The 72,089-nt window shown below is 42.9% G+C and overlaps 1 long non-coding RNA gene across 1 annotated transcript; it reads left to right on the forward strand.

The window, feature by feature from the left end:
* The first annotated feature begins 2,878 nt into the window (after window positions 1–2,878).
* On the forward strand, window positions 2,879–40,720 carry LOC138283239 (uncharacterized). Its single transcript, XR_011201145.1, has 3 exons — window positions 2,879–2,914; window positions 40,050–40,563; window positions 40,641–40,720. It is a non-coding gene; the product is annotated as an uncharacterized lncRNA (long non-coding RNA).
* The last annotated feature ends 31,369 nt before the right edge of the window (window positions 40,721–72,089 follow it).

Consider the following 72,089-nt stretch of genomic DNA (forward strand, 5'->3'; position numbering starts at 1 on the left):
TGCCACTTATATTACAGAAGAGAAAATCATCATCTTTTGGAGAAAAAAAACTTCTTACTGCAGACGCAAGTCCAAATTATATGCATTTGTACGCACCACAAGATGTTACAAAAATACTGATGTCTTATAATCCCTCAACTAAAAAGGCAGTTGATGGTAGGCTGAATGTACCTCTATTAAAGGAAAATTTTGCACCTCACAGATTTGTGGATTTTGGGTAATGAAATAATAATTAACATTTAAACACTTTTATTAACAGTGCACAAACCAGCAGACAAATGCAAATCAGCTGACCTTCCATGCACTATAACAACTGTGAAGACCACTCAGATAAGACACTCTGTTGAATGACCTCTTCTTCCTATAGTTTATCCAATAGATTTTTTGAATCATCAATTACACTCAGTGGCGCAGGGCGAACTTTGTGTATTACTAGAGTGTTCAAATAAAATGTTATATCTGATTGTGATTGTTGAGTCGGAATCTGCCATAATATTAATTGCTGCATTTGTGCACCCATGACCTTAGCCTCATGGATCTCTGATACAATCTCTAGATCGGTTAGTACTATTTTCATTATCCCGTTGGCAATAGTCGCATCATCAATATCTCATGACTATCTTTAAGAGTGCTACCAGAGTTCCTACAAATGGCTTGAAAGTTATCACATTGTTTTCAACCATTACAACATTTTCCTCAGCTGGACAAATAATAATAATTCCTAGGTGTTCTCTAGAACCGCACCTATAACGTTGTATAAAATTGAATTATGGGTTGAGGGGTTAAAATCTTTACGCAAGCAACAATCACTATCTTTGTCAGGGTGTAGTCACAAGCAAACACCAAATTAACCTATGCTTATCCTTTTGGTAGTTTGGCACAGAGCAGTCAGGGTTAATGTAGAGGTAATACGTAAAGTTTTTATGCTGCTTTTCAAACAGTAACCAACTGGAAACACAACACAAGAAAAATGCCACATCAATTTAGACAAATTAAGCAAAATGCAATAAATCATTTGATACCAAAATGACACAAATCCAATCAGTAGAACTGGAGTTATGAGTTTTTAGAGATATATGTGAAAATAGAACAATGAGAAGATGTTTTCAGAGAACTTAAAAGAACAGAAACGTTTTGGAGCTGTCCATATAGTATATGCACACATCAATAAAGAACTGGCTCCTTTTTTAACAGTGTGGCCTGTTGGCATCGATTTATAGATGATATATTTTTCATATGGAAGGGCTCTAATCAGCAATTGGAGGATATTTTGGAATGGCTCAACTTGAGGGATTTGAACCTCAAATTCACAGCTCATGTGGGCAATAAGAAGGTTGATTTCTTGGATATTTCCATTATGGAGGCTTCAGGACATTTAGAGGTGGAACATTCCACCAAAATTACTGATAAAAATACCTTACACCATTCTAGTGTTCACCCAGAATCCCCAAAGGACAATATCCTATTTAGACAGCTCCTCCAACTGCAGAGAAATTGTTCTTTATTAAATGATTTCTACAAACACTCTGAAATCTTTTTTAAAAAAAATTGAAATATAAGAGTTATCCTAAAACGTTGCTTAACAACTCTTTTAAAAAAGCCTGTTTTTACAGTAGAGACAGCAAGTTCAACAAGCCCACTAGAAAAAAACATGCAGACAGGATTGTGATTGTGAGTCAGTTCTCCTGAATCAGTAACCGCATCAAAAACATTATCAATAGGAATTGGAAGATTCTCAATGACAATCAAGAAGTGAAATTGGAGAAGCCTCTATTTGCCTATTTGCCTTTAAGCTAAATTAGAACATACACAGACATATAGAGAAGAAAAATCAAACCAACAAACTGCTGTATATATGACCAAAGCAATATGGAGTCACAAATGTGGAAATTGTAGCATCTGCAGACACTGTTTAGTATTTAAATCAATAAAATGACAAGGGATTCAAGTCACAACTATTAACCCTTAACAACTGTTGCAGCAGCAATGTGATATATTTGTTAATGTGCCCATGTCATTTAAGCTATGTAGGGGAAACAAGTAGGAAATTGAGGGTGCAAATTCAGGAGCACAAATCTGCAATTAAAACTTCAAAGATCAATGCCCCACTTGTGGAACATTTTATGAACGAACACCATAGTCATACTGATTTTTGTTGATTTATGCTGGAAAAGATAACCTATTACAGAAAAGGAGGCAATTTGGATGACAAGAGAAAATTGAGAGAACAGCGGTTAATATTCAAATTGAATACAGTAAGGAAAGGCCTAAACACCAAGGAAGATTGGGATAGCTTTATTGAATATAAAGATATTGACATTTGTTAACAAAAATAAAAGAAGGAAGAAAATGGAATATCACTTAACTTGGACATTAATCTTAGGGGTAGTTGAATAGGCTATGATTTTGTTGTCTGTGACTATAGAAAGGATTATTAAAACAAAGCAAGATAAAAATTCTTTCAACACTAGCAGAGAGGTGAAGGAATTGGGCCATTCCAATGTTGTATCATTTTGGGGGGTTACAGTGAATTAACACATTATAGGAATAGGCATTTGGGAGAGGTATTAAAAGAAGGGTGTAGCATTTATGAAGTATGGTTAGGATTGCACCTTTCCCCAAAATGGCAACCACAAGACTAGGAGGATTGAGTTTTAGGTGCATAGCTACAACAGTAGGTTTGTTGTTAGGGAACTGTCGTAGGTTGGCCGATCAAGTACACCAGACTGCTTGTCTCATTAGGTAAGTATGATTTATTGTTCTTTTACAGAGTAATTTTCTTTTCTGTGGGGTGAGTCTAAGGTAGGGGTTGGTAGACGTCTTCTCTCGTCTGGGCGCTGATCTCGTCTTCTTCTTTCTTTCCTTTCCATAGGCCTCTCGGGAAGCGTGTGGGGACAGAAGAAGAATAGGTACGGTAAGTGATTGTTTACAACTCTCTTTCTCTCTCTATCTCCTCTCTCCACTCCAATGTCTCAACAATTAGTTTCTCTGTCTCTCTTCGTCTCTTCTGCTCTTATCTCGTCCTTTCGTACTGGTTCTTCCTTCACCCTGTTTTCCTGGTCTTACTCTTCTTCCCTGTTTCCTGTGGGGAGGGTTCCTCTTTTCTCTCTCTTCTCTCTGTCTATTTTCTTATTCCTGCTATCCGGTTTTTCTCTCCTCTTGTCCCTTTCTTTCTTCTCCTTTTTTCTCTTTAATGTCTGGAGTTTGTCTGTTTCTTAATATTTGCCGTCTTTTCTTCCCGCCTGGTCTGCTTCTATTTCCTTTTCTCTCCTTCTCCTATTTTAGGCTCATACAATCTCCCTGCGTTTGTCATTTCGTCTCTCCCCTCTTTCTGCCCTGTTTTCCCACCTGTTCGTGCTTGTTGTGTTTGTGCCCGTGTTTCCCTTCCTCCTCCGCCTCCCGCCCCTTTTCCCATGTCGAACCCCGTACCTGGCTTGGCCACGCTTCTCCTGAAGCGTGGCGGGTTCACGCGTGTGCTCCCCGGGGCCAGCGGTCTTCGTCCCTGGTTCGGGACTGCGGGGATGTCGGCTCCGGTCCGCTCTTCTCCCAGGGATTCCAGACGTCTCCTGCTTCTGCTCTTCCGTGGTCGCTCCGTATCTGTTCAGTCCTCTCGCCGGTCGGCTCCTCCAGGATTCTCCTCTGGATCGTCCTCTTTCGGCATGTCGAAGCCTCCCCTTTTACGGCCCATCCTTCCTGTGAACACTGCGGGGAGCCAATGGGAAGGCTGGCTCTTCGGGCTGCTTCCGTGATGCCAGGGGCAGAGGCAGCACAAGTCGCAGTTGTGTGCGGGTCGACATGGCCCAACCCGTCACAGGAACATACAAGATAATTATCAAATCATTCTATACTTTAAGAGTAGCTCCTTTGATATGAACAGAGTGTAATGTAACTAACCATTGAAGTAGGGTTGGTTTAATAGCTCCTAAGACAATTTAAGATGGCACTCATTGAAACAAGTGGGCAGATTGAGTAAACACAAGACGTGGGTATAGGTGGGTGTACCACATTAGTGTAAACCCAGCAAGTATTTCAATGAGGCTCGAGGCCGCAAATGAGTTGATCATACAACATGTGGTTGATAGGTAATTGAACTACAAAAAAGGGGAGCTGAGGTTGTATGGTCTGTGTTGGGTGTTGTTTGGTGCTTAAACAACCGGCGGGGGAAAATTCGACACATTTATGTGGAGCATGCAGTTGAATTTATGTTCCAAACTGTCTTAGATTTGCTAAGGATTTGTGTACTAGAGCATTTAGGGGACAGAACCCTTGGTGATTTGTTGACAATAGCAATTAAGATCTAGTGGAACTCTCAGGTAAAGATAATGTTCAAGGAAATAAAGAATTTGATAATTCAGCGGGTACTGTGTAACACAATTCATTAAACACCAATCCTAACAGACGTAAAATATGAAAATGTTTTTTAGATCGATTGATAATGACAGATCATAAACGAGATAGAGTGCCCTCACAGTAATGGACCAAAGGACGTCTGTAATTGGGTTAAACCAATAAGATGAGTATGTGTCGGATCAAAATACACAAGATAAGAAACATAGAGAAATATAGAATTAAAACAATCAATTCTCTATAATCAAATAGACAATGCCAACAAGCTGGTAGAATAGTGGTAATTTACTGACAGAAACAAAAATGGAGATCTGTCTGTCTTTTGTCATCTACCCGTCAGGCAGAAGGGACCCTGTTAGCTTGTTAATTAATAGAACAGGTTCTTTCCAAGGCATACCCTATATTTTGTATTTAAGAAATATATTGCTTAAAACCGAGACCCCGTATTTGAGGCAAAATCATAACTGATTATAAACCACTGACTACATTAATAAGGTATGACTTAGTAAATAATAAAAATAAGGAAAATAGAAGTACAATAAGATATATATTAATTCATGGGTTGTAAGATTTTTACTCTCTTTCTTTATTGTAGACAGTTTATTTCTGGCTTTGAAATTGAAACGCTTATATTCTTGGGCTATCATGCACAGTGGCATTCCAGCTCGTTGGAACCCAAATAGTATCACTGAAGAATTAAAGGCGGGTGTAAGTGACATAATGTCAGGTGGTTGGTATGATGGAAATATGAACCGAATAGATAAATGAGCCCTCAATTGGTCAAGTAGTGAAGAAATGGGAAGGGGAACATGAGGGTAACCCACTTTGAATAGTTTGTGAGTAAAGTGTGAAAGCTAACGAAAGTGGAGATGCCAGTAAATTTGCTAAGAGTTTCATCTTTGGCTTGTGGTACCACTCTTGTGTGAAGGTTGTGTAGACTTTTAATGTAATTAGAAGTGTGTTGTATGTATAAATTACTAATAAACATCTTAAAAGGGTAGTCATTTTGGTAATATTCTTTGTACAGGTTTTCATGTTTTTAAGTTTATGTTTGGGAGATAATATTTGGATTTGTGTCTTGAAGAAGGTGGATACATTGTAATATTCCACTGAGACACATCAACAGATACCTTTGGTCTAAATCTGATGAACTGTGGAATAGAATAGATGATAATTATCTATGTACATCATGTATCCTGAATTGTGATTCAAACGGATTAGTAAAGCCAAAGACAAATGAAGGTTGTCGTGTGGGGTTCTCCCTTTTTGTATGTTTTTAATTAATTATTTATGTAGAAGGATTTTGTATGATTTGAGCCATTACTGAGATTTTTTAATTCTGAGGTTAACAAAAAGAAAAAAAGCTGACAGGAATCTGATGTATTATTCGTCTTATATTTGGGTGTTTTTAATATATGTGATATTAAAGTTTTTCACATTTTGACATTTTTGTGGTACTCAGTTCTGTTTGCTCCAAGGAGTGAACAGTGTGTGGAATTTTGGTGAGAGAGAGGAGTGGCTTGTCTTAATTGCTCTTGAGTGCTGAGTATTGAATTCCCAAGGATAGGTTTTGATTTGATAACACCATTTGTTGGGACCAGATCTGAGTTGGACAAAAGCAGGTTTTGTCATTCCTCCAAAATCAGCGTATTCCAAAGTCAATATTTAATTGAAGGTACAATGATTTTATTAGGGGTGAGTTGTTGTGTCTTGTGGTAGAAGACAATGAGGTAGTGGTCTGAACATGTGACTGGAGTAGTCCTTTTGAATGTGACTGGGTCAGTGTAGATGATATCAAATGTGTGTTCTGCGATGTGTGTGGGATTGGGGACGAGCTGATGAAGGTTGTCTGTGTCTAGACCCGTAAGGATTGTTCTGTGGTGTAGCGTATTAGGTTTGTTAAACCATATTTTGAGGTCTATGAGGATGTATAGATTTGAGGTTAGAGACTGTGTCTACCAATGTGCATGGGTATTTTCCATTGCTAGGTGGTGGTCTGTAGAGGAGGAGAAAGCAAAATGATAAGGTAGAGGTAGGGTTGCATCTGACAAGGAGGGCCTCAACATCGTAAAGAAACATCCTTAATTTTGGTGAGATTTATTTTTCCTTTATATGATGGCTAAGCCACTTCCTCTTTTGCCAATGTAATTTTGTGTTACAGATTGATAACCTGGTGGAACAGCTTTGTGCAATTCCAGTGCCAAGTCTTTTCCCACCAATGATTCAGCTATAAAAATTAAGTCAGGGTTTGTACCTATCAATAGCATGATGGTACTTGGTTTTATTAAATGGAACTAGCACTAATCAGTAGACAGTCTAAAGAATGTATTTTGCAAGTGGTGTGAGTTTCTGCTGCAGGTGAGTGAGTTGAGTATTGACATTTGAAGTTGTGGGTGGTGTGCTATTCTTGGTAGTGCTAACGTATGGAGAAAGAGAAAGTGTTCTTTTTGTTTTATCATTATCTTACTCCAAAGGCTTAGAAGATAGTTTTTGGGTCTGGTTATGTGAGTGTTAGTGAGTCTGCTTGAACTTGATGGGGTGGGCAGTGGAAGGTAGGTTGTTTTGCAGTAGAGAAGGGAATGCAAGGTTATAGAGGGTGTTTTTGAGTTTTTCTATTGCGAATATTGAAGGTGGAAGGTGTATGGGTGAGGTGTGATGGTGGGGCATGAAATTCATGTTTTATGGCTCTGAATTGAGCAGTGGGTGATAGAAGTGTGAGTGAGTGTTGTCTGTTTGTGGACGGAATGATTGGTGTATTTGTCGCATGGAGAGTGTGAGGTAGAGATGGGTTTAAATGTGTGCTTTTTATGCTGGTTTCTAGCGTAGAGTGGATATGTGTAGGTTTGTTGGGATAGTTGGGAGTTATTGAATGTGTGAGATTTTGTTCAGATATTTTGGTTTGTTTTTTGTATGGTAATAATATCTGTTGTTTTAGTAGTGACTTGACGTGTAGGATTTTAGTGAGACAGACTGGTGAATTGTGTATGTTGAAGAAGTAGTGTGAGATTGTGTGTGAGAGTACAGTCTCTGTGTAGTGTGAGAATGGGAAAGTTTTTGTTGTATTTCTGCATAAGAAGATAAGTATGCAACATGAAGGAGACTGTTCATGATGCTTGTGTGCGAAGTGGTCATACATATGGAACAAAAGTAGGCCTGGCTGAAATGTAAATTATACTGTCATATTTCACATTATTTGGGGAATTTTGGGTTATGCTTGTTACATGAAACTCCTAAAGCATTTCCCATTGAGTAATTAAGACTTTGTTTGCAGCAAAACGGTAGCATGAGCTTGCAGGAAAGATATGAACAGCCAGAACGTGAGTAGCTGTTATTTGTGGGACATATATATTCCCCTCTATTTGGAGCACAAAATGATAATGATAATGATAGATGTATAAAGCACAGTGAATGCCCGAAGGCATCTCGGCACTTGAGTCTGCAAGACTGCAGGAGCAAAAAACCACGAGGACCATGAGACGAGCCAAGATTTTCAAATGTTTCCTGAAAATACTCAGGTTTGGCTGAGCTCTCAGGTAGTTGGGCAACAGATTCAACATTAGGCAGCAGGAGTAGACAACCCCCAAAGCTTTTTTTATTCTTAGGGACAATACTCTTAAGGTGATCCAGCGTGCAAGCATCTGACAGGAATGTACCAGAGAAATTTCTCTTTCAGATACTTTGGGCCAGAGGTATAGAGTGATTTGTGAACTATGCAAAGTGCTTTAAAAGCCACTCTCTTACTGGGAGTTGTATACCCTGCAATTTATTTAGGAAAAATAAATCGCTCACATTGGATGCTCACATAGAGAGCAGTGCAGCAGTCATGCCTTGACAAGACTAATGAAATGATATGACTGCCTTCTGCAACTCAAGTGGTATAAAAGGGAACATTTTCTGAAGAATTCTTAAGAGAAAAAAGCAAAATGTCAAGATTGTTGACCTGGTCAGTAAAAAAAAGTTGTATGTTGAAAATTACCTCCAAATTCCTTGCTTTAGACACAGGAATAGAAAGCAACGCCTGTGAAGAAGGCCACCATTTAGTATTCCGAAAAGAGAAGTCCTTCCCAAAAATGAGAACCTCTGTTTTCTCGGAATTCAGCTTCAAACAATGACTGCTCATCCACATAACTACTGACCTCGTAAGAAAAGGGTACCAAAGCACACACTGCAAAGTGTTTCCATGAGTCCCTCTGCATTTTGGCTACCACTTCAGTTGAGCTTATCATGGTCCTACGGATGGTCATACTTGCATTTCGATTTAATACTTCCAGTCTTTCTGTACTTTAAAGTAACACAAATGGAGAGGCTGAGGGTGCCTCAGTGGCTTTTCTGAGTCTTCTTGTGGCTTTCTACATGCACTGTCCTTGAATACCTCAGTTTGTGTTCTCAGAGTATTTTTAAACATTATCAGATGGTGCCCTTCTTACTGTAGTCGTTTTCTGACATTTAACATCCATCGCTTTTGAAAAAATCCTGTGCACAAAACATGTGCCGGCTGTATTTGGGAGGAAGCTTGTCATGGCATGTACAGAAGATTTGGATGAATAAAATAAAGTTGATAAACTTGATCCTGTGACTGACGAGTACTTACTTATCAAGGGACTCAGAGAAACACTTTATAGTGTGTGCTTTGTTACCATTTTTTTTAAAGCTGTTCAGACTGATTTTCAGAATGGAATTCTGCACCTGAGGCGGCTGGGTGCTGGTACCACATGAGCACCTCTTTGGGGACTCGTTTTGCTGCTTTTGGACTTATTTACTTATTGTTTGGAATACTGGTACCCCCATTTTCTTTCTATCATAGGATGTGCAAACATTCGACCCTTTTGTTCTACAGTAACTATTGAGCTCATACAATTGTTGGAATGTTGTGCGACCTCTTCTACATTACTTGAGATGGATACCACAATCGTCTACTGTAGTCGGCAAGAGAAATGGTTAAAAAGCCATATGACCTGGTCAGCTTGGCTACGGGAGCCACATTTATATTAAAAAGCTTGGGGCTCAGCAACGATCCTTGTGGGACACCACAGGGCAGAGAGAAAGAACATGAGATAAATTCCCCAAGCCTGACTGGAATTTACCAAAAAGTGACGCATTGATGCATTCTTCGCTAAAATGTGGCTTTAAATGATGGATTTGCATTTTGCTTAGTTACATGTAATGAGTCCCCAAAATGCGAAGAGTAGCATAAATTAGGCCACCTCACCATGTGACCACCAATTCCATCACAAAGCTGACTCATTATTCCACACTTGGCCCTTCACTAGCCTCCCACTCGTTGTTGAGGAGGAAGATGAAAGAAAAGTACAGAATGTAAACATGGCTCAAAATTCAGTTTACTTTATCATCCTGCCCCCACCAACATGATGCACAAGACAAGCAGTATCATGGGTAGAGCCCGGGGTATCAAATTGCTAGCCTCAGGTAGTAGCAGCTATCTCTCAACAACCCTAATTGATGTCTATGTGTGCTGTGTGTGCATAGATGGAGTGTCACTGGAATGTGGTGACATCGGCAGTTCTACATGCCTCTATGACGCCTGGGAACTTAGAGTTGACAGTTGAGTGAGGTGGACCTGTTTCCTGTACTGCTGTTTTACTAAATAAAAAGAGGTCATTGGAATTCTGTTATGTACGTTACCTAGTGAAGGAGGTTACTTCAATTTAGCGACGAGTGTGGTTCGGATGGCATGAAGGTGTGGAGAGCTCTGGAATCGAGATCGCAGAAATCACATTGTGGAATTGAAGACGACGCGTTGCAAGTCCTGAGAGCATCGTGGGCACAGTGACATTGTCAGGGCCGGTGAGGAGGACATTTTTTTTTTGTGTTTCCTTTCCTTCTGCTTCTTGCCATTTTACAAAGATATGCATAGGTATTATCAGATATAAGTTCTTCCAACAGAAACAAGAAAAAGGGGAGTCCGTGGATGATTATATTGCAGTTTAAAAAAACTAGCTACTGATTGCAAATTTGGTGCAATCCACGTTGATCTGATAAGGGACCAACTAGTTACGCACTGTAATAATCAGAGCATTCAAGAAAGACTGTGGATTAATGGTGATTCTCCACTTGAAGAAGTTTTGGCGGAAATATCTGAAAGGTGCACTTCAGAATTAAAGCTGTCAGAGAGAAGTACTGAGTGTGTCTACAAAGTACTGAACCGGAAACAAGTCAAAGAACAAAGAACTTCTCCGAAGGAAAATTATGGAAATGGTGAACAAAGGTGTTACAGATGCGATAGTAAGGAACATTTGGCATACGCAAAAATGTGTCCTGCATTAAAACAAAAGTGTGGCAAATGTGGCATCGTGGGCCATTTCGCAAGGGTGTGTAGAAGTAAAAATAAAACAGTGAAATGCATATATGAAGGCAGCGACCAAACTGAGGGTAACGAGGAGGAAAAGAACATTGAATCGAGAGATGCTGTAGTGGCATGAAATTTTGTACTGAGTATAACTGACGAGAGTACTAAAAGCAAACCAATGTGTGAAATGGAAATTGGAGCTGTTCCTATTGTGATATATGCGGATTCTGGTTCACCGTTCACTATAATTAATGAGAAAGTATGGAAGACGACATTTGTAGACAAAATCGGCACACACTTATTGCAACCGGATATACACCTTGAAAGTTATACTGGTGAGAATATTGATTTTTTAGGTTTCAGATGGCTGGTATTTTCATTACAAAACAGAAGTGTAAGGGGGAAGCTGTATGTGGCCAAAAGAGGGACATCAGTTCTTGGATGGAAAGATCAAGGACATTTACAAATGATTCTGGATCCAAATAGCAAGGATAAGGTGTTGGTGATGAATGAAGGACATTCATTGGCCATAGAAATGGAGAAGAAGTTTCCTAAGGTATTTAATAAACAATTGGGAAAGTTAATAGAATTTGAACATTACATTGTATTAAAAGGAAATGCGTCAGTGTAAGTTCCCAAAGTAAGGTCAGTACCAATAATGATAAGGGACGATGTGTCAAAATAATTGGACAAGCTAATGCAAATGGATGTCATTGAACCTATAGAGAGTTCTGAATGGATTTCACCTGTGGTAATAGCACGACGCAGCAATGAGAAGATTCGTTTGTGCATTGACTTACGATATTTGAATGATAATATTGTTTTCCATTGCCAAGGATTACAGAAATGGTTTCAAGTATAGGGGCTAAATGGTTTTCGACTTTCTACAAGGTCTAAGAAGTTTACAGCCTTCATTACCCTTTGGGTGTTTTCAGTTTAAGAGAATGGCGTTTGGACTGGCATCAGCCGCTGCCGTCTTTCAACTTTTGATGCATAACTTGTATGGGTAGGCCAAAGGTGTGATGTGCTTCCAGGATGACATATTGGTGTTTAGGGAGAACAGGAATGTGTCACGGTTGACTCATCGCTTACCAGACTTGTCTGCAGGATGGTCTTGTCGCTTGCAGGTCCTGCTTTGGCCAAGATATGGCGACCCTTTTTGGTAGCCACAGTGCTACTGACAAGGAAACGTCTAAGCAGTCCGTGCCCTCCAAAAGGAGTCCCTGAGGTAAAAACCCCGAAGGGGGAAAAAAACCTCAAGGCTGGAACTCCCTGAAACAACAAAGCACAGGCAAGGTAAGTAGTAAAAAAAACAAAAATATAACTGGAAGCCAGAAAGAAACAGAAAAAAGGGACTGGAAAAAACCGGAGCGTGATCACCACCAAAAGGAAGTGTTGCAGCACAAGGAGATCAAGTGTCTGAGGCCTTATATACTTAAAAACAGTAAGTGACATGCAGGAAGGTAAAAGACGCCATGTTAGTTTGGGACAGCTTTCATAGAAAATGTAGATGAGGACACCATGTTAGATAGGGATCCTGATGCATGCAGGGAAGAAAAAGCAGACAGTGGAAATCACGATGGGGCTGTGCCTGGGGGTCACTGCACTGCCCATGCCAAGTGCATGGGCAGTGCAGGGTCCCCCTGAGTCCCCTTACCGCCAGCCTTTCCATGGCGGTGTTTACCGCCACGAACAGGCTGGTGGTAAGGGGAGTCGAAATCCCCAGGGCAGTGCTGGCGAACGGCCGAATTTACAGATTCGCACCATTTGCGAGTGAAAAACTTTTTCATACATCTGGCCCTTAGTTCTTAAAAGGGAAGAGTGTTTTTTGCATTTGTGTTTGTTGTTATTTTGTGTTGTTATTTTGTATTTGTTGTTTATTTTGTGTGGTTCTTTTGTGTTTGTTGTTTATTTTGTGTGGTTCTTTGTTGTTTATCGTTTCCGTCTTAGTTCTTGGTTCATGTGCTTGTGTTGGGTTATTGAACTTGTTTAAATAAAAATATGGAGGATGTGTTGGGTGTGCTTAGATGAAGTGTCACTGGAATATGGTGACATAGGCAGCTTCTACGTTCCTCAATGACGCGTGGGAACTGAGAGCTGACAGTTGAGCCTCGGTGTTTGAGAAGTGCGGAGGACCTGTTTCCTGTACTGCTGTTTTACTAAATAAAAGGAGGTCATTGGAATTCTGTGTGGAGCGTTATTGTATGTTACCTAGTGAAGGAGGTCACTTCATCGTGATTGATCATGTGCAGTATAAAGAATAAAGCAATTATAGAACAATCCAAAAAGAACACCAGCATAATTTATGTTTATGGCGTAGACGATTCCAAAAAAACTAATATTTTATCATGGCCTAGATAGAATGGCATAAACAATTCGCTGAATATTAAAAGGTTGCCCTCCTTAATATTTGACAGTCTTTAGTGTTACTCGAAATGTTTTCAGGTAACAAGAATGGTCTGCTGAAATCATGGCTGCCATAAAGCTGAGGAGGACTACATTCCATCACACAATATTTCAGAATATTTCAAAGGCATTTTTCGGTGGCCCAATAATTTATGGGTAGGGTATGGGACAAATATGTTGAAGGACATTGTTAAGCAGCAGAGTATTCTTCTAAGGAATATTATTTCACTGCACAAGACTGTTATGGAACATTATAATGGGGCATTATTTCTAACGGTTGCACAGTACTTCTGATGGTAGTTATTGCCATAACAGTGCACCTTACACTATTTTATTATACCAGGATGTATAATTTAATGCTATCAAATTATATTTTACCCAAAAAATCCCTGTGCTGTACTCCATTTTCATGTAAGTGCAGAGTTGCATTACCAGCACCCTTCTACTGGAGTTCTGTGGCCAATTATCTTCCGATAACATAAAGAAAGTTCAAATGACTGTGTGAGATGTCAGTGCTCAGTGGCACCCTCAATTTGAATATTCCTCCAGCACTAGGGTGCACAAGTGCATTAGTGTGTGCGCATGAATGTCTGCGTGCAGAGTCAGAAGCTTTTTACCCTTTACAACTGCCCTCAAAATGCTGGATGTGGCACACAGGTGGTAATTCCTGGCAACCTGTTGGCTCTGGCAACATCGTGGTAGTTTCTGGAAATGTGCTGGATCAACGGTGGTCATTCCTGGTATAATGCTGGACCTGACACAACAGTGGTTATCCCTGACAACATACTGACCCCTGTACAATACTGCTAATGCCTCGGGACAAGCTACCCTTGCACATCGGTGCTAATCCCTGGTAACATGCTGGTCCTGCACAGTGGCGGTAATCCCTGGCAACTTGCTGACCCTTGCACATACACATATGTAAATGATTTTATTATATTAAAGTTGGCAGGTTCAGAGAAGTACCAGTGAAAGCGAACATATGCATCAGGTGTGTTAGTGTATACGCTTTGCTAGCATCTCCAAAATTCAAGACAAATGTCTGTGCAATTGCACAGATTGTGGGGAGGGAAAGGGATAATGCAAAACTAGTTTCAGTCGTAGATGGTCGTTTTAAATGTGTTTAAGTATTTTGCTTGCTATTACCTTAACAATAAAATATGATTCTATTCTGACGTGTCTCAAAGCATTGGTATAAGGTTATACATAATGAGATAACTAGAATAGTTACACCTTACCCTAGAATAATCAACATGCACTTGATGCTGAAAGAGCTCTATGGCTGCCCCTAAAAGCATGCAATTACACAGAGGGCAAAGCATGCACTGTTTCCTTCTAATAAGAAGGAGAGAGTGCAACTATACAATCTGGTCTGGCTTGACAGTGGGGCAATTATGTGTGAACCACAAGGAAGTAGGCTTTGGCTCTGCCCACATGCTGGGAACCAGGAGTAAATGTTTTGATTGGGCATAAATTATGTGTTTCCTCAAAAAAGTGATTTTTCTTGACACAGCTGTGATCATTTTGTTTATTTATATAGCTGCCTGAGCTTGAACCTTCAGGGGCATAAACATGCTAATATAATGCTATTATTAAACTGCCTTAGATAACTAGACTATGTATGATGTTTTTATCTGGCAGCAGTAGAGATGGGAGGAGGGCAGACCTTTTGGTCTGGCTTGATAGTGCAACTGTCATCTGGGCTTTTAACATACAACATTATTATTCTATAGCTCTTTGCTTTCATACAACACATATCCTTCCCATGCTATTTGTAATGCTTCACATTACCATACAACATTCCTTTAAAGCCAGATCCATTGGCATTGCCAATGCTTATTAATGCTGACATTTCTGGATGAGTGCTTTCAAGCTGTTCTCAGGGGGAAACAACTCAGAGCAGGCCTGCTTGAAGCTCCAATCAAAACTAGGATTGTCACTTCTTTCCTTCCACAGACCAGTCAACAGTTTGTTCTAGTCATCTTTTCTCACTTCCTTCATCTGCCTTTCACTATGGTTGATAGCTGGATGCCTCCTGCATGGTATACTGCTCTTCATAGATGATGACAGACATATTTGACTTTATTGGATAAATAACAGACATTGGGTGAGCAGCTGGCTGGGTTTGCAAGCAGTAACATAGGGTTGCATTAACTCTTCCAGCAACACCGATGCTCGAAGTTCTCCTGCCCCAAGGCCAGTGCTCAATTTGAGCTGGTGGTTTCCGGTGATCAATACCAGCACTTTATTGTCAACACTGACGCTTATGGCAGGCTTCCACATGGTGGCGCTTTTTGTCTCGTATAGAGATGAGCACAACAACGGTTGTTTATTAATTTAATATACCTTAAAATGGCTAAAACACGTCTTCCATGCCATTTCTATAGCATGGGGACTTGGGATAATCTGAAGTGTCACACTTGTAGGGTTTGTTGTTTGTTGTGTAGGCTCTGTCATTGGAGGTGCTGGCAGGAGCAATGGGCTGGGGTAAGCTGCAGTGGTCTCCTGACAAATTAGGCACTGTCCAAGACAAAGGTGAACTGGGCATTCAGCTGCTGATCACCTCCTCCGGTATCATCACAAGTCTTCCCTTGTCTGGAGCAGGGACACAAGAAGCTGAAGTTGAGCCAGGAGACACGTATTTGAGTAGATATTAACTTAAGTGCTTGGTTTCACTTCAAACCTTTAACATGCTTTAACTACCACTCATAATGGATGTTTTTACTACATTAAAGTTCGTATTTACATGCCATGATCACCTGTGCCCTATTCTAGCTTCTGTTGCATAGGTTTGGGGCACTGATCTAAAGTAAATAGAGTCTAAGCTGACAGTGAGACATGTTACCTGTTAACTCCTGAGCAGAAGGCCAAAGGACAGCAAAATTCTCAGATGTGCTGTGAGCGGAAGCGGGATCCTCCTTAGAAACATTTCTACAAGCCTCCATATGTCCTCCCTGGACTGGCTGTCTTGTCCCTGGGGTTTGGAATCTGCACTCGGCTATGAAAGCATTTTCAAGTCTGTCGCTAAGGCTTACTATTCTATACTGTGACGTCACACAGCTGGCCACATCATAATGTGGTTTGCTTAGAATCCTGGTTTGTAGGAAAAGGTAACAAGACACTTTACATCCTGCATCTCAGCATCACGCTTGAATCTATTCCACTCAGTTCAGTGAATTGTTACAAGAGTGACAATCACAACAGCAACAGGGACAGTATTCAGTGACAGAACGTGTTACAGTGAAAGGTTATTAAAGACCAATGGAAGCCCCATTCTTAGATTTAGTCCTTATCTTATAGTACTGTAGAAAATGCCAAATACTTCATTGTTTTGCTGCACTCCAAATGTGTTTTGAATTAGTCCATTTTCCACAATAGAAGATATTGTAAGGTTGAGTTCCAAAGATTTAGAGCACAGTTTCATACTATTAATTTTCAAAAATGTGGCGTTTTAGCTTCAGTCGATAATCTGACAGGTAATTATCAATATTAACAAGTTGAACCCCGATTTAAAATGATTTCAAAATGTTGTAGAATTAAAATTTAAAATACATTTCTCTTTGCTTCGAATCACCAAATTGCATAAACCCAGCACTTATGTAGACTTTTATATTATTCAGGAGATGTACAATATGTCCATCCCTACAGCTTTCCAAATAGAAATAGAATGTTGTCCAGGCATGCCACCAATTGCAGAGATAGGCCCTGTCCATAGTATGGTGATTTCATAGGCGGCCAGGAACCTTAGAGGTGACTATCTACAGTGGTTCTGTGCTATGATAGAAAATGAATGGCATACGTAATCTGTACGATATGCCATGTAGACCTGGAAATAATGCTGTTTAAACTAAGTGGAAACATGGAACGCAGATTTTTATGAAGATATGTATGTAGCTTAAAACACTGACCAGTGCATTTCTCTTTCTTTATTTCTTTCCTGTCTTTGTTTTTCTCTGACCTGTGTCATAGTCATTAATGTATATCTTTTCATGATGCAAATACATTCTTCAAATACAGTATGAATAGGGATTGTGTGGGGTTTTATCGTGCCTTCCTATATGACCTGAATAAAAGTTTATGATGTACTGAAATGTTAGTTTGAATTTATAAAGCTGTTTCTTTATGAATAAAGCTTATTAGCAGAAGCATATGGAAATGGGAGAGATATCATGAAGTTAAGTTTTGTAATTACCTTGACTTGTTTTGTCTTATAGAAGGAAGTGCTGAAAGCATGAAACCATTTTGATAACCTTGTTGTAAATAGCAATTAAAGGTATCTTGTATTGAGGGCATTCTTTGTTAAACTTGCTAAATCGACGGAAGCTGTCCTGTTCCCATGAAGACGTCATTATCCCTTTAGAGACCAGAAGCTATTTTACGAGACTTGCAGAATGTTGCTTTTTGAACATGTATAAATGCTTGTCCCCAGACTAGAGATTGGGGAGCCTTTTCCTAGACCTTTGAAAGCCCTTTGACAGACTTTCTTGAGAGCACTTTCACTCAGATACATTCTAACTAAGACGCTTTGTTGACATTTCTCAGATTCATTCTGGGAAGACAGTGGTTGTTATACTTTTCATTGATGTTGTTCTGACACTACTAAGTTTCTTAATTTTTTCTTTTTGGGAAGTTCTATTATAGGTCTTATGATTTCACCTCTGGAACCTCAAACTCTTTATGGGTTCTGCTGATATTCTATTTCACTATATGTAGCTTAGAATAGGGACAATTTTCTGAAATGCGCTTCATGCTTTGTTCTGTATTGCACTGAAAATGTTATGAGATGCTAATAAAGAACTTATTTAAATCTTGGCTGTAATGGCCAAAATCCATCCACTGCCATGGTGGTCCACCAGCCTGATTTACATGTCGACAATAACCCACATTTGCCCCACCTTCTCTGCCAGAAAATTCCACCCGAGTAGATGGCGCCATTGGAAATAGTGGCTGCCAGTGGGACTCCAGCCAACTTTACCACTGTGCAGATTTGGATGTGCCTCCCACCAAGCAAAATGTGCTGGTCCGACCTCCACAATACTGGTGGATTGAGGGGGAAATGTGGGCAAAATGTACCTTTCCCCCTCCTGATTCCACTTCTGTTTTCGATTGGACATGACTGAATAAGACCTGCCACCACTGCTGCCACTGATCCACATAGAAAACATGGGGCCAGATGTAGGAAGCCTTTTGTGCCTCGCAAACGGTGAAAAACGCAGAACGCGATGCAGAGTCACATTTTGCAAGTCGGTACCGACTCGCAAAATGTGATTCCAACTCGCAAATAGGAAGGGGTGTTCCCTTCCTATTTGCGACCGCATCGCGATGTTGAGTTGCTTTGTGACCGCGAAAGCGGTCGCAAACCAACTCGCAGTTACCATCCACTTGAAGTGGATGGTAACTCATTTGCCCCTTCCCCTTTGTGAATGCCACAAAAAATATTTTTCAGAGCAGGCAGTGGTCCTATGGACCACTGCCTGCTCTGAAAAAACCGAAACTAAATGGTTTTGGTATTTTTTCTTTTTGCAGCTCGTTTTCCTTTAAGGAAAACGGGCTGCAAAAAGAAAAGAAAAAAACTGCTTTATTTAAAAGCAGTCACAGACATGGTGGTCTGCTGTCTCCAGCAGGCCACCATCCCTGTGAGTGCCTAGACTCGCTATGGGGTCGCAAACTGCGACCCACCTCATAAATATTCATGAGGTGGGTCTTTGCGACCCCATAGCGAGTCGCAGAAGGTGTCTGAGACACCTTTCTGCATCTCGTATTGCGAGTTGCAATTTGCGAGTTGCTATGACTCGCAAATTGCAAGTCGCAATTTTTTACTTACCTACATCTGGCCCATGATTCCCCCCCAATGGTCGGACTCAAAGGTATGGATGCCGCATTGCCAGGGTACATTGGGTGGGCACTGCACGTGAGGTCGGGATCACTACAGGCATATATAACTGTCACAGTAATTTTTAAAAATTACTCTTGTGGGTACATGTGCTCAAAACCCATATCGCAGACATACACAACTGCCATTGTGGTGTCATTCATTGCCAAATGAAAGCTGGCACCACAATGACGGTACAATCATAATTGTCAACTTTTACCATGTGTGTGCGTTGCAACGGGACCTGTACCAATAAGGCTGTGTCTTCCTGTTGTGCATGTGAGTCAATGTGTGTATGTGTATTGTGATATGGCTGACTCAGGTGGAGGGAGCTGGAGTGGGTGATGTGGTTGTGTCTGTATGTCTGCCAATTGTATGTAAGTTTGATTTTTCTTGTACATTGTGTTGCCATGTGACACATTTGAGTGTTGTGTGGTGGATGTTGATGTGATGGTTGTAGTTGTGCCTTGTTTGATTGTGTTTGTGTAGATGCCTGTGTAGTTGTGTTGGTTGTGTTGTGTGTGGGTGCAGTGTCAGTGTGTGTGTGTTGTGTCATGGATGTATGGCAATGTGTGTTTTCAGCATGTACAGATTGTGTAGTGTTGGAATGGCAATGGATAATGGTTTGTATATGGTGTGTTGGGTAGTGCATATTGCAGGGGGACATGTATGGCTATGGTATAGTGTGTGTGTGTGTGTACGTGACTTACCTGTATTCCGTAGCCACTGCCATTGTGCAATGTCCATTGGGTCCAGCGACGATGTCCCTCAGTCAGCAATCCAGTGCAGTGACACCACCTGCACAGGTGTAACAGCTAAATATGGTCAGGGGGAACCCGCCTATCTGGTGGCTAGGAAGAACGCTCTGTCATGGTGGTCTTCGGCTCAGCAGCAATACATCTAAATATGGCTGGCAGAACACCGTTGACTTGATGGTGTTTTCAGGTCCAATGCCGATGAGGCATGAGGGTAACACTGTCAAGATCTAAAACAGGCCCTTACTTACAAAATAAATTTGAATAAAGAATTTAACCTATGCTAACAATCTCATTACTGACTCCTACTAAGCTGAATGATAATTAAAATGTTGATAATCTGTTGAGTACATTGCAGCTCTATCCTACTTCTCCTCTCCTCCAAAGTCCGGCCTCCTGGGAGCTTCATGTTTTCTGATACATCAATTTTCTTTCTGGTGTGGTCCCTTATAGTCCCCGCTCCACCAAAAGTTGGCAGCCTAGGATGGATGCAGGTGAGAGAAAGGAAGAGCTGCAAAAATTAAAAAGTGCCCCAAGAAAGATAAATGCCCATGTTCAATGCACAAGAAGCCTGAGCCTGAATATTGACTGAGTGTGACTTTCTGGGCGGTTGCAGATTCGGAGGTGTGAGTGAGTATCAATAGGGTGATCTGTCAAAGTTTATTATTAATTATTGATCATTGTAATTTTGGTTAGAGGATATGTATTATGAGATATTGCATTGAAAATGTTATAAAAGCTTACAAAGTTGCGCTTATGAATTGCTGATGCTCATGCACTTTCACAGAAGAGATAAAGAAGTTATCAGACTAAGAAATAGTCCAAGATCCAGGGATAGATGAAAAAGATTTGATTAATGGTATCCTTGTCTGGCAATACATTTTGGTGTATGTCATGAGATGCCATTGACTACACCGTTAAGATAGGGGCAGTTGTTGTGAATATGCTAAAATTGGACGGTGTAGTAAAACCTTATGAGAAAAGGTGATAATGCATTGATCCGGTGATTTTCTGCAGGTCTAGATTTCATTGGTGTGTGACAAAACTCTTTTGATTGAAAGGTCAGAAGGTGTTAAAAACCTAAAAATTCTAGTTATTCATTTGTTTTTTTAGAAGAGGCAGACAGACAAACAAAGATTTTTCTTTTAATTCTGCTTAGTTTTGTATAATCAATGCTTATGTGAATATGAGAAAAATTGAAAAAGAAGGTTGAGCTGCTGCAGGGAGTGACTTGTTGCATCATATTGTGCTGCACTGACATTGGTTGGTTGCTGTAAAACTCAACACTGAGATTGGTTGAGCTGTGTAGGGAATAACACAGGGATTGGCTGTTAGTACATTGAGCCACACTGGGATTGGAAGATGGGCATACTGAAATTTGACATTACGGAACATTCAAAATTTTGTGTTTTATTTGTTTGCTTTGTTGAATTGGATTTGAAAGCTATTAGAAGTTTAATTAGGGATCATGTGACTATTCCTGTTCGAGAGGACAAAGAGGGAACTCCTGAGGGTACACCAGTACATCATATGATAAGGAAGGGTACACGCTTGTGTATGGCTTCATCAGTGGTATAACACCACTGAGAAAGAGGCTCCACTGGGTTTCTCTAGATTGGGTACATTTAATTTGAGAATTATTGACAGATTACGAGAAACACTTTCTGAAATTAAACCTCCTTCTAGACCCCCCACAATTTGAACCATTAAATTCATGGGAAAAAAATGGCTTGTCAGAGAGATGAAGAAAGGTATCAGAAATAAACCAAAAGGGCAATGAGAAATTCTACAGATGCGATTTGGGATGATCAGCAGGAGGGATGGAGGTAAAATGTGGTAGAGGGAGCTAGACTATATCCTGTAATTACAAAAGGGAAAAATCAGCAGTCTGAAAAACATGAAAAGCCTTTAAAGAAAAAGGACATTCAGGGACAAAGGATTAAACTAAATCCGATACTGATGCTGATTCAGTTGATGATATTTTAAAGGAATTGTTCTCTGCACGTCCACCACCATATGATGGTCCCAAGACAGATGTATCTGGGACGAGCATTGATGGGACAACAGCTGGTCAAGCAACAGTGGCTACTGCTCCTGTGAATCTAAATGCATATCAAATTGAGAGACCATTACCAATGGCACAGGCTGTTAGAGCTCACTCCACCATAGCGCAACCTGTTATGACACAGTCTGCTGCACAACCTGTTATCTCAAACAATATACCTGTTCTAGTTGACCCTGTTCAAGCAGTAATGCCTGCTAATGTGACTAAATCCATTGTGACTGTACTAAAACCTGTTGCTAGGGTTGTATCAGTACAGCCGATAGAGATATGCGCTTCTATTGCCAGAAACAGAGTAGCTCTCGGAGTTGCTGAAAGAGCAACTGTGACGTGTTCATTTCAACTTCACAGAATTCTCAACTTGTTGTATAGACACTACCGTAGGCACTTGGAGAAGGACAGAGAATTGTCTTTATGACACAACCAAGACAAGGGGTGACAATTTTGCTTCAAGGTGAAACGCTGTTACCAGAACTTAATGAGACTGTCAGAGAAAATGCTAAAATAGAAAGAACAAGAACTCCAGGTACCAAATGAGGTGCAGAAAGGGAAAAACCATTAAATATTACAAAACAAAAAAGTAGAATTGGAGAAAATAATTATATGATGTTTGGATCTGGAACATGTGAGTATCAAGAACAATAATTAATGTATTTGTGCAAAGAAATGAGCTGCAACTATACATGAACGATTAACTGATTGGCAAAAAAAAAAGTGATGTGGATATTTCAAGAAGCGTCCCATTCCAGAAAAGTTTCAGGCCACAGATAGATGAAATGATGCGTTCTTCCGGAATGTGACTACACATTATTGAGTTGGTGAGATGTGTTTGCAGATGGAGTGAATTTGAAAAATTAGAAAATAAGTGGGGAATAACCACAAAAAGAAAAATAAATCAGAAGAGGTGACTGAATTAGAGAATATGCCACTCTCTGATGTTACTGATGATGAACAAGCTTCATCTTTTCCATTTAAAAAAATAGCAAGTGGAGGGTATGTCCATGTACCTTGGGGTACTGGAGACCTTCCATTATTTACAAAACAGCTTCCCAAAGTTGAGGGAAAATCCCATGCAGTGAAATACACAAGTCAAGAAGTTTGTTAAGATATCAAAGGTGCTGTGGATTGATTTGAAGACATCAACAGAGAGTAACTCCTTTTATAAGGCACAGGGGTAGGGGTTGCAAAAATAGGTTAATTTAAGGAAAATCACCCATTTGTTGTTTGCGATTGTAGCCCTGTACACCTTTTGGGATGTGATCTGTTGTGCAAGTTAAACTGCACAATTTATTGTACTCCCAACAGGTCAAATTTCAGACCTTTGATGAGGATGCTGAGTTCAAAATGACTCAATCAGACATGGTAGGGCTCTACCAATGATAACAGCAGAAGGGCTACCTCCACATTTAAAAGAGACTGTAAACCCAGAAGTGTGGATTTCACAGGAAAGGACATCGGACTAATCAAACGCATAGAGCTAGTCTGAATCACAATTAAGTCCAATACAATTTTCCTGAAAAGACCACCCTGTCACATGACTCCAGAAGTAATAGCAGGGATAGCACCAATACTTGAGGACATGTTACAAAAAGGAATTCTGGGGGAGAAAATCGAGAGTCCATGCAACTCACCGAATATGAGATTACAGAAGCACAGTGGTAAATTTAGAATAGATCAGGATTTGAGAAAGGTTAATTAAATTGTAATCCCATGTTGTACTGTGGTACCAAATCCAGCCACTACTCTTTATCAAATCCCGTGCACAGTGGAGTGGTTCACTGTCGTGGATTGTTGTCAGGATTTCTTCTCCTTTCCATTAAACGAGGATAGGCAATTTCTATTCTCATTTGTGTTTCGAGAGAAAGTTCTAGCATTGTGTTGAATCCCTCAAGGGTATACTAAGAGTCCTTCAATCTTTCATCAAATTCTAAACAAAAACTCGGAAACATTGATAATGCCCTGTAATTCAGTCCTTGTTCAGGACATTGATGACCTATTGGTGGCATCAAGCACAAAAGAATTCTGTAAACAAGACACCATTGCTTTCTTGAACAATCCCAGAATGGACATAAACTGTCCCTAAGCCAATTGCAATACTGTCAAAAAGAGGTCTAGTATTTGGGGCTGAGAGAGCGTAGTTTAAATATTACATATACTAAAAGTGAAATGCTTATATCAATGTTTAATGATGCTTCATAGAAAACAACAATAATTAGTGTTCTGCTTAAACATGCATCTGAATTACAACTATAATGTGTGTGGTCACAAATATATACGTGAACTAACAATGATGAGTAAAACTGTTCATGCTATGATTTATATTAACATTTACGATATCGCATTTGTATTAAAATCTCATAGGCCTTAAGTTAGCGTGAGTTGTAGATTTAGCTGCCTAGCTCTCATATTAAAGCATTTTCTCTGTTTTTCAGTGTGCTAACTCGCAAAGGGCCATGACCCTGCATTTGTTCCTTTTCTTCATTTCATGTATCAACCCATATTCTGTTCTCACCCGCATGCTTGCTGCTTTAGTATGAGTTATGTACAAAATTGAAACAAAAGTAGATTAATGTAATGTACAAGGACATTTAAACCATGGACAAAGGAAACTCATGACCCGAGAAGACGTGAAGTAAAATCCGGATGTGCCACCTCCGAAGGCGTCAATTACGAAGACCAATCAAAATGTTATGGATTATCATGGGGTGACAATTGGAATTACCTAATGCTTAATTTGATAGGTTAAAGATAGTGGGGTATAGTAAATGTCCAATAGAATTTTGGGGGAAGGTATTACGAAAAAGGGATAAAAACCCATGTTACAGAAGGGTCGTTAGAACTAGGTAGGGAATGCTATTGATTTTATCCAGAAACTCTGTCACTCTGTTTGGTGACTTTGTGACTTAATAAACCATCCTCACCCATAGACTGACCTTTACGCTTCTCCTCCTTATTAGGGAAGTGTCCCCTGTCCTTTAGACGAGGTTAGACTGATGGCGATTCGACTGATGTCCTGAAGACGAAGACTGATCCTGTGTGCTGATCTGATCATTGGAGGGTAATTATGACAAGGCGATTTGTAATTTGTCTGTTTGCTTTTCCTTTCTAGGTACCAACTGCTCATTTTTTAATAGAGGCCATAGTTAGATATTTTCTAAATTGGTGTTCTAAATTATTTTGCATGAAGCCCAACATGCCGATGCTAATTAGTGGTTAGGATAGGTGATCTCTCTGACTGATGCAAATAGACAAAGACTGACGTTACGCTATGCTGAACTGAGACTTACGTGATATTCTTGGTATTCTGATCTATGTTCACGCCGTGCTATGTTCTTATGTTTGTGTTTCTTGCATTAATGAAATCTTATCACAGTTGCCATATTGTGACTATGCTCTTATGCTTCCTGGTTTTGAGATTGACACTTCTGCTAGTAGATTGTAATCAATAGGGAATAACATTCTATCAAAAGGTGTGGTTATTCATGGCTGAAAGGTCATGGTTGCGTCGACAATTTGACTAATGTCTATAACCAAAGTAAAGTGTATTGTGGTGGTGAATATTGATGACATTATTGATATATTGCTCGACATATTGATCAGTTGTTTCGTCCTACGGTGTCTCACCACTGGGTCACAAGATTCATTGGCCTAAAACGAGTCCTAATGTTTATAAAATTGACATAAAGGGACGCGTTAACAGTTCTGGTAGCAGAGCGACGGTTTTGGCCCTTGGGGGCCCTAGGACGGAGAACCATTATTTAATTTGTTTTTCTGTGATAATGCAAATTGGAGATATGATGGGTTTCTAAGTTCACCATGACTTTCCCGGGATCTCGGAGCCTGCCTAAGTGAGTTGGGGAAGTTCTCAGCGCCATAATGTGTGTGGTTTCGGGTTTTTGCGCTTGCTAGCTTATGCCTTTTTGCAGGTGATTGCGAGATTTGTGTGTATTTAGGACAAATATATGTTTAGTAGGAGTAGGCGTACTCCGCAGTATGAGAGTAGGGAAGTCAGCATACTTCATATGAGTGTGGCGCTGGGTGCTCTAAATTATCCATGTGCTTGGTTGTTTATGTACGGACCCGTCGTGGTCTAAGACTCCGGAGTATGTTGACAAGTGTAGAAGACACTTGGATTTGTGTTGTAATCTGGGTGGTTTAATAGGTCAATCGGGCGTGGTTGACAAGTCAAGTTTGAGTAGATGCATGTGTGAAACCTTCGATGGAGATTTGGCAAATTCTAAAGTGCACTAGGACGAGCCATTGACAAGTCGAGAGTAGAGTTTGCGGGTCGAATTCTGCTTGCGTATGCGGGAACTGACAAGGAGAAAGTAGCGGCTGAGGCTTCAAGTGAAATCTCTGTAAAGTTCTAAAGCGAATGTGTTACCCTTCCTGTAGTAAACCAACAGATTTGTGTTGTCATTTAAAGTACTCGCAATAATTTACATTAGTTTGTGTGGGTTTAGTGAGGAGCGGACAAGCCGCAAGACTTTGTCAGCTGCAGTGTGTGTGAGTGTGACGTCAGTGGTGCCGCGCTGAGATAGGTCAGTTGTCGAGAGGGGTCGCGCACGGGTTGGCTGCCATCCGTGAGAGGCAATAGGTTGAGAAAGGTGGGTGAAGAGTGTCCTGGGAACTAAGTCACTTCTGATTAAAATACAAACAAGAGAAGAATCGCAAAATTAATTTTGTTAAAGCATTTAAGAGTGCTCTGAAGGAAGACCCATATATCGTAGCAACTGATGGGGAGCCTACACCACCCGAGGGTACTCCAGCTTATATGGTTATGGAAGAGAAGGGTGTTGCACCATGTTTATGGATGAAACAGTGGCGCAAACTAACAGAGAAGGGGGGATGTTTAGAGTTTCCGGAGCATGGGACATTCAATCCAAAGGTGTTGGAAAACTTAAGGTGGATGTTAAGTACACAGAAACCACCTCCGAGGCCAGCTCAATTTGAGGCTTTAGCGATTTGGGAATTTGAGGGCTCTTAAACATAGACAAGAAACGTTCCATAGAAGGCTGAGAAGGGCAGAAAAATCATATGCTGAGGCTAGATGGGATAATGAGAATAAAATGTGGAGAAGGGGAATTGTTGACGGACTAAAACTGTTCCCAACAATAACACAGGGAGAAGAAACACAGGGAAAGAAAGCCTCCTGTAAGACAGATAAAGACTCAGGCAAATCTAAAGAGAAAAAAAGACCTTGGGAAGAGGAAGATGATTCAGACGATGAGGAATTTATGGACAGGTTACTACATGATCGCCCGCCACCTTATGAGGTGAGTGATAGTGCTCCAAGCACTAGCATGGATCCTGGGAACCAGACGCAGGAAAAGGGAGTTGCTGATACGGTACAGACTAGTGATACGGTTTCGATACAGAATGGTGTCAGTGTACCCACTGCACCAGACATACAGATACAGTTGCAACCTCCACCGCAGATACAGAGAATCTACCCAGACGTTCCAGTACTTGAGACTACTACAAATCTGATAGTGCCGCCAGACCCGATATACATGAAATCAAAGTTAGTACAGATTGAGTCAACTCCGAAATTATTGTCCCGACCGCAACCACAGCTGATACCAGGGTATAACCCAGTAGCTGGTCCACCATTAGCACCTGTCCCAGGTACCTTGGAACAGACTTATGGAGTTACTGCTCCGCGGAGTCTGGGACCAGGTCAGACACCTGCTGCCATATCGTTGCCAATCACCGTTGGTCCACCTTTGCCATTGTATGCACAGGGTAAAACTGGCGTATGTGATCAGGGAGTGATGACTCAAGATGTGATAAGAGGAGGATCTATGGGAACCCCCCAGATAATGGCACCAGGAGAGCAAGCAGTTGAACAGCTGAGGTCTTTAATGGACCTTAGTCCAGTGGGAGCACCCATCGAAGCAATGCATCAGGCACGGTTAGGAGTTTTAACTCCACAAACAATGAGTACAAACACTTCACATTCCCCAATGATGCATGCAGGGAACATTTCGCTACAGGGTTTCACAGTCCAACAGCTAAATGAATGGTTAGAAAAGACTTATACTTCACAAAAGGCTGCAGTGGTTACAGTCGAACCAGAAAAAGAAAAACAAGACGAATACCTGAACTTTGTAAGATTAGGGGCAGAAGCTGCTGAATTAGTGGAAGGTACAATGGGAGTAAATAGATTGGAGTCATACACAGAAGCAGAATTAAGATTCCTATGTCCCAAAATTACCAAAGAAGTAGGCAAGGTACATCAGAGATTAGCGAACCTGGCAGATAAATACAATATTGATATCGGAAATACTAAACTCCTGAAAAGAAGTTACAGATTGGATTTTGACTCCAAAGATTTTGAGCATATGAGGTCTGCGGGAATGAAGGCACATTTGAGAGAATTGTTGCAAAGTGCCCAAATTTGGGGTGCACTGGAGAAATGGGAAGGCAGGTGGGCAAAGAAAAGAGATAAGGAAAAGGGTGACAGTCCAGGGTCTAATCAAGCTAAGGCCTCACCCAATCTGGAATCAGTAAAAATATTACCTATGAGAGAGACAGCTGGTGGTGTCTTAGTCCATGTACCATGGTCCAGAGGAGACATACTATCTTTTACTAACGATTATCCCAGATTGAGAGAGAAACCGATCGAGTGGTACCAGCAAACAGATAGGTTTGTGAAACTTGCGAAGTGTCTCTGGGAAGACTTGAATACCTTGTTTGAGATCATTGTTCCGCCTGATCTGTGGCTCGAGTGCAAGAGATGGATAGATTGGCCGACGAAGGAGCCGGCAAGAGATAAGGTGACCGGGGCACCATCTGAAGAGGTGATGAAGTATTATCATAAGGTGATTGAGTTTTTGAAGCAAAAAGTGTCGCTGAAGGTGACTGATTGGCAGAAAATTGACTGGACCTCTCAAGAGGTTAAGGAATCAATACATGCTTTCTACAAAAGACTGCTAAAGGCATTCAAACACTATAGTGGTACTGAGACAATTGAACCGAAGGACATGAATCATCTTGTATTTAGGTTCGTCGAAGGATTGAGACCAGAAGTTAGCCAGATGATTAAGAATCATTTGATTTGTTGGCAAGCAAAGCTGATTGATGAAGTGTTGCAGTATGCGAAATACTGTAGTGATGAGATTGAATTGAAGCAAAAGAAGCTGAAAGAGAAAGTGATGGTGATGCAGATAAGGGCTGCACAGGCAGGAATACAGGGAAACGGAGTTCAACAGATGATACAGCAACAACCGCAAATGAATGGTGTATTTCAGACACAGCCGAGAGGTCGAGGGTTTGTGAATCGCGGTCCAGACTTAAATACTGTTGTGGTTCAAAATGATGTACAAGGAGCGAAAAAGATGTCACCATGTCACGCGTGCGGGGGCGTGGGGCACTGGAAACGGGAGTGCCCGAATATGGTGCAGGATGGTGTTGTTCAGCAAAGTGCTAATGTCGGTACATTACAAAATGTACGGGGCCCGAAAATGAGACATCAAAACCCGAATTTTCAGAACAATCTGGTACAAATGCAAGGGGTACAGCCCACGCAGCAGATACAAATGCCGCGTTTTCAGTCAGTGCAAATGCAACCAGTACAACAGCAGATTCCTATGGTACCTAGACAGCAAATGCAATTACCAATGGCTCCAATGGGACAGCAACAGGTGATGGTTCCTCAACAGGTCACAGGTCAGGTAACGAGTCAAAATAATACAGTACAACAATTCCCATTACGAGGTGAAAATGGAATGAATGGGGAATGGTCGGACGATAGCTCAGACAGTGAAGAATGCAGGCTTGCAGCATCCTTAGAGGTGGATCAGAGGGGCCCATATGTGGAAGGAAAGCTGATGGGTTACAAGGTCTCGTTCCTGGTTGACACAGGAGCCACACGCTCTACAGTTAGAAGTGCAGAGGTTCCAAGATTGCCCCTTTCACGGCGTACCATAAGAGTGGTCGGAGTAGCAAATCAGTATCTGACAAACCCGATTACAGATCCAGTGCAGGTTGAGATCGGCAACTTTCAGGGGCTACATAGGTTTGTAGTCTGCGATTCGAGTCCGGTATCCCTACTGGGAAGGGACTAACTGTGTAAAACAAAATGTTCGATTACCTGTTCCAATGACGGAATCGAAGTGCAGACAAATAGTGATGATGAGGGAGATGAAGGACAGTTCTCAGAAGAGGACACAGGGACAGCTAATGAGGGTTACCCTTTGATTACCCTGTTCCCGATGCTTACCTTGATTAATCTACCTGTCGAGTTGCAGGGGACGGTAACAGATAAAGTATGGGACCTGACCGGAAAGGAAGTAGGACTAATAAAAGGGGTAGAACCAGTTAAAGTCCAGATATAGCCAAATGCGGTGTTCCCTCAGGTGCCACAATATCATATGACACAAGAAGTTCTCATCGAAGTGTCACAAATAATTGCAGATTTTCTCAGACAGGGAGTCCTGAAAGCAGTCCATGTAACTCTCCCATAATGGGTTTGAAGAAGCCCTGTGGGAAAGTTCGAATTGTGCAGGATTTGAGAAAAATAAAAGAAATCGTGGTAAAATGTTGCCTGCCCAATCGAGCAGTAATCATGTTCCAGGTTCCCTGTGATGCTGAATGGTTTACTGTCGTAGACCTGTCACAAGCCTTCTTTTCGATACCTCTTCATGAGGATAGCCAATTTTTGTTCAGTTTCAAATTCCTGGATAAGGTGTACAGTTGGTGCAGAATTCCTCAAGGGTTTTCTGAATCACCGTCCATCTTCAATCAGATATTGAAAAAGGATTTGGAGTCCCTGGTACTGCCTTTTAATTCGACCCTTGTGCAGTACATTGACGATTTGCTGATTGAATCCAAAACTAGGGACAGTTGTAAATACGATACCATTGCATTACTGAATCATTTGGGGAAAAATGGACATAAGGTGTCACCCAGGAAGCTACAATACTGTCAGAAAGAGGTGAAATACCTAGGGCATTTGATCGAAAGAGGGTCCAGGAGAACATCAAAGGAAAGAATAACAGCCATTTTGCAAATGAACCCTCCAATGACAAAAAGAGATGTCAGGATGTTTTCGGGAATGGTGGGCTACTGTCGCCAGTGGATACCCAACTTGTCGATCATTTCAAAACCTTTGATAAAACTGACAGGCAAAGAGATCAAGGATGAGCCATATACCATAGTTTTGTCTAAGGAAGAACTTGAGTCATTTATGGAGTTAAGAGAATGCATGTGCAGGGCACCAGTGTTAGGAATGCCTGATTATACAAAACCTTTTCTGTTGTTTTGTCATGAACGTGATGCTTGTTCTTTGTCTGTCTTAACACAGGTCCATGGAGATGCAAATCACCCTGTAGCATATTTTTCATCTACCTTGGACCCTGTCGCAGCAGCCTTACCGGGTTGTTTGTGCGCAGTTGCAGCAGTTGGTCAGAGCCTTACACAATGTAAAGGCATAGTCATGGGATACCCCCTAACAGTAATGGTTCCGCATTCAGTTGAAATTCTGTTGACTCGAACTAAAATTCAGCACATGACAAATGCTTGTCTCACTAGGTTTGAGACAATCATATTGGGGTCACCAAATGTTTCACTCAAGCGGTGCACTGTATTGAACCCGGCAACTTTACTTCCTGTTGAAAACCCTGAAATAAAAAATGAGGAAGAATTTGAACATGACTGTCTTGAGGTAAATGAGTTATGTACCAAACCTCGTCCAGACATTCAGGACACACAGTTGAAGGAAAGTGACTGTATCATGTTTGTTGATGGGTTCTGTCTAAGAGATTCTGGTGGAACACTGAGAGCTGGCTATGCAGTATGCACCATAGCTGGTATCGTTGAAGCCTCCTGGCTCAAGAGAGTGTTTTCCGCTCAAGTGGCAGAATTAATTGCCCTTACTAAGGCATGCCACGCAGCTGTGAATCTAAGGGTCACTATCTATGCTGATAGCATATACGGATTTGGAATCGTACATGATTTTGGCCAACTTTGGTCACAGAGAGGTTTCATGACCTCTTCTGGTTCTCCTGTGAAAAATGGTGAACAAATAAAGGATTTATTACATGCAATTCAGTTACCTTTTGAAATTGCTGTGGTGAAAGGCAGTGCTCATATTAGATCACAAGACTTTGGGGGTCATTCCGACCCTGGCGGCCGGCGGTATGTTGGCGGTAACACCGCCAACAGGCTGGCGGTGTTCCGCCAGCAATTCTGACCGTGGCGGAAAAGCCACGGTCATACCGCCGGCCCCTCCACTTTCCCGCCAGGCTTCCGCCTGGCGGGCATAATCCCCAGGGCAGCGGTGCAAGCACCGCTGCCCTGGGGATTATGAGTCCCCGACCGCCAGCCTGTCCGTGGCAGTAAACACCGCCATTGAAAGGCTGGCGGTAAGGGGACTGGGGGTGCCCCTGGGGGCCCCTGCACTGCCCATGCACTTGGCATGGGCAGTGCAGGGGCCCCCAGGCATAGCCCCATCGCGCATTTCACTGCCCGAATTTCAGGCAGTGAAATGCGCGACGGGTGCTACTGCACCCGCTGCACATCAACATTGCCGCCGGCTCTATTACGAGCCGGCGGCAATGTTGATGTGCCATTTCCGCTGGGCCAGCGGAAATGTCGGAATAGGGAGGCATGAATACCGCCGGCAATGGCGGTATTCTGTCTCCCCCGGCCTCGGCGGTCTGGAGACCAGACCGCTGAGGTCGGAATGACCACCTTTGTGTCCATGGGAAACGGTTATGCAGATCAAGTCGCAAGGTTTTGCGCATTGAACTGTATATCGTTCAAGGAGCAATGGGAATTGTTACGGCAAACTGAAAATGACACATGTCTGAACCTTGCATTACGGGTGGTTGACACGTTGGATGAGTTAAAAACATTACAGGGTCGTGCAAGCAAAGAGGAAAAACGCTCTTGGCAAAGAATGCAATGTGTACAAAGGGCTGATGATTTGTGGGTCTCAGAGGAAGGAAAACTAGTATTGCCAAACATTCTTCTATCTCAGTTTGGCAGACTTTATCACGGACAGGCTCACCTTGGGAGGGGTGCAATTGATCAGGTCATTTAAAATCGACTGGTTTAATCCAAAATTCAGACATGCTGCCGAGGTCATTTGTCACAGGTGCATCATCTGTCAACAGATGAATGCCGGAAAAGGAACCGTGGTAACTTTGAGCCACATTGGGAGAGCTGGTGGTCCATTCAGCAAGATGCAAATGGACTTCATTGAAATGCCTGTCTGTGGAGGATTGAAGTACGTGTTGGTGATTGTCTGTGTTTTCAGTCACTGGATTGAGGCATACCCCACATGTAGGAATGACAGTCTTACAGTTGCAAAATTACTACTTAGGGAACTGATACCAAGGTTCGGGTTTCTGGTCTCTATAGAGTCAGATAGGGGCAGACACTTCGACAATGAGGTGATTAAACTCCTGTGTGCCGCACTTGACATCGAACAAAAGCTGCATTGTAGCTACCGCCCCGAAGCATCAGGACTAGTAGAACAAATGAACGGTACTTTGAAATCGAGAATGGCAAAAATGTGCGCAGCTACCAATATGAAATGGCCAGATGCATTGCCTTTAGTGCTGATGTCAATGAGAAACACCCCAGACAAGAAAACTGGATTATCCCCCCATGAAATCCTCATGGGTAGAGCTATGAGATTACCAGCAGTTCCTGCAAATGCTCTAGTGAATATTACAGATGATATGGTGTTGGACTTCTGCAAGGGTTTGGCTGATGTGATACGCTCTTTCTCTCACCCCGGTGGAAGCTAACACATTGCCACCGATTGGCGATCCAGGCCACTCTCTACAAGCTGGTGACTGGGTGGTTGTCAAGAAGCACGTGAGAAAGTTGTGTCTGGAACCACGTTGGAAAGGGCCATATCAAGTAATCTTGACAACTACTACTGCTGTAAAGTGTGCCGGAGTTCCAAACTGGTTACATGCCAGTCACACAAAAAAGGTAACGTGTCCTGCTGAAGAGGAACTTGAGGTTTCCGGCACAACAGCTTCAGGAAGAGAAGTCTCAGGGACAGAGAACAGTCAAGAAGGAACTGAGACTGCCGGAGGGCCCACCTGAGAACAGCCTCGTCCCTCAAACAGTAAATGAGTTCAAGAGAGGTGATAGAGTGCCTACCTCAGTAGAAGCAACTGGAGAACTTAATCAAGGAGAGGTTCTCCCAGAAGTAGACAGATACGGGTTAGAACTCAAACCCGGCACAGACCCAGAAGAAGAAGGAGAAGAAGGAGAAATCGTAGAGAGAAATCAGAGTGCGCCAGAGCCTCCTGAGCCGGCTGCAGGTCCATCAAGTGAAAACACCATATCACAAGAGGAGGGTGCTGTCCAACGCCCTGAAAAGACACATCGAAAGAAGACGCACATAGGCGATAACTGGCCAGAAAAACCACTCTTCAAGATAAGAGACACATCAAGTGAAACAATAACAGAGGAAAATGATACATCTCGAGTGGAAGATTTAAGTGAAGGAGAACAACAAGGTGAACGAAGGCTGAAAAGAAAGAGAGTCGCAAACAGAAGATATACAGGTCCTGAATGGGCGTATGCTACAACATCGGAATGGCAACAAGAATTCCTAGCATTCTGTTTTGATCGAGAAGTACCAGGCCAATACTACGGTACCTGAACGAATCCAAGGAAAACTTAGTTAAAATTGAAAATCTGAAAACTAAAAGAGAGACTTTATAACTTAGCGAAAGTGACACTAGAACCGGATTGACCTTTAAGAAACCTGATTATGACAAGCTGCTAACCTGATTTGACAAAGGGGGTCCTGGAGTGAGTGGAGACGCTGTAAATACACGCAAAAAGCAAGAGAATATTCTAAATCATCCTCAAGTTGATTGTTGATCTACTATCTGATTCTATACAGACATGGCTTATAATAGAAGTAGTAACAAGGGAAGTAAGGTGTGTGGTTGGCTGGGACTTATAATAGGTGTTGTGTGTGCAATAATAATTGTGGGAGTGATTGTGGGAATGCCATGGATAGAGAAAGAGACCATTAATGCTACTTCAAAACCTGAAACTACAACACTAACACAGTGGGAGAGATTTGAGCAGGATGCAAGACACTTGCATGAGTCAACTAATTCAAAAGGGGAGCTTTCTACCAAAGTCTTCTATTGCTTGCTAAATAAGTATGTGGAAACCATGGATGCGAAAGATTTTTATGTGTGCACTGAGATTCCTTCATCTGTGCAGGAGGGAGTTACTTATCATACCCTCCCTCTAATTTACGGGATTAGTTGCAGCTTGCTACTAACAAGGTTTTATAATCAAGAGCATGTGCAATACTTTTATTCAAATCTGGATGTTGTGTTTTCTTTTGTGCCTGTGATCGAATTCTTAAATAAGTTAGCTAAGGAACATGATATAAAAATAGTTAGAGGATTCTTTGAGCCGACGCTTAAATTTGGAACTGCTTATGCACATCGCAATAATTTGACTTGCTTGCTATCACCTGAAGAGAAAAGCTTTTTAGATCACACTGATGATAGACGCAAAGCATTGAAGGCAAGATTAGAAAAAGGGTTAGAAAAACGCACATATGCAAATGATTACGCTTACACTGCAATCAAAACACAAGGCAAACTAGCTATAGATTCATTACATGTAGGTAGGCTTTGTATATATAGGCCAAAATCTGAGCAAGACAATTTGTTTGTGGGAACGAGTGAATGCAGACATGTGTTTTTGTTTCAGAGTAAATGGACATTTATGTAGAATGGACAGGATCCAGCGATCCCTGGGATCTACTATATCTGTGGACTAAATGCTTATTACCGTCTCCCTAAGGGATGGTATGGGACATGTTATTTGGGAATAGTATTCCCAAAGATTTACCAAATTGATGATTTAAAACAAATACCTAAAACATCTGAATTACAACATCCTAGACAAAAACGAGAATCAGTGGCTGCTGTCATTGGTGACATATTTGGAGCTACAATCCCTTCAGTGGCGGTTATCTTAAATTCCATGAAAATTCAAAAGTTGTCTACTATTGTGGATAACATGCTGACAAATTTCACAGGCTGATGGATACTGAACTTGCTGCAGAAAGAGCTATGACTCTTCAAAATCGGCTTGCTTTAGACATTCTTTTAGCAAAGAGTCGAGGGGTCTGCAAGATGCTTAACGAGCGCCATTGTTGCTCGTTCATTCCGGACAATAGTAAAAAGATTAGAAGTATGCTTACTAACCTTACTAGAAACAGTACAGATTTGAAGGAACTTGGTGTCTGGGAAAACTTTGGAAAAGGAATTGCCAGAGTTGGGAGCTGGTTTACCAATATTTGGAATGCGGTGCTTGCAAAAATATTAATGGGTCTATTAATTGTTTTAGCCTGTCTATTAGGATTGTGGGGGGCATGCAAAATTAATGGTAAAATCAAGAAAAATTGGACTAAAAGAACCAGAAGAAACAAAGAAAGTGAAAGAGAGAAAATGTTCAATGAAATTTGGGAAAGTTCACATAAAGGGCAAGATGTTGAAATGCGCATTATGCCAAAGTGAAAAATTAAAGGTGAAAGGCCAAGGGAAAGGTTGGTGTGATGACGAGTGTCATCAGAGGAGGGACTGAGAGAGCATAGTTTAAATATGACATATACTAAAAGTGAAATGCTTATATCAATGTTTAATGATGCTGCATAGAAAACGACAATAATTAGTGTTCTGCTTAAACACGCATCTGAATTACGACTATAATGTGTGTGATCACAAATATATACGTGAACTACCAATGATGAGTAAAACTGTTCATGCTATGATTTATATTAACATTTACGATATCGCATTTGTATTAAAATCTCATAGGCCTTAAGTTAGCGTGAGTTGTAGATTTAGCTGCCTTGCTCTCATATTAAAGCATTTTCTCTGTTTTTCAGTGTGCTGACTCGCAAAGGGCCATGACCCTGCATTTGTTCCTTTTCTTCATTTCATGTATCAACCCATATTCTGTTCTCACCCGCATGCTTGCTGCTTTAGTATGAGTTATGTACAAAATTGAAACAAAAGTAGATTAATGTAATGTACAAGGACGTTTAAACCATGTACAAAGGAAACTCATGACCCGAGAAGACGTGCCAAAATGATGAAGTAAAATCCAGATGTGCCACCTCCGAAGGCATCAATTACGAAGACCAATCAAAATGTTATGGATTATCATGGGGTGACAATTGGAATTACCTAATGCTTAATTTGATAGGTTAAAGATAGTGGGGTATAGTAAATGTCCAATAGATTTTTGGGGGAAGGTATTACGAAAAAGGGATAAAAACCCATGTTGCAGAAGGGTCGTTAGAACTAGGTAGGGAATGCTATTGATTTTATCCAGAAACTCTGTCACTCTGTTTGGTAACTTTGAGACTTAATAAACCATCCTCACCCATAGACTGCCCTTTACGCTTCTCCTCCTTATGAGGGACGTGTCCCTTGTCCTTTAGATGAGGTTAGACTGATGACGATTCGACTGATGTCCTGAAGACGAAGACTGATCCTGTGTGCTGATCTAATCATTGGAGGGTAATTATGACAATGCGATTTGTAATTTGTCTGTTTGCTTTTCCTTTCTAGGTACCAACTGCTCATTTTTTAATAGAGGCCATAGTTAGATATTTTCTAAATTGGTGTTCTAAATTATTTTGCATGAAGCCCAACATGCTGATGCTAATTAGTGGTTAGGATAGGTGATCTCTCTGACTGACGCAAATAGACAAAGACTGACGTTACGCTATGCTGAACTGAGACTTCAGTGATATTCTTGGTATTCTGATCTATGTTCACGCCGTGCTATGTTCTTATGTTTGTGATTCTTGCATTAATGAAATCTTATCACAGTTGCCATATTGTGACTATGCTCTTATGCTTCTTGGTTTTGAGATTGACACTTCTGCTAGTAGATTGTAATCAATAGGGAATAAAATTCATAAAATTCTATCAAAAGGTGTGGTTATTCATGGCTGAAAGGTCATGGTTGCGTCGACAATTTGATTAATGTCTAAAACCAAAGTAAAGTGTATTGTGGTGGTGAATATTGATGACATTATTGATATATTGCTCGACATATTGATCAGTTGTCTCGTCCTACGGTGTCTCACCACTGGGTCACAAGATTCATTGGCCTAAAACGAGTCCTAATGTGTATAAAATTGACATAAAGGGACGCGTTAACAGGGCATTTGATTGAAAAGCAAACAAGAAAAGTCTCACGAGAAAGAATAGATTCCATACTGCAAATCGGTCCTCCAGAAACACAAAGAGAATTCAGAATGTTTTTAGGAAAGGTTGGCTACTATAGAGAGTGGATACCCAACTTTTCCTTGGTGGCAAAGCCTTTACTGAGGCTGACACACAGAGATGTGCCTGTTTCAATTCCATGGGACAACTAATGCATTAACGTTTTCCTAGAGCTGAAAGAAAGTCTCTGTCATGCCCCAGCACTGGGAATACCTGATTATTAAAAGAGCTTTGTATTATTTTGTAGTGAGAGAAAGGCTGAACTCCTGCAAGAAGTGCAAGAAATGCAAGAAGACCTGTAGCCTGTTTTTCAGTCACCTTAAACCCTGTCACTGCAGCACTGCCTTGTTGTCTAAAATCAGTACGAGCTGTTAGAATCAGCCTAGAGAGGTGTGAAAGCATAATGATGGAACATCCTTTAACTGTTATGGCCCCTCACTCGGTGGAGATTTTGCTTACCAGAACCAAAACCCAATATATTACCAATTCAAGGCTCACAAAGTATGATCAACAAATGTTGGTGTCCGAGAATGTGACGCTTAAACAATTTTAGATTTTGAATTCAAGTACTGTACTACCAATGCCTGAATATGAAGCATCAGAAAATCTTTGAACATGTCTGCCTTGATGTCACTGATTTATGCACCAAGCCAAGATCTGATGTAAAGGGTGAGCAATTGATATGTCTTTTTGTAGATGACTTATGTTTGAGAACAAATGATGGTTCTATGAAAGCAACTTATGCTGTGTGCACAATACAAGAGATTGTAGAAGCTTCGTGGCTTCATTGAGTTTCCTCAGCACAAGTTGCAGAATTAATTGCTCTTAATAGAGCTTGCAACTTGACAGTTCAAATGAGAGTGACTATATTTACTGATAGTCAATTTGACTTTGGTGTGGTCCATTACTTCAGTCAGTTATGGTCACAAAGAGGTTTCATGACATCTTCTGGTTCACCCATACATAATGGTGAACATGTGAGAAAACTCTTGGAGGCTTTGCAACTCCCAACTGAAATTGCTGTTGTACAATACACAGCACACAGAAGCAAGAGTAGTTATGTCAAAGTTTACAACAGATGTGCAGGCAAAGTGGCACGCTATTGTGCACTTGTGACCTTTACATTTCAAGGAACATTTACAGATAAACCTCAAGAAGAAAACACTGTCTTTTAATTGTTGATGTCCATAGCTGACACATAGGAAAAATTGCAAACTTTGCAAGAAAATGTTACAGAAACAGAACAGCAGTGTTGGATCAGAGCTGTATGTGGGAAAAATGTGAGTGACATTTGAGTTTCAGCAAATGGAAAACCAGTATTACCAGACAGCCTGTTGTCCCCTATGACACAATATTTCCACGGTCTTACACATTTAGTCAGGGATGTGATGATCAGGTCCTCTAGGCAGCACTGGTTTAACCCAAAGTTTAGGGCTCATGCAGAAGAATTGTGCTATAGTTGTGTGACATGTCTACAGATGAATGTAGGAAAGTGAACACCAGTTACAATGAATCACATAGGAAGATCGGGTGATCCCTTTAAAAGTGTGCAGATGGATTTATTAAGATATCCGTTTGTGATGGGCTTAGTTATGTCCTGGTTATGGTGTGGATTTTCTCTTGATGGGTGAAAGCCTATCCAACAAGGAGAAATGACAGTCTCACTGTAGCTAAACTTCTGCTAAGGGAACTTGTACTCAGGTACATATACAGGTTCCACTGGACTCCGATCAGGGAACTCAATTTAACAGTGAGATCATCAAGATGATGTGTGCAGCATCACAAGTGGAACAGAAGCTACATTGCAGCTATAGACCTGAAACTTCTGGCATTGTGGAACAGTTAATAGTGCAATTAAATCTTGATTGGCAAAAAGTCAGTGCATCCACTTCACTGAAATGGCCTGGTGCGTTGTCTTTAGTGTTAATGATTCATACATATCTTATGTGGAGAGCCATGAGACCGCCTGCTGTACCTGCAAATGCACATGTGAACTTAACAGATACTCGATTGCTGAAAAGGACTGGCTGATGAGGTGCGTTCTGTCTCTCAACAGGTTGAAGCTGTCACTGCAAATCCACATCAATAGCTGTGCCACAACTTGAACCCAGGAGCCTGGGTACTCATTAAGAAGCATGTAAGAAAGTCCTTTCTGGAGTCAAGGTGGAAAGCCCACTACCAGGTGATTTTGATAGCAAACACTGTTGTTAAATGTGCTGCAGTGCCAAATTAGGTAGATGTTTTCCATACCCAAAGAACCAGAGATCCGAATGAAGAAATAGTATTCTAGGACCCAGAACTAAGAACACTGGTAAATGTACCACCACAAGTTGTACAAGTTACACAGGCTGGAGGTGCACAACATCAAGACTAAAGGGATGAAGAACTACCGACAGGTATAGAAATCCAATTATTGGCTGTCTTACAGAGCGACATTGGAGCTCTTGGTGTAAAAGCAGGAGAAGCACAAACTCAAAATGAAGTGACATTTGAAACACCTACGGAGCAACAAGCAGACACAGGAGAAGGAACAAGCAATGAATCAAGAAATAAAACAGATGTCCATAATGGTAAATTACCATATGCGTGCAGTCTATTTTTTTTAAATTCAGTGTGTCAATTGATTTAATACCATCTGTAATTTCAGAGGACACAGAATCAAGTGGAACCAGTGATACAGAAGGAGATCAACAAGCACTCAGAAGATCCAAAAGAGCCAGAGTACCCTGTCGAAGACATTCAGCACCTGAATGGACTGAAACATTAGGCAAGTGTTAAACATTCCAATATCAGATTTGCTCAACTCGAATAAAGAATTGCCCAAACCTCCTTGAAAATCAGTTGTGACAAAATCATTAAATGAACTGTATGAAATAAAATGTGATAAATTACTTAGAAGATGAGAAGAATACCTAGACCTGAGATAGCAGAAGAAGAGTAGGAATAACAGTTTAGAAGATCACAGAGTAGGTTTAAGGAAGACTATATGAAGATTGCTGTAAATAAAGCTGCAAGAAATGTAAACAAGTTGCAAGAAGATAATTAAGAATTATTGCATGTTGGACTAAAAGACATTAGCTTTGCTGTTACACATATTACTTTTGAAAAATCTGACTCTAGATAAATATGTGAACTTTAACGAGAGATAGATGCAAGATTATTTTAGGTGTTAACACATTTATTAATACTTTTACTAGCTGCAGTGATACTATTATTGATGCACTTTACACCAGAGACAAAGAAATCTATATCTACATTCATTAACAGAACATAAAAAAACTGAGATATCTGAGGATGAGTTCAAGGCCTCATTTGCAGATTACATGAAAGAAGATTATTCAAATAATGTTTATTCTAGATTAGTTAAAAATTATATCCGAGCTACTGGTGTGATAGACTTTTATGTGTGTTCATACCTACCTTCATCGGCTGATGAGGTGGCATACTATCACATTTCAGATGCTATATCATGTAGTATTGTGCTTACTTACAGCCAAAAGAGATGGAGACAGCTTGACATTATTGTAGGCCTTTCCTTCCTACAGACACTTTTAAGGCTTATGAAGAAAACCCGACTTGCTGAACAAATCAATTAGAGAAAACATTTATCATGATGCTAAAGGGGCGAATAACACATTTTGCACATACTGATGACACAAATGAAGATGTTTTGAAGAATGTATGGAGAAACGAAGAGGATGAGTATAGAAGGAAAATGTCTATTCCTATGTTAAAGTTAGAAAAGAGACACAAGGGAAAGGTGTGTATATTTCAAAGACTAATTCAAAGCAAAAAAAGACCTGTAGAGAATGGTAATTGTGAAAATGTGTTAGAAGTATTAGGGGGAACATGGCACATTTTGATCCTGATATACCTGGAGTTACTTTATTTGAGGAGAGAATGCCTATTTCAGGCTACCAGCTGACTGGGACTGGGAAGGAATTTGCTATTCAGGCTTGCTTTTTCCAAAAGTGTATCACATAAAAAGCTTAGATGCACTGAAGGTACCACCTGCTCACAGATACTCACCCAGTGTAAATGAGAGAACACAATTAGTAGGATACATATTTGGTGCAAGTGTACCAGCAGTAGGAGTGATACTAAATGATAAAGAATAGCACGCTTTCAACAGTAGTGGACAAGGGGGCAAGTAGTACGTATGGAGCTTTACTAGTTAAAAACACAGTGCTAATAGTGATCAGATCAATGGATTTACAGAACAGATACTCTTTAAACATTTTAGTCACAGAAAAGGGCAGAGTCTGCAAGATGTGGAAAATAGAAAATTGTTATATTTACATCCCTGATGGGAGTAAGAAAATTGAGGAGTATTCTAAAAAGATCTCAATGATCTAAAACATGACCTGGAACTTTTAGAAACCACTAGTATAGTTGAAAGTTTCACTAAAGGAGTTTCTGCAATAGGCAACTAGATTAAAACACCAGGAACCAGAATCCTCGAAGCCATATTAGTACCTGTGTTAATAGCAGTAGTTTGTTTCCTATCTACACTAGCTGACTATAAAGCGATAAATGTGTTGTTGCTGAAGAAGTAAAACAGAGAAATGAATAGGAGGATGAAGGAAGATTTAGAATTGAGTGCATTAATAAAGAACATAATAGACTAACAGAAAGAGGGAACTTGAAAAGAAAGAAAAAAGACTCAGCAGAAGATGAAAGTGAACACTGAATTCATCTGTGAAAGAAAATTTGTGATGGTTACAAACGCTCAGACGGGGAGGTTGTGAAAGCGTTTTACTAATTGAAGATGCCATAATTAATCTGTACAATATGTCATATAGGCCTTGACATAATGTTGTTTAAATGTGGCTTTGCATGCAGAGTTTTAATGAAGATGTGTATTTAGTTTAAAACACTGACCAGTGTATTTCTCTTTATTTCTTTCTTTCCTGTCTTCTCTGTTTTGCTTTGACCTGTGCCATGGTCGTAAGTGTATATCTTTTCATGACGCAAATACATTTTTCAAGTTACAGTATGAATGGGGATTGTGTTGGGGATTCAGCTTGCCTTCCCATTTGACCTGAATAAAAGTTTTTAATGAGGTAAAATGTTAGTATAATCCTAGAAATGAGTTTCTTTTTGACTAGAGTTTGTTAACAGAAGTGTATGGGAATGGTAGTGATCTCATGAAGTTATGTGTTGTACCTACCTTGACTTGTTTTTTCTTATAGAAGGAAGCTCTATGAAACAATTTTAATAACTGTGTTGCGAAAAGCAGTTAAATTGGTCTTGCATTTATGACATTCTTTGTTAAACTTGCTAAATCAAAGGAAACTGTCCTGTTCCAACAAATAAATCTGTGTTCTTAGACCGGGGGGATCCTTATCCTAGATCGCTTCACAGTCCTTTTGAAGACTTTCTTCAGAGCACTTTGACTCAGATACATTCTGGCTAAGACTCTCTGCTGATATTTCTCAGATTAATTCTGGAAAGACTATGGACCTGATTACAATCTTGGCCGAAGGGGTTACTCCATCACAAATGTGACGAATATCCTGATTGCCGTATTACGATTTTATTATATTCTACTGAAATTGTAATACGGCGGACAGAAGAGTTATCACGTTCATGACAGAGTATTCTATCCACCAAGATCGCAATCAGGCCCTGTGATTATTATACTTTAAATGTATGCTGTTCTGACATTCTACTAAATTTCTTGAATTTCTCTTTATGGGAAGTTCTATTACAGTTCTTATGTTTTCACCTCTCAAACCTCAAACTCTTTCTGGGTTCTACTGATATTCTATTTCACTATATCTAGCCTAGAATTTGGACAACCTTCTGGAATGCAATCATCCTTTGTTCTGTAATTGCATTGAAAATAATATGAGATGCTAATAAACAACCTAGGGCCTGATTTAGAGTTTGGCAGATGGGTTACTCCATCACAAATGTGACGGATATCACACCTGCCGTATTATGACCTTCATGGGCTATGATGAGATCGTAATACAGTGGACAGGATATCCGTCATGTTTGTGAAGGAGTAACCCTCTCCGCCATTCTCTAAATCAGGCCCTTAATTACTATAACGATCTGAATAAAGAATTGAACATATACCAGCAATTTAATTATTGACGCCTACTAAAGTGAATGATAAATAAAATCCCATCACTTCAAGATCTTGCCTCTTTGACCCAGTGGGGTGGGGGAATGTCATGTTTCTGATTACATCAATCCTTATAACTAGAGGAGTCCCTTATAGTCTCTGCTCCACGATGACACATGTCCTCCTGTGTTCAATGAGGGTAAAGTTTGACCAGAGACCTGCTGGACCAACATAGAACATTGGTGGTCCAATACCACAAGTGCAGAGCCAACTTGCACAAACTCAAAATATGGAATATATAATCAGAGGGTAAATCAACATTACAATACCATGAAGCAAATGGCTTCCAACTATCTTCACATAATGGAGGATACTACACAACCTATCTATTCACAAAGCAGAACTGAAAGATGCGAACTAAAGAGAAATCATGAAAAAATCCAATCAGGAAATATATAATGTGAGGTAACTAGAACAAGTAACGTCTTCATATTTCTCTAGGATCTTCACTTGATATCCAGAACTGTAACTGCATTATTATCATATCTAACATTAGTCTATGCATCTTACTCAACCACTGTGCACTTAAAATTACTCTGTGCTATTTCACTCTCACACATACTTATTGACTGCAAATTAGTGAATCTCCTTTTGCCTTTATCTCTGATTGTTCGGTCAAAAGAATTGTCATCCAAAATCTGGTCTCTCTGCAACAAAATGTTTGCACTGGCAGGACATGCCTCTTTTTCCACCATCCTTTTCCATGCAGAAGCACAGCAGCACTTGTCACCTTCATCACCTTCACTGGCTTGGTAAACCTAGATCCCCCTTACAATCTCTCATGGGTTTCAAAATCTTAACCAAGTGACAAACTTAATTCCTAAGTGTTCTCTAGATCTGCAACGGTTAGTACCACTTTCTTTATCGCATTGGCAAAAGTCGCATCATCAGTATCTCATGACTATCTTTAATAGTGCTACCAGAGTTCCTACGAATGGCTCGACAGTTATCGCATTGTTTGTAACCATTACAACATTTTCCTAAGCCCAAAAAATATTAATAACTCCTAGGTGTTCTCTAGATCTGCACCTGTAATGTTGTAAGAACTTGGATTACTGGTTGAAGGGTTGAAATCTTATGTGAGCAGCAACCACTATCCTTGTCAGGGTGTAGTCACAAGCAAACCCCAAATTAACCTGTGCTTATCCTTCTGTTAGTTTGGCGCAGAGTAGTCAGGATTAACTTAGAGGCAGTGTGTAAAGTATTTATGCAGCTCTTCAAACAGTAACCAAGTGGAAACACAACGCAAGAAGAATCCCATACCAATTTAGAACAATAGAGCAAAATGCAATAAATAATTTGATACCAAAATGACAAAAATACAATCAGTAGAACTGGAGTTATGAATTTTTAGAGATATATGTGAAAATAGCACCAAAACGTCCAAAATGCCATATGCAACTATCTGGTTGTGCAAGACTGGGAGACAGTCCCAAGTTCAAGCCAACCGCAGTGGTGTGCGAGTTGGACACAGAGACCAAGTTAGTATGCTGAAAGAGTTACCGTCTCACATCAGCACCAAGAGTTCCATTCACAGTGAAAGGGGTTGCGAGGAGCAGGGAGAGCATCATGGGTGCCCATCACAGTAGCACAAAGATCCGGCTGAGCAATGTGGATTGTTGATGCTGTAGTGCAAACATTTGGAACTTCCCATTGGTGATTATGGCAAGTGCCAATGGGCTCTATCACAATTGTGAAGGGCCCAAAAACTTCAGGGGAGCTCAACTGAGTGACACCAAGGGTCCAGGGCCTGAGGGGCACCACTTGGGGGCCAGGAACTCATTCCAGTAGAGGCCAGCTGTGCTCTGGTAGGTCCAGGTGCAGGCCCAGGCAACTGGTTAGCTGGGCATTTGCAGGGAGCCTCTGGAGCTTGTAATGTCCCTGTACCTCCCTGTACCTCAGAACAGGAGGTCAGCGAGTTGATCCTTGGAGTCACTTCAACCTGCAATGAAGGGTGCAGGCCCAGTCCTACTTCTCAGAAAGTAGAGCAGCAGGCTGCAGAGCAGAAGGGCAGCAGAATGGCAGTCCTGGTAGCAAAACAGCACAGAAGTCCTTCTTCTGTAGTATCCACAGTACATGAGTGTACTGAACAGTTGGTGTCCAAGGCCCACTGTTTATTCCTGATGCCTAGTAGGAGAAGGTTTCCCTTTGAAGTGCACAGGATTCCTGCCTCCCCTGCCCTGGCTCCAGACTAACTACAGGGGTATGAAATCCTGTATTTGAAGGTAGAACACAGCCTATTCAGGTGTAACTGGGACTCTACACTCCCATCCTGCCAGTGATGGACTATACAGGCACACCTAAACTCTCTATTGTGTATAAGTGTCTTATACAGCTGTGTGACCCAGAGACATACTGCATAAAATGAAGGCCCTCATTACAACCCTGGTGGTCAGTGTTAAGGCGGCGGTAATACCGCCAACAGGCCGGTGGTAAAATAATGGGATCATGACCACGGCGGAAACCACCAACACATACAGCCACTTTAACACTACCACTGCACGGCAGTAACCGCCACCAGCCAGGCAGAAGACAATGTACTGCCCACCCCATTACAACATGCCCATCTGACAGCTTTTCTGGGGTCGTACTAATGTCATCAAAAGCACGGCGGAAACAGTACTTGGAAGGGAAACCACTCACCTCTCGACACTCAACGAAGAACCAAGATGCCATAGAACCCGAGCTGCACGTTCTGCATATGCTGGTGTATCTTCTTATATTTCAGGAGCACCAACGGCGGTGACGACGACCACTGTGTGTACAGCACCTAGTAGACAGGGGGAGGAAAAAGAGAGTGGCACACACACAAGCAACATGCAACATCCCCACCCCCACCCTCACCCCCAACACCATACACACAAACACATGCAACAACATCACATATACACCCGTAACCCTCTGGAAGAATGCAAGGACAAAAGGAATTGAGTCAAATTAGTGTAATATTAGAATTCTAGAGAAATACATTAACAAATAAATAAACAGTATGTACAATATACACAATATATACAAAATGAGGGATAATGTACACACAAAAATAGTCCGTGGCCCACGGGGCCATAACACATAGGCCAAGACCACACTTGACTCCTGCCTCAAACCGAACACTGCAGGAGCATCAGGTCGAAAACACACAGGAACCTCAGGGGGACAGGGAGGGGGGCACCTCAGCCAGAAGATGGTACACCGCCACTGCTCCTGGAGGGGGCATAATGCCCACATCGATGACCTGGGGTCTGCAAGGCCACTGTCTCTCAAGTGGGTGGTTTGCCCACTGCCTGGTACTGAGGAGTGCAAGACCACAGTCTCTCAAGTGGATGGCTTCTTCCACTGGTTCTGGAGGGGGCATTGTGCCCAGTGTGCTTCATCCTGTGAAGGATGCGGTGAGTGGATGCCTTTCTCCACTGGTTCTGGAGGGGGCTTTGTGCCTAGTGTGCTTCATCCTGCCAAGGATTGGGTGAGTAGATGCCTTTCTCCATTGGTTCTGGAGGGGGCATTGTGCCCAATGTGCTTCATCCTGGGAAGGATGCGGTGAGTGAATGCCTTTCTCCACTGGTTCTGGAGAGGGCATTGTGCCCAGTGTGCTTCATCCTGGGAAGGATGTGGTGAGTGGATGCCTTTCTCCACTGGTTCTGGAGGGGGCTTTGTGCCCAGTGTGCTTCATCCTGCCAAGGATAGGGTGAGTGGATGCATTTCTCCATTGGTTCTGGAGGGGGCTTTGTGCCCAGTGATGCAGCACGTGGGGGGTGCCAGGTCACAGTCCCTCACCTGGGTGTCAGAGCCACGAGATTTGCAGTGTTCAGGATGCATGATAGTCCATGAAGGCAGGGCTACAGTCCATCCGCCGGCGGCTACGGCTGCACAATGGTGTTACTGGTGGTGCTGGTGGAGGTGCTGCCAGTGGTGGGGGTGGCTCCAGCCCTTCCCCTGCAGCCTCGGACAGCTGCCCACTGGGGTTGTTGCTGCTGGCAGTGTTGCCACTTTCAGCTGTGCAGATGGTGGTGCTTGCGGTCGGGCTTGCGGCGGCGCAGGTGGCTGTGCTGGGTGGGGTGGAGGTGCCGGTGCTGCCAGTGGTGGGGGGAGGCTCCAGCCCTTCTCCTGCAGCCTCGGACGGCTTCCCATTGGGGCTGCTGCTGGCAGTGGTGCTACTGTCAGCGGTGCAGGTGGCGATGCTGGCCGCGGTGGAGGTGCCTGTGCTGCCAGTGGTGGGGGGAGGCTCCAGCTCTTCTCCTGCAGCCTCGGAAGGCTGCCCACTGGGGCTGCTGCTGCTGACAGTGGTGGTGCTTTCGGCGGTGCAGGTGGCAGTGGTTGTGGCAGTGGTTGTGGCGGTGCTTGTGGCGGTGCTGACTGTGGTGCAGGTGGCAGTGCTGGCGGTTGTGCTGGTAGCCACCAGGCCTTCACCTGCAGGCTCAGAAGGCTGCAGTGCCTTGGCTGGTGTTTTGTGACCCTTCCTGCTCTTGGCAGTGGGTGGTGTCACCTTGGGTCTGGCAGCTGGAGTTTTTGAGGTGGCCTTGCTGGGTGGTTGTGGCTCCTTCCCCTGACTGGATGCTGTCCCCTTCTTCACCTTGCTAGGTGGCAGAATGTTCTTTGCCTTGGCAGGGGTTGGTGCCACACTGGCTGGCCTGTCGGGTGACCCCTTTGAGCCTCTGACAGCTACAGAAACCACAGCAGACGTGGACTTGGTGGCTGAGGTGCTGGGATTGGTTTTGGCCACCCTGGCCCGAGGGGAAGGACGGGGGGGGTGGGGAACAGGTCAATGTTGGCTAGGAAAAGCTTCTTACGGACATTGGGCAGGAAGAGGGTGAAGGTTTGGGAGTGGAGGAAGATGGAGTGGTTGTAGGAGGTGTCAGTCTGCTGTGTTTGTGTGCAGGTGCATGAGCTGGATGCTGTTGTGAGGTGGATGGCTGTTGGGTGGGTGTGTGCTTGCGTTTGTGTACTTTGGGAGGAGGGGTCACATACACAGTGAGAGAGGATATAGGGGACGTGTGCATGGATGTGGGGGTGGTGACTGCCAGTGAGGGGTGTGTAGTGATGGGCGTGCTGGTGATGGAGGTAGTGGATAAGGATGTAGTTTATGCAGGTGTGAGTGGGGACGCTACTGGGAGGGAGGTGGAGGACAAGGAGGAGATGGACACAGTGGAGGCAGATGTTGGGTTGTCTGCATGGGGATGGTGCTTGTGTGAGTGCCTTTGAGATGAAGTGTGGTGCTTGTGTTTGCCTGAGTCACTTCTGTGTGTTGATTTGGGTGAATGCTGGTCTGAAAGTGTGCTTGGGATAGGCTGGAGTTGAGGGGATTGGGACTGGGTAGAGGAAGTTGGAGGGGGGAGGCTCCCCTCACCCTCTGTCCCACGGGTGCCCTCACCTTCGGTGGATTTTGCCTCCAGGCCCATGTGGGATGCAGCTCCCTCAAAACAAAAAGGGGGGAGACAGAGGATACACTTGGTCAATGCCAGCTATAACACTACCGGTGGCGTACACAACACACATGGAGCTGTCCTATGCACTAGGCCATGCACTACCAGTTACAATGCTAGTCACCAACCCATGGGGGACATGGCATAATGCCATATTCTGCACACCTGAAACCCACAGGACCCTGCCCAGTAGTAGATGCCCACTAACACCTTTGGGCTTGGAGTGCTTCAGAGCCTGCCCAACAAGGGACCTACACTGCCATGTTCGCCCTGGCCTAGGGGTGCCCACAGTCCACATCCCCCACCAAGGTAAAACCTTAACGCGCACCAACTCATAAATCTGAATTTGTACTCACCCCCTTGTGGCTGCTGTGATGCCCTCAAACACCCATCCAGCTCCGGATAGGCCACCGCCAGGATGTGGAACATCAAGGGCATCAGGGTTCGACACGCACCCCTTCCTCGTTGGGAGGCCAGCCCCAGCTGGGCCTCCGCCGTCTTCCTTGCCCAGCGGCGCAGGTCCTCCCATCTCTTGCGGCAGTGGGTACTCCGCTTGTCAAAGACCCCCAGGGTCCGCACCTCCTTGGCGATGGCGCGCCAAATACCCTTTTTCTGGTGGGCACTGACCTGGAGGGATAAGACAGCAGAAAAGAGAATTATTTACCTGTCCGGACTGTCAGACTCATTGCCCACCAGATCCCACTCATCCCCTGATGCACATACATTGACCACCTTACATGCTGCACTCAAGCCAGGATGCCGCTGCCCCCCCACGTTTGCGGCATTTGGTGCTCCGCCTTTCAAAGACCCCCAGGGTCTGCACCTCCTTGGCGATGGCACGCCAAATACCCTTTTTCTGATGGACCCTGACCTGCAGGAAAAATACAGCAGAAAAGGGATTATTAGTAATACCGTTCGGACGTCACACTCATGGCCCACCATATCCCTCCCATCCACTAAGGCACATACATTGACCACCATACATGCAGCACTCTGCCCAGGACACCTCAGCCCCCCCTTACATGTGGCTTACACACACAGCACGCCATAGAATCATGGCCCACGTATCATGCTCACCTGTTTGTCTGGAGGACCATAGAGTAAAGTGTACTGGGGGTAGGACCCCATCCACCAGTCTCTCCAACTCCTCCGCAATCAATGCAGGGGCCCTTTCCCCAAACACATGAGCCATTGTTGCTTCCAGACACAGGTCACAGCAGCACTTACAGTGTAGGTGCTCTCCTGTTGAAGGTCAGGTAGCAAGTGAGTGAAGAGATAGAAAATGGCGGTCACGTCTGCGGCGGTGCGTTCCGTCAGCTCTGGCGTACATCGCCATTGGCTCCTGGAATCCATAGGGCCCAATGATAACCAATGCGAAGTTGTGTGGCGGTCGTCAACTGCCTACCGCAACAGCGCACAATGACTGCAGAATTACCTCATTTTCACATGTCCCTCCTCACAGGTCAGGCAGCCGACATTTCAGGGGGGCACTGGTGATAACGCGTCCCAATCTAGATAATTTATTCACTCTGGGACTCGTTTTAGGCCGATGAATCTTTTGACCCTGATTGAAGTCTCCTTAAGACGAGATAACTAGTCAACATGTCAATCAATAATCAATAACCTCAACAATAATCACAATAGCAAATCAATTAAAGCAATCAGTAACGTCAATAAGCTTTGAACACACCATGACCTTTCAGTCATGAATAACCACACAGAGTTTAGTACAACTTATGATATTTATTCCCTATTAATTACACTCTACGAGCAAGTTTATTAGTCTCAAAACCAAGAAGCACATCACCATTCTCATAATATGGCAACTCAAATAAGATTTCATCAAAGCAAAGATCATGAATATTAGAACATAGCACGACGTCAACATGGATTAACTTTAGCAGAGTATCATTAGCGCATTTATTCAACAAAGCATAGATTCGGTCATTTGTCTATTTGCGTCCGTTTAATGCATTCCTCAACTAACCTCAAATTAGCATTAGCATGTTGGGCTTCATGCAAAACAATTTTGGCAACACAAATTTAGAAAACATCTAGATATGGTCTCTGTCAAAAGAAGCAGTTGGTACCTAGAAAGAAAAGGCAAATAGAAAATCACAATTTCATCATCATATAGTTACCCTCCGTAATGGGTCAGCATACAGAATCAGTCTTCGTCCTCAGGACATCAGTTGGTTTGCCATCAGCCAAGAAACACAGCAAAGTTCAGCAGGATCGGGAAAAAGGGAATACTTCCCTCATAAGGAGAAAAAGTATAGAATCGGGCAAGGCAAAGTAGGATGGTTTGAGGAATCACAGCAAAGTCTTTAGGCAGAGTATCAAAGTGACAGCATGCAATGGCTTGGAATGGCTGGTAGTAGCTCGTAATAGCTCGTGTCCATAATTTTTATATCAATCTTGTGGTACAGTCCCCTAATTTCCAATTGGGCAAGGTTTAGCGCACCATCATCTCCATCCAATAGTCCGTCGGTCACCACCTTTCGATTGTCACCCCATAACAGTTCTCACGTAGTTTATTGGCTCCTGTGATTGACGTCTGCAGCGGGTAAAATGTCCAGTATGATTTCATGTTCTCGTGGTCCTCTCACAAACCCAGTCAGTAGTTCCATTGTCTATACCAGTTTAGGCGACCTTGTACCTGTTGCAAGTTTACACTGTTGCATTCGGCAAGAATGTCTTCTTGAGCAAGTTGAGTTTCATGAGAATGAATTTACTACGGGTACACTCATCTTCTAGCTTCTGGAAAAGTACAACTACGTGTCCTTCAGCAAGTCAGCACACTGCACGTTAGAAAAACACATTTAATATGAAACCAGGCAGCTAGGCCTTGACTCATGCTAACGAAGGCCTAGTGAATTAATTAGCAAAACCTTAACATATAACTCTTAACACTAATACAAAATCATAAATTAGTGCATTATTATTTCATTAGTAGTCAATTTCATTAATCATCGTATTTAATGGTGGCCACTCCCCGTGGGCACATTTCGGACTCACGTTTAGTAAAACACATTAATACATTTTCTATGCGGCATTATTATGCATTGGTTCATAAACATTTCATGTGAATCTTGATTGTAAAACCACACTCTAACAAGCTCTCCTCTAATGACACTTGTCATCACACAAATCCATGCTTTACTTTTCTGTTCACTTTCTTAATTTCCTTCCCCATTTTTGACTTATCACATTTTGCTTTGAATATTCTCTCCCTTTTCTTTTCTTCCCTCCTCATATTGCGTTTTGCCAATTTTTCCTTAATTATTTTACTAATTTTACATGATAACCATAGTCCAAATAAGCAAGCTAAAACAATCAATGTTCCACCTATTATTGTTGCAAGTATCCCATTGCAAATATTACTAAACCAACTTTCCACCTTAGCAAGTCCCTTTCCAACCTTTTCCCAAACTCCAGGTTCTTTCAGCTCTTTCAAATCTGTACTATCTCTTGTTAGGTTAGTAAGCATACTTCTAATCTTCTTACTATTATCGGGTATGAATGCACAACAGTGGCGCTCATTAAGCATCTTACAGACTCTGCCACTTTTCGCTGAAAGAATGTCTAAAGCAAGTCGGTTTTGAAGAGTCATAGCCCTCTCGGCAGCAAGTTCAGTATCCATCAGGAGTATAGCCCCTGTGAAGTTTGTCAGCATGTTATCCACAATAGTAGACAACTTTCTAATCTTTATTGAATTCAAGATAACTCCCACTGAAGGGATTATTGCTCCAAATATATCACCCACAACATTAGCTGCTGTTTCTCTTTTCTGTCTAGTATGAGGTAATTCAGACAATTTAGGAAACTTCCTTAAGTCGGCAAATTGGTAAATCTTTGGAAAAACTATTCCCAAATAACATGTCCCATACCATCCCTTTGGAAGACGGTAATAAGCATTAAGTCCTCATATGTAATAGATCCCAGGGATCGCTGGATCCTCTCCATTTAACATGAACGTCCACTTACTCTGAAACAAAAACACATGCCTGCACTCACTCGTTCCCACAAATAAAGTGTCATGATCAGATTTTGGCCTGTATATACAAAGCTTTCCTACGTGTAATGCATCTATAGCTAATTTGCCTTGTGTCTTTATTGTACTATAAGCATAATCATTTACAAACGTTAATATTTCTAATCCCTTTGCTAACATTTCCTTTAACGCTTTTCTTCTATCATCAGTGTGATCTAAAAAGCTCTTCTCTACAGGCGTTAGTAAGCATGTTAGATTATTGCGATGCGCATAAGCTGTACCAAATGTCAGTGTAGGCTCAAAGAAACCCCTATCTTTATACTATGATCTCTAGCTACCTTACTCAACTATTAATTTATAGGCACAAAAGAAAACACTACATGTAGATTGGAATAGAAGTACTGAATATATTCTTGATCATAAAACCTTGTTAATAGCAAACTACAACTTATCCCGTAGGTTAGTGGCAAACTATGGTAAGTAACCCCTTCTTGTACTGACGAAGGAATCTTTGTGCACACAAAACAGTTTTTCGCATCCATTGTTTCAACATACTCATTCAACAAGCGATAGAAAAAATTAGTAGATAGTTCCCTTTTTGTATTAGTCCACTCATGCAAATATTTTGTATCTTGCTCAAACTTCTCCCATGGTGTTAGTGTAGCAGTCTCAGGAATTAAAGCATTGTTAGTCTCACTCTTATCCACTAACGGTATTCCCACAATCACAGCTATTACTACTATTGCACTCACAACACTCAAAATAATACTTAACCATCTACGAATCCTTCCCCTATTATTGTCATCTCTAGGGTTAATCATGATCTGTATAGAATCAGAAAGCAGAACAATATAGAGGCAAACAATCAACTGAGGAAGGTCTAAAAGCTCTTTTTTTTTCTTCAAGCAAAGTCTCTCTTTAGCAAGTATTTACAGCGTCTTCACTCACTCCCAGGATCCTTGTCAAATCAGGTTAGCAGCTTGTCACAATCGGTTTTCAAAAGTCAATTCAGGTTAACAGTGTCACATCCGGTAATATATCAATCTCTTTTTCTCTCAGCTTTTCAGCCTTAATTTTAATTTTAACACAATCTCTCTCACAATCAGTCAAATTCAGGTGCCGTAGTATTGACCTGGAATCTCTCGATCAAAACAGAATGCCAAGAATTCTTGCTGCCACTCAGCTGATGTTGCATACGCCCATTCAGGACCTGCGTATCTTCTGTTTGCAACTCGCTTTCTTTTCAGCTTGCAATCACCCTGCAATTCTCCTTCACTCAGATCCTCTCTCCTTGTGGTATCAACTTCTTCTTCTATTGTTTCATCTATTACCACTTTCTCTTTTGCAGCTTGTGGCTCTGGCCATTTATCTCCTTTCAATGCCCTTTTACTGTTTGATTTTTCAGGTTGCTGGTCAATCCCGTCCTCTTGTGCTATGGTGTTTTCTCTTGATGGCTCTGCAAGCGGCTCAGGAGGAGTCTGAACACTCTGGCTTCCTTCTGTTTCACCTCCTTCGCCTTCCGGGTCTGTCAGGGGCTCAACTTCAAACCTGTATCCTTCTACTTCTGGGAGAACCTCCCTTTGTGTCGGTTCCCATGGTGCCTCAGTTAAGATAGGCTCACTGTCACCCCTCCGGGTTTTGCTTGCTGGTTGAGTGACCAAGCCATCCTCAACGGGCTCTCCTTCAGTCTCAGTTCCCCTTTGATTACTCTCCGGCCCTGAGACTTCCTTTCCTGTAGCTGTTATTTTCGCCAACTCAAGTTCCTCCTCAGTTGGACACGTCACCTTCTTGGTGTGACTGGCATGTATCCAGTTTGGAACTCCTGCACATTTTACAGCAGTACTAGTTGTCAGTATCACTTGATTCCAACACGGCTCCAAACACGACTTCCTCACGTGTTTCTTGACAACAACCCAGTCACCGGCTTTCAGATTGTGACCTGGATCACTCATCGGTGGCAGTGTGGTTGCTTCCACCTGGTGAGAGAAAGAGCGGACCATATCAGCCAGACCCTTGCAATAGTCCAACACCATATCATCTGTGATATTCAGAAGAGCATTTGCGGGCACTGCGGGCAATCTCATAGCTCGACCCATGAGAATTTCATGCGGAGACAGTCCTGTTTTCTTGTTGGGTGTATATCTCATTGACATCAGCACTAAGGGAAATGCATCTGGCCATTTCAGATTTGTAGCTGCACACATTTTTGCCATTCTCAACTTCAAGGTACCATTCATCTGTTCCACTACTCCTGATGCTTCAGGGCGGTAACTGTAATGCAACTTCTGTTCAATATTCAGTGCGGCACACAAGAGCATAACCACCTCGTTGTTGAAGTGACTTCCCCTATCTGATTCTAAAGAGATCGGAAACCCAAAATGTGGTATTAACTCCCTAAGCAGCAACTTCGCTACTGTGAGACTATCATTCCTACGTGCAGGGTAAGCTTCAATCCAGTGACTAAAGATACACACAATCACCAACACGTACCTCAAACCTCCACACACAGGCATCTCAATAAAAATCCATCTGCATTCTGCTAAATGGCCCTACTGCTCTCCCAGTGTGGTTCAAATTCACCACGGTCCCTCTCCCCGCATTCATCTGCTGACGGATGATACACCTGTGACAAATCACTTCTGCAGCTTGTCTGAACTTTGGGTTAAACCAATTGATTCTAAACAGCCTGATCATGGCATCTCTTCCAGTATGTGCTTGACCATGGTAAAACCTCGCAAACCGTGACAAAAGATGGTTTGGCAAAACCATTTTCCCCTCATCTGAAACCCACAAATCATCAGGTCTTTGTACACATTGCAATTTGAGCCAAGAGCGTTTCTCTTCTCTGCTGGCACGTCCCTGCAACAATTTTAACTCTTCCATTGTGTCAACAACCCTCAATGCATAACCTGTGCATGTCTCATTTTCAGTTTCTGATAACAATTCCTACTGATCTCTGAACGATATTATCAACACCAGGGCAGTGCGTGCTCTATTGGCGACTTGAATGCAAAAACCCAGCACTGTCAAAACAACGTAATTTATGCATTGTGTTGATATGTTGTTATTTAACCTTTTGCATTGCAGAGTTCAATCCTGAAGACTTATTTTTAATGTGCTTACAAATGCTGTTCATTTGCAATGTATTGCTGCAGGCTTTCAGAGTGTGTTAGGGTGTGGTCCTTTTCCAGGGCCTTCTAGAGACATTCCCTGCAACATGCCTGGGTGTGGTTGTGGGCTGGGCCAAGACTCTATAAAAAGGAGCTAGCCCAGCTCCAAGTGCTCACTATTCAGAGGTCATGGTGCAGAGCAGCAGCTACTTCCTGAGCTCCTGTCCCGGTGGCCTATTTGATCTTCCAGACATCTGACTTTCATTCTTCATTTGGAGATCCTTGTTCTGGGCGGTAAGAAGGTGGTTGGGCTGGCCTCCCAACGCCGTTATCGAGAACTCTCATGTTCTTGGGCCTAATTCTTTTATGATTTGACAGAGTACTTTGCGCGTGTGAAATATGCGCTTGAGTGTTTTTGTCATTTGCAGGGTGACTTGCGAATCGGCAAGACGCGCGATTCGTTTCATGATAATTTAATCTTGTTATTCATTGCACGCTACCATTTCTTGACATTTGCATGATGGCTTAAGAATCGGAAAGACGCGCGATTCGTGTTATGGTGTTTTAACTTTGTTGTTCATTGCTCGCTACCATTTCTTGACATTTACATGGTGGCTTAAGAATCGGCAAAAGACGCGCGATTCGTTTCATTGTACTTTGATCTTGTTATTCATTGTGAGCTGTTATTTCTTGGAATTTACATCGTGGTTTACGAATCGGCAAGACGCGCGATTTGTTTAATGATGATTTGACTTTGATATTCATTGCGTACTACCATTTCTTGGCATTTTACATGGTGACACTCGAATTGGCAAGACGCACAATTCTCTCCTCGAGTTTAATTCATGTTGTTTATTGTGTGCCACTGTTCTAAGATATTTATCATGTAATATTCGAGTTGACAAGTTATGTGATTTATTTTCCTGAATCCATATTGTGTTATTCATGGTGCACAATCCTTTTATGGTGTTTACTATATATATATATATATATATATATATATGTATATATATATATATATATATATATATATATATATATATATATATATAAATCTACAATATGCGCAATTTGTGTTGAAACATTTTAAGAGTACACAGAAGATCAGAGTTTCTAGATGCAATATTGTATGGTCCTTGTATGCATTCTCAAAAAAGGATTTATATGACTGGTTTAAAATGTAGTCAGAATGTTTTTCTGATTCTCATTTAAAGGAAAGTACTTGAATAAGAAAGTTTTCATTTAATCCATCTTGATTCCCTTACAGGTATCCGGCCATCTTGAAACTTAGTCATTTTAAACTTAATTCTTAGATTGTTCATGTTTTCAGAATGACTATGCTTAGAATCATAGTCTAGTATTGATTTCTGGAGATACAATTTTCATATTGTGTGTTCTAACCTTTTTCTTACTACAGGTCTCCTTCCCAGCTGTTTCCCTTCCTAATCCCCTCTTTCCCTCTTGAACTCTCTTAGCCTCTGTGATTTATCTATCAGAGTCTTGGAGCTGTTCAGTGGTGGACGTGTTAGGAACGTGCGCAGACCCCGAGGATCTGGTGACTCTGACAGATATACAGTTCAATGCACAAAACCTTGCGACTTGATCTGCATATCCATTCCCCATTGACACGAAGTCTTGCGACTTAACATGAGCATTGCATTTTACCACAGCAATTTCAAGAGGTAACTGAATCGCGCACAACAATTCCTTAATTCTTTCACCATATTTCATTGGAGAACCAGAAGAGGTCAGGAAATCTCTCTGTGACCATAGGTGGCCAAAATCATGGACAATTCCAAATCCGTATCTGCTATCTGTATACATAGTCACTTTTAAGTTCTCAAACGGCATAGCATGCCCTAGTAAGAGCAATTAATTCAGCCACTTGAGCAGAGTATACTCTTTCGAGCCAAGAGGCTTCCAGGATACCAGAGATTGTACACACAGAGTATCCGGCTCTCAGTACTCCCACTGAATCTCTCAGACACGAGCCATCAACAAAGATAATGTAATCATTTTCCTCTAATTGGGTATCTTTAATGTCAGGTCTTGGTTTGGTGCACAGTTCTGTTACCTCAAGACAATCATGTTCTACTTCCTCAGCATCATCGATATCTGTTGTAAGGATATGCCTCCTTGGCATGGTTACCCCCTGACTTTTTGCCTTTGCTGATGCTAAGTTTTGATTTGAAAGTGTGCTGAGGCCTGCTAACCAGGCCCCAGCACCAGTGTTCTTTCCCTAACCTGTACTTTTGTTTACACAATTGGCACACCCTGGCATCCAGGTAAGTCCCTTGTAACTGGTACCCCTGGTACCAAGGGCCCTGATGCCAGGGAAGGTCTCTAAGGGCTGCAGCATATCTTATGCCCCCCTGGGGACCCCTCACTCAGCACAGACACACTGCTTGCCAGCTTGTGTGTGCTGGTGAGGACAAAACGAGTAAGTCGACATGGCACTCCCCTCAGGGTGCCATGCCAACCTCACACTGCCTATGCAGTTTAGATAAGTCACCCCTCTAGCAGACCTTGAAGCCCTAAGGCAGGGTGCACTATACCATAGGTGAGGGCACAAGTGCATGAGCACTGTGCCCCTACAGTGTCTAAGCCAAACCTTAGACATTGTAAGTGCAGGGTAGCCATAAGAGTATATGGTCTGGGAGTCTGTCAAACACAAACTCCACAGCACCATAATGGCTACACTGAAAACTGTGAAGTTTGGTATCAAACTTCTCAGCACAATAAATGCACACTGATGCCAGTGTACATTTTATTGTAACATACACCCCAGAGGGCACCTTATAGGTGCCCCCTGAAACCTTAACCAACTACCTGTGTAGGCTGACTGGTTTTAGCGGCCTGCCACACTCAAGACATGTTGCTGGCCACAAGGGGAGAGTGCCTTTGTCACTCTGTGGCTAGTAACAAAGCCTGTACTGGGTGGAGGTGCTTCACACCTCCTCCTGCAGGAACTGTAACACCTGGTGGTGAGCCTCAAAGGCTCACCCCCTTTGTTACAGCACCACAGGGCACTCCAGCTAGTGGAGTTGCCCGCCCCCTCTGGCCACGGCCCCACTTTTGGCTGCAAGGCTGGAGGAGATAATAAGAATAACAAGGAGGAGTCACTGGCCAGTCAGGACAGCCCCTAAGGTGTCCTGAGCTGAGGTGACTCTGACTTTTAGAAATCCTCCATCTTGCAGATGGAGGATTCCCCCAATAGGGATAGGAATGTGACCCCCTCCCCTTGGGAGGAGGCACAAAGAGGGTGTACCCACCCTCAGGGCTAGTAGCCATTGGCTACTAACCCCCCAGACCTAAACACGCCCTTAAATTTAGTATTTAAGGGCTCCCCAGAACCTAGGAACTCAGATTCCTGCAACCTAAGAAGAAGAGGACTGCTAAGCTGAAAAACCCTGCAGAGAAGACGGAGACACCAACTGCCTTGGCCCCAGCTCTACCGGCCTGTCTCCCTTCCTTCTAAAGACACTGCTCCAGCGACGCTTTCCCCAGGGACCAGCGACCTCTGAATCTTCAGAGGACTGCCCTGCTCTAGAAGGACCAAGAAACTCCCGAGGACAGCAGCCCTGTTCACCCAAGACTGCAAATTTGTTTCCAAAGGAGCAACTTTAAAACAACTGCATCTCCCGCCGGAAGCGTGAGACTTGCTATTCTGCACCCAACGCCCCCGGCTCGACTTGTGGAGAAACAACACTTCAGGGAGGACTCCCCGGCGACTGCGAGACCGTGAGTAGCCAGAGTCCCCCCTGAGCCCCCACAGCGACGCCTGCAGAGGGAATCCCGAGGCTCCCCCTGACCACGACTGCCTGACTCCCAGATCCCGACGCCTGGTAAAGACTCTGCACCCGTAGCCCCCAGGACCTGAAAGATCGGAACTCCAGTGCAGGAGTGACCCCCAGGAGGCCCTCTCCCTTGTCCAGGTGGTGGCTACCCCGAGGACCCCCCCCCCCCTTGCCTGCCTGCATTGCTGAAGAGACCCCTGGGTCTCCCATTGATTTCAATTGGAAACCCGACGCGTGTTTGCACACTGCACCCGGCCGCCCCGGTGCTGCTGAGGGTGTACTTTCTGGGCTAACTTGTGTCCCCCTCGGTGCCCTACAAAACCCCCCTGGTCTGCCCTCCGAAGACGCGGGTACTTACCTGATGGCAGACTGGAACCGGGGCACCCCCTTCTCCATTGAAGCCTATGCGTTTTGGGCACCACTTTGCCCTCTGCACCTGACCGGCCCTGAGCTGCTGGTGTGGTAACTTTGGGGTTGCTCTGAACCCCCAATGGTGGGCTACCTTGGACCCAAACTTGAACCCCGTAGGTGGTTTACTTACCTGCAAAAACTAACTAACTCTTACTCCCCCCAGGAACTGTTGAAAATTGCAGTGTCTAGTTTTTAAAATAGCTATATGTTATTTATTTGAAAACTGTGTATGCTATTTTGATTATTCAAAGTTCCTAAAGTACCTTTCATTTGAAGTATTACATGTAAATTGTGAACCTGTGGTTCTTAAAATAAACTAAGAAAATATATTTTTCTATACAAAAACCTATTGGCCTGGAATTGTCTCTGAGTGTGTGTTCCTCATTTATTGCCTGTGTGTGTACAACAAATGCTTAACACTACTCCTTTGATAAGCCTACTGCTCGACCACACTACCACAAAATAGAGCATTTTTGCCACTATCTTACCTCTAAGGGGAACCCTTGGACTCTGTGCATACTATTCCTTACTTTGAAATAGTGCATACAGAGCCAACTTCCTACATCTGTCTTTTCAGTAGGAAGCAAAGTTGCCGGGTTTAACACAGTACATCTTTTTAAAGACACATTGGGTGACCCCAGTATAATGGTTTCATACTTAGTCAGGCGGGCATTTGTCATATGCTGGGTCTTGGTTCGGGTGAGTAGTATTTCAACTGAGTGTGGGACCATTACTGTTAAGGGATGTCCCATCACTATGCCTTCACTCTGAGTAAGGCTCTGACCAACTGCTGCAACTGCACGCAAACAGCCAAGTAAGGCTGCTGTGACTGGGTCCAAAGTAGCTGAAAAATACGCCACTGGGCGGTTTGCACCTCCATGGACCTGTGTCAAGACAGACAAAGAGCAAGCATCACGTTCATGACAAAACAGTGCAAAAGGCTTTGTATAGTCAGGCATACCTAAAGCTGGAGCCCTGCACATGCTCTCTCTCAATTCCATGAATGCCTTAATTTCTTTCTCAGACATAGTTAGAGTACCTGGGCCATCTATCTCCTTGACAGTTAACCTTACCAAAGGCTTAGAGATAATTGAGAAGTTGGGAATCCACTGACGACAGTAGCCCACCATTCCCAAAAATATCCTTTCATCTCTTTTGGATGTCGGAGGATTAATCTGCAATATGGCTGTCACTCTTTCTTTAGAGATTTTCCTCGACCCTTTCTCAATCAGATGGCCTAAGTACTTCACTTCTTTCTGACAGTATTGTAGCTTCTTTGGGGACACCTTATGTCTGTTCTTTCCCAAATGATTCAGTAAGGCAATTGTGTCATACTGCAGTCGTCTTTTGTCTTGGACGCAATCAACAAGTCATCAATGTACTGCACTAGAGTTGAATTAAAAGGCAGTTCTAATGATTCCAAGTCCTTCAATATCTGATTGAAGATGGAAGGCGATTCAGAAAACCCTTGAGGAATTCGACACCAACTGTAAACCTTGTCCAAGAATTTGAAACTGAAGAGAAATTGGCTATCCTCATGAAGAGGCACCGAAAAGAATGCTTGTGACAGGTCCGCAACCGTGAACCACTCTGCATCACATGGAACCTGAAACATAATCATGGCTGGATTTGGCACTATAGGGCAACACTTTACCACTATCTCGTTGATTTTTCTCAGGTCTTGGACAATTCGGACTTTCCCACAAGGCTTTCTCAGTCCCATTATTGGTGAATTACATGGACTGCTCAAAACGTCTCTTAAGACCCCTTGCTTCACAAAGTCTGCAATTATCTGCGTCACTTGGATGAGGACATCTTGTGCCATGTGGTACTGTGGTACCTGGGGAAACACCGCATTTGGCTTCACTTCTACTTTGACTGGTTCTACTCCTTTTATCAGTCCCACTCCTTTTCCTGTCAAGTCCCACACCTTCTCTGTCACTGTTCCCTGCAATTCTGCTGGCAAATCAGTCACTGTGAACATCGGGAAGAAGCTTATCAAAGGATATTCCTCATCTGTGGTCTCCGTGTCTGGCTCTGAGATCTAACCATCGTCCCCCTCGTCATCACTGTTTGTCTGCACCTCAATCCCTTCATTAGAACAGGTGATTGAACACCTTGTCTTACACAGTAAATCTCTCCCCAGTAGGGACACAGGACTTGAATCACAGACTACAAACCTATGTAATCCTTGGAAGGTACCAATTTCAACTTGGACCAGATCTGTGATCGGATTTGTCAGGAGCTGATTTGCTACTCCTACCACCCTTATGGTATGCCCGAAAGCGGCAATTTCGGGACCTCTGCACTTCCGACTGTAGAGCGTGTAGCTCCTGTGTCAACCAGGAACGAAACCTTGTGACCCATCACCTTCCCCTGCACATAAGGTCCCCTCTGGTCTACTTCTAGGGACGCTGCAAGCCTACACTCCTCACTATCTAAACAATCATCCAACCAATCATTGTTTATTCCATCCTCACCACCCAATGGGAACTGTTGTACTGTATTATTTTGACTCATTGGTTGGCCTGTGACCTGTTGAGGAAGCATCACCTGTTGCTGTCCCATCGGAGCTAAGGGCAACTGCATTTGCTGTCTAGGTACCATGGGAACCTGTTGTTGTATTTGCTGCAACTGTGCTGGTTGAACTTGTGGCATTTGCGTTTGTTGCATAGGCTGGAGACCATGCATCTGAACCATATTATTCTGGAAGTTCGGATTCTGACGCCTCATTCTTGGACCCCTTACATTTTAAAATGTACCGACATCATTTCTTTATCGAACAGCACCATCCTGCACCATCATTGAGTACTCCCACTTCCAGTGTCCCACGCCCCCACACGCATGGCATGGTAACATATTTTTCATCCCTTGCACATCATTTTGAATCACAACAGTATTCAAATCTGGACCACGGTTCACAAAATCTCCCCGACCTCTGCCTCTTTGTTGCGTCTGAAACATTCCGTTTCCTTGAGGTTGCTGTTGTACCACCTGCTGTACTCCATTTCCCTGCATCCCTGCCTGAGCTGCCTTAATTTGCATCACCATCACCTTCTCTTTCAGCTTTCTCTGCTTCAATTCAATCTCATCGCTGCAGTATTTCGCATACTGCAATACCTCATCAATCGGCTTCGCTTGCCAACAGATCAAATGATTCTTAATCATCTGGCTAATTTCCAGCCCCAGTCCTTCAACAAACCTGAACACAAGATGATTCATGTCTTTCGGCTCTATAACCTCAGTACCACTGTAATGTTTGAACGCCTTCAACAATCTCTCATAGTAAGCATGTATCGACTCTTTGCCTTCCTGTGCCGTTCGATCGATTTTCTGCCAATCAGTGACTTTCAGCGACACCTTTTGTTTTAAAAACTCAATCACCTTATGGTAATACCTCATCACATAAGGAGACGGTGCTCCAGTAATCTTGTCCTTTTCCAGTTCCTCTGTCGGCCAATCCACACCCCTCTTACACTCCAGCCACAAATCAGCTGAAACTATAATCTCAAACAGTGTATTCAGGTCTTCCCAGAGACATTTCGCAAGCTCCACAAACCTGTCCGTCTGCTGGTACCACTCTATCGGCTTTTCCCTCAATCTGGGATAATCATTTGTGAATGACAGAATGTCACCTCTAGACCACAGTACATGGATTAGAACCCCTCCAGCTGTTTCTCTCATTGGTAACATTTTTATGGTTCCCGTGTCTGGTGCAGTTTTCGCCTGCTTCGGTTCCGGGCAATCACCTTTCCCTTTATCTCTTTTCTTTGCCCATCTGCCTTCCCACTTCTCTAATGCTCCCCAAACTTGAGCACTCTGTAGTATCTCTTTGAGGTGTGCTTTCAACCCAGTAGTCCTCATATGGTCAAAATCTTTAGGTTCGAAGTCTAACCTATAACTCTTCTTCAAATGCTTAGTATTATCCAAGTCTATGCCGTATTTGTCCGCTGCGTTCGCTAACTTCTGGTGTATCTTATTCACTTCTTTGGTTATTTTCGGGCACAGAAACCTCAATTCCGCTTCAGTGTATGATTCTAATCTGTTCACTCCCATAGTTCCTTCTACTAATTCTGCTGATCCAACACCCAACCTTATAAGGTATTCCTCTTTCTATGCTCGTTCTGTTGTTACAGGAGTAGTTTGTGGAGTGCTAAGCTTGTCTAACCACTCAGTCAACTGTTGTGCTGTCAAACCCTGCAACAAGATATTTCCAGCCTGCACTGTCAGTGCTTGTCATGAATTTGTGCTCAGAACCTGTGGTGTCAGTAAACCCAAACCTGCTTGTCTCATTGTCTCTAAAGGAACACCTGTCGTACTAAAGTCCAACAAGGACCTAGATCCTTCTGCTGTCTGTTCTCCTGGTGTCATACCCTGGGAGCTTCCTGTAAACCCTCCTCTTATCACCTCCTAAGTCATTACTCCTTGATCACATACACTAGGCTTTGCCTGCACATATAGCGGTACTGGCGGGCCAACAGTAATCGGTAATGATATAGCAGCTGGTGCCTGTCCGCTTCCCAATGCCTGTGGAGCATTAACTCCCATAGCTTGATTCATCATAGGTGCTGTAATTGACTGTGGTCCTGTGACCGAAGTAAAATTCTGGACCATCTGTTGCTGCGGCTGGTGCAGCAATTGTGGAGTTGGCTCAATCTGCATTAACTTTGATCTCGTGTATACCGGATCAGGCGGCACTGTCAAACTCGTAGTTATCTCTAATACAGGGACATCAGGATCCTAACTCCGTCTATTATTTCCTTTCTCCACATCCTGGTCTCAGTATCCCGTCTAGCCTCTGCTAGAGTCTTTTCTGCTTTCATCATTCTCCTCTCAATTTTTTTTCGCTCTTTCTGAATTACTGCCAGTTCCCAAATTGCTAACGCCTCAAACTGAGCTGGCCTCGGAGGCGGCTTTTGCTCACTTAACACCCTCCGCAAATTTTCCAGATTCCTTATATTGAACATTCCATGCTCCGGAAACGCCAAACATCCCTCCTTTTCTGTCATTTTGGACCATTGCTTTAGCCAAAGACAAGGCGCGTCTCCCTTCTCCTCCATAACGACATAAGCCAGAGTATCCTCTGGTGGTGTAGGCTCCCCCACACTCGCTGTAATGTATGTATCTCCTCTCAAAGCACTCTTTAGAGCCCTGAAAAACTTCATTTTTGCGTCTCTTATTTTGTTTAGAATCTAATCAGGAAGTGACTTTAATTCCCAGAATACTCTTCGCCTACCTTCTCAACCAATTGCCTCTCACGGACGGCTGCCAATCTGTGCGCGACCCCTCTCGGCAACTGACCTATCCCAGCGCGGCTCCAATGACGTCACACTCACACACTCTGCAGCTGACAAAGTTTTGCGGCTTGTCTTCCTCACTTTCTATTCACTCAAAACTAATGCAATATATTGCGAGCACCTTATCAACAAAAAAAAAATTGCCGGTTTGCTACAGAAAGGGTAACACAATTGCTTCAGAACTTTACAGAGATTTAACTTGAAGCCTCGGCCGCTACTCTTTCCTTCTCAGATCCCGCACTCGCAAGCAGAATTCGACCCTCAAATCCTACTCTCGACTTGTCAATGGTTCATTCTAGTGCACTTTAGAATTTGCCAACTCTCCATTGAAGGTTTCACTCACACAATTTGACTCAAACTCAACTCGTCAACCACGCCCGATTGACCTATTAAACCGCACAAATTACAACATAAACCAAGTGTCTTATACACTTATCAATATACTCCGGAGTCTTAAACTACACCGGGTCCGTACATCAACAACAACCACGTGGACAATTTTTGAGCACAGAGTGCCACACTCACATGAAGTTTGCCGACTTCCCTACTCTCATACTGCGGAGTACGCACACTCCTACTAAAACATTACGTGGCCTAAATTCTCACAATCCTCACAATTCACCTGCAATATGCATAAGCTGAGCAAGCGCAAATTCTACACCACACATACTATCACTGGAACGCCGAGAACATACCCAACTCATTTCGGCAAGCTCCGAGATTCCGGGAAAGCCATTTGGGGACTTAGAGGCACATCATACCTCCAATTAGCATTATCTCAAAAACAATTTTAAACAATGGTCCCTCGTCCTAGGGCCCCAAAGGGCCTAACCGTCCTCTGCTACCAGAACTGATAATGCGTCCCAATAGAGATAATTTATTCACTCTGGGACTCATTTTAGGCCGATGGATCTTTTGATCCTGATTGAAGTCTCCTTAAGATGAAATAACTAGTCAACATGTCAATCAATAATCAATAACCTCAACAATAATCACAATAGCAAATCAATTAAAGCAATCAGTAACGTCAATAAGCTTTGAACATACCATGACCTTTCAGTCATGAATAACCACACAGAGTTTAGTACAACTTATGATATTTATTCCCTATTAATTACACTCTACGAGCAAGTTTATTAGTCTCAAAACCAAGAAGCACATCAACATTGTCATATTATGGCAACTCGAATAAGATTTAATCAAAGCAAAGATCATGAATATTAGAACATAGCACGACGTCAACATGGATTAACTTTAGCAGAGTATCATTAGCGCATTTATTCAACAAAGCATAGATTCGGTCATTTGTCTATTTGCGTCTGTTTAATGCATTCCTTAAATAACCTCGAATTAGCATTAGCATGTTGGGCTTCATGCAAAACAATTTTGGGAACACACGATTTAGAGAACATCTAGCTATGGTCTCTGTCAAAAGAAGCAGTTGGTACCTAGAAAGAAAAGGCAAATAGAAAATCACAATTTCATCATCATATAGTTACCCTCCGTAATGGGTCAGCATACAGAATCAGTCTTCGTCCTCAGGACATTAGTTGGTTCACCATCAGCCAGGAAACACAGCAAAGTTCAGTTCAGTGGAAAAAGGGAATACTTCCCTCATAAGGAGGAAAAGTATAGAATCGGGCAAGGCAAAGTAGGATGGTTTGAGTAATCACAGCAAAGTCTTTAGGCAGAGTATCAAAGTGCAGCATGCAATGGCTTGTAATGGCTGGTAGTAACTCGTAATAGCTTGTGTCCATAATTTTTAGATCAATCTTGTGGTACAGTCCCCTAATTTCAAATGGGCAAGGTTTAGCGCACCATCATCTCCATCCAATAGTCCATTGGTCACCACCTTTCGATTGTCACCCTATAACAGTTCTCACATAGTTTATTGGCTCCTGTGATTGACGTCTGCAGCGGGTAAAATGTCAAGTATGATTTCATGTTCTCGTGGTCCTCTCTCAAACCCAGTCAGTAGTTCCATTGTCTATACCAGTTTAGGCGACCTTGTACCTGTTGCAAGTTTACACTGTTACATTCAGCAAGAATGTCTCCTTGAGCCAGTTGAGTTTCATGAGAATGAATCTACTACGGTTACACTCATCTTCTAGCTTCTGGAAAAGTACAACTACGTGTCCTTCAGCAAGTCAGCACACTGCACGTTAGGAAAACACATTTAATATGAAACCAGGCAGCTAGGCCTCGACTCATGCTAACGAAGGCCTAGTGAATTAATTAGCAAAACCTTAACATATAACTCTTAATACTAATACAAAATCATACATTAGTTATTTATTATTTCATTAGTAGTCAATTTCATTAATCGTCGTATATAAGGGTGGCCACTCCCCGTGGGCACATTTCGGACTCACGTTTAGTAAAACACATTAATACATTTTCTATGCGGCATTATTATGCATTAGTTCATAAACATTTCATGTTAATCTTGATTATAAAAACCACACGCTAACACTGGCGATGGCACCTATCTGTGTCACAGCAGACATTGGCACATCAACTGACTCTCGGACTCACATACTGGTTCTGTAAATGAAGAGATGCATCATTATAGCAATTGTTGGGTGAATATGACCCTCTGCTTACCGTTTTCCTCCCTAGGCTTCAACTGCTGAGGATGAATATGAGATGGAGACATCCTCCAGTGTACAGACCCCTGGTGGACCTTGAGACAATGTAGGACAGACACATTATCCTAACATACAGACTTGATCGGGCCACAATCTAAGAACTGTGTGCCCAATTGGAGCCAGACCTGATGTCAGCTATCCGCCAGCCCACAGAAATCCTCTAGTGCAGGTCAGTGCTTCATTTCCTGGCAAGTGGTTCCTTCCAAACAACAGTGGCCATGGCATCAGGGATGCCTTAGCCAATGTTCTCCAAAGTGTTGACCAGAGTGTTGTCTGCCCTGCTGAAACACATGCGCAGCTACAGCGTATTCCCCCAGGTGGAGGATTTGGCCACAATGAAAGCTGGCTTTTGTGCCCTGGGACATATCCCCAACATCTTTGTTGCCACTGATAGTACACATGTAGCATTTGTCCCCCACAACCCCGGAGAAATAACAGGTGTTCAGGAATAGAAAACCCACCCAGTATATGTTGGTGTCTGGGTATGATGTTGTTCCTAAGGGTTAGTGTGTGTCTTACAGGTATCCCTCGATAATTGCAGGTGACTCTGGTTACCCCAACCTCTCATGGCTACTGACCCCAGTGAGGAATCCCAGGACAAGAGCAGAGGAACATTACAATGAGGCACATGGGCGAACAAAGGGGATTATTGAGAGAACCTTTGGCCTCCTGAAGGCCAGGTTCCGGTGCCTCCATCTGACTGGGGGATCCCTGTACTACTCACCCAAGAAGGTGTGACAGATCACCGTTGCATGTTGCACAACCTGGCCTTGAGACACCAGGTGCCTTTTCTGCCGGAGGATGAGCCTGGAGATGGTCTTGTGGCAGCGGTGGAGCCTGTGGACAGTGAGGAAGAGGAGGCAGAGGAAGAAGATGTTGACAACAGAAGTAATATTATGCAGCAGTACTTCCAAAGACACACAGGTAAGACACTGTAACTTCACTTTTCTTTTCAGTTTTCTGTTGGACATTGTACATGGCAGCATGATTTCCCTATGTCTATGGCCATGTACCCTTTGGCATCTCTATTTTCAGATCTCTGTGCCCCACTCTAGCTCCTGGTATGTTTACTGCTGCCCACTACAGGCAATACCAATGTATACATTACTGTAGATAGGATTTGCAATGTTTTCAGAATGTTGTACTAATACAAATTTCAATCAATTGACAGACTCCAGAATTGTATTTGTTCCAAGGGTGTTTATTTAAGTGCTAATAAGTAGAGGGGGATGTGCAATGGGCTGGGGTGATGGTGGAGGAATGTCCAGTTAGAGTCCAATCTCTTGGTATCACAAATGCATTGTCCATGGGGACACAGGAAGGGGAGCAATAGCAGTTCAAGGTGGACAGGGTGACAGAGTGGGAGAGAAGGGTGACAATCAGGAGAGTCTTATTTCCTGGCGGGGGTCTTGGCAATGTTCTCTGGCTTCTGCCTGGATCGCACGGACCGTTGGTGAGGTGGTTCTCCTTCTGCAGGGGGCGGGGTGCTGGTGGCCTGTTGTTCCAGTGGTGAGGCCTCCTGTCCACTAGCGTTGGCGGAGGTGGAGGGCTGTTCATGGGTGTGGCTAGTGCCAGGGGCCCGTTGTTGTGCCACTGCCTCCCTCATAGTGTTGGCCATGTCAGCCAGCACCCCTGCAATGGTGACAAGGATGGTGTGGATGTGTTTGAGGTCCTCCCTGATCCCCAGATACTGTCCCTCCTGCAGCCGCTGGGTCTCCTGCAACTTGGCCAGTATCTGGCCCAAGGTCTCCTGGGAATTTTGGTATGCTCCCAGGATCCCTGCAAGTGCCTCATGGTGAGTGGGTTCCCTGGGCCTGTCCTCCCTCTCTCGCACAGCAGTCCTCCCAGGTTCCCTGTTGTGCTGTGCCTCTGTCCCCTGAACCGTGTGCCCACTGCCACTGACCCCAGATCCCTGATCATCCTGTGTTTGTGGGGTTGCTTGGGGTCCCTGTAGTGGTGGACACACTGCTGATTCATGTGTCCTGGGGACAGTGGTATGGGCCCGCTGGGTGGGTGCTGTGGTGGTGTTTCCTGAGGGAGGAGGCTCTGTGGTGGTATGGGACTGTGGCAGGGTAACCGTTTGTCCAGAGGTCCCTGATAGGCCAGGTTGGTCATCGTGATCCAGGCGTGCAGAGCTGCTGTCATCACTGTGGACCACTTCTGTGGGGGGACTGGATGATGGTGGCATCTCCTCTCCGGTGACGTTGAGTGGGGGTCCTGTGGGGATGAAAATGCAGTGTTATTGTAACTGTGTGTGCCATCTTGTGCATGGGTGTGTTTCCCTGTATGGTTGTGATTATCCTGTCAGCTTTGCCTTGTGTGTGTGGTGATTTTGTGGGCTAGGTGATTCTCTCTAATGGGCATGCTGTGGTGATGGGTGTCCATGCAGGTCTGTGATGGGGTCCATGCATTGGTGTGGCATGCAGGGCTTGGAATTGGGATGGGTGGATTGTGATAGTGGAGTATATTTGAGGTGGTGGAGTGATGGGGTGAGGGTAGGGGTAGGAGTTTGAGATGGCATGCAGGTAGGGTGGGGGATATAGTAGTAAAGATTTGACTTACCAGAGTCCAGTCCTCCTGCTACTCCTGCGAGGCCCTCAGAATGCATGATCGCCTATACTTGCTCCTCCCATGTTGTTAGTTGTGGGGGAGTAGTTGGGGGTCCACCGCCAGTCCTTTGTACTGCTATCTGGTGTCTTGCTACCACGGAACGCACCTTCCCCCATAGGTCGTTCCACCTCTTCCTGATGTCATCCCTTGTTCTGGGGTGTTGTCCCACAGCGTTGACCCTGTCCACGACTCTCCGCCATAGCTCCATCTTCCTTGCAATGGACGTCTGCTGCACCTGTGATCCGAATAGCTGTGGCTCAACCTGGATGATTTTCTCCACCATTCCCCTTAGCTCCTCCTCTGAAAACCTGGATTGTCTTAAGGGTGCCATGGATTTGGTGTGAGTGGTATGTGTGAGGATATGTGGGGTGATGTGTTGTGGTGTGTGCTGTGATAAGCGTGGATGGTGTATGGGTGATGGTGTTCTGTGGCTCAGATTGAGTGGGTGCTTCTGGCTTGTCTCTCTCTCTCTCTGTTCGCAATCTTTTTTTTCACTGAAAGGGTTGCGGGTAATGTGGGTGTGTGTTTTATATTGGTGTGAGTGTGTTGGTGTGGTGTGTGTATGTGTGTCAGGTATGTGTAGTTTGAATTGTACAATGTGGTGTAGTTTTGTTAGTGTGTGTGTATTTTGAGCACGGCAGTCTGTACCACCAATGGTTTACCGTGGTTGAAAGACCGC

The sequence above is a fragment of the Pleurodeles waltl genome, chromosome 3_1 (genome assembly GCF_031143425.1).
Source record: "Pleurodeles waltl isolate 20211129_DDA chromosome 3_1, aPleWal1.hap1.20221129, whole genome shotgun sequence".
Lineage (NCBI taxonomy): Eukaryota > Metazoa > Chordata > Amphibia > Caudata > Salamandridae > Pleurodeles > Pleurodeles waltl.